This window comes from Rattus norvegicus, chromosome 11 (genome assembly GCF_021556685.1).
Source record: "Rattus norvegicus strain SHRSP/BbbUtx chromosome 11, alternate assembly SHRSP_T2T, whole genome shotgun sequence".
In the NCBI taxonomy this organism is placed as follows: domain Eukaryota; kingdom Metazoa; phylum Chordata; class Mammalia; order Rodentia; family Muridae; genus Rattus; species Rattus norvegicus.
Window position 1 is genome coordinate 55,083,705 of NC_141544.1, and position 72,089 is coordinate 55,155,793.

The 72,089-nt window shown below is 38.9% G+C and overlaps 2 protein-coding genes, 1 long non-coding RNA gene and 1 pseudogene across 3 annotated transcripts; 3 read left to right on the forward strand and 1 right to left on the reverse strand.

Moving 5' to 3' along the window:
• The first annotated feature begins 14,938 nt into the window (after positions 1-14,938).
• Positions 14,939-15,868, forward strand: Or5h18 (olfactory receptor family 5 subfamily H member 18). The gene has a single exon (NM_001000727.1). The coding sequence runs from the start codon at positions 14,939-14,941 to the stop codon at positions 15,866-15,868; it is 930 nt and encodes a 309-aa protein (NP_001000727.1).
• On the forward strand, positions 20,167-21,010 carry Or5bv1-ps1 (olfactory receptor family 5 subfamily BV member 1, pseudogene 1; annotated as a pseudogene).
• On the reverse strand, positions 54,331-55,260 carry Or5h17 (olfactory receptor family 5 subfamily H member 17). Its single transcript, NM_001000051.1, has one exon. The coding sequence runs from the start codon at positions 55,258-55,260 to the stop codon at positions 54,331-54,333; it is 930 nt and encodes a 309-aa protein (NP_001000051.1).
• Positions 55,261-64,310: 9,050 nt separating this feature from the next.
• LOC148002568 (uncharacterized) lies at positions 64,311-69,044 on the forward strand. Its single transcript, XR_015633741.1, has 2 exons — positions 64,311-64,492; positions 66,884-69,044. It is a non-coding gene; the product is annotated as an uncharacterized LOC148002568 (long non-coding RNA).
• Positions 69,045-72,089: the final 3,045 nt, after the last annotated feature.

The following is a 72,089-nucleotide window of genomic DNA, read 5'->3' on the forward strand; positions in this document are numbered from 1 at the left end:
CTTCACACAGCGTCCCTTCCATACCTTGTTCCACCCCTACCATTATTACTCCATCTGAATTTACAATTGAAACATTGTATTTTCTTCATAGTTTGACTAAACTGACCATACCATTGCTTTCCTACAAGGCTTTCACATAGCCTCGACTAGAACAGAAAATATCACTCATTAGAAGGATTTAATCACTTGAACTTCTTGGGCCTAACTTGACCTTAGGTTTTGGCTCATATATTGCTATCTAAAGTTCCACAGCTCTGTGCCTTTTGTTGTTTGTATCACAGAAGCTTGCACATGTGAGAGAGACCTTACATAAATGTTTCTGAAATTGAAGTGAATTGATCTGTACAACTACACAAAATGCAATGAGTGTAGTTCAATGAAAACAGAGGTCATAGTTGGTGAGATGTCTCTCCTGGTAAAGGCTTGTTGCCAATCCTTAAGAATTGAGACTTGAGGGTCTGAAGAGTTGGTTCAATGGTTAAAAGCACTGACTGTTCTTCCAGAGGTCCTGAGTTTGGTTCCCAGCAACCACATAGTGGCTCACAACCATATGTAATGGTATCTGATGCCCTCTTCTTGTGTGTCTGAAGACAGTAATAGTGTATTCATATATGTAAAATAAATAAATAAATAATTTTCAAAAAATAAAAACTTTTTAAATAAAAATTGAATAAAAAACAGGAATTGAAACTTGAGTTCAATTCACCCAGGGAACACTGCAATAGAGTTTCTTCTGATCTTAGATGTTCTGTGGCATGCAAACATGTGCATGTGCATGCACACACACACAACAGTCAAAGCATAAACAAAAAAAAGTAAAAGAATAAGCCCAAACCCAGTACTTTGTCTAGAATAGTTGCTGCATACCAATTCAAACTGCTGTTGCTGCCCCTGTTTTATCTTGGTAGACATAAATATCATACAACATACAGTGATAAGATGAAATCTCCATGTTGTTTTAATTTTATTTCCTTGTTGCCTAATGATGTTGAATATTTCTGACATGTTTCCCAACTATTTTATTCCATCTTTTGAGAATTATCTTTTTTAATCCATGTCCCATTTTTTAATTGTCTTGTTCATTTTCTTTTTTAAAAAAAAGATTTATTTATTTCACATATATAAGTACACTGTAGCTGTCTTCAGACACACCAGAAAAGGGCACCAGATCCCATTACAGATGGTTGCAAGCCACCATGTGGTTGCTGGGAATTGAACTCAGGACCACTGGAAGAGCAGTCATTGTTCTTAACTGCTGAGCCGTCTCTCCAGCCCCTTGTTCATTTTCTTGATGTTTAGGTTTGTTCGTGATTTGCATGGTCTAGATAAAGTCCCTCTGTAAGGTGTATCAATGGTAAAGATTTGTTCCTATTTTCTAGGCTGCCCCTTCACTAAAATGATGATGTCATTGGCTATATGTCACCTTTTGAATTCCTTGAAGTCCCATTCACTAATCATTTGTCTTAGTGCCTGAGTTGTCAGAGTCCCATTGAGAAAGCCCTTCCTATACCAGTGTGCTCAAGTATATTCCCTGCTTCCTCTACCCTCAGATTCAGGGTGTCAGGTCTTCTATTGCAGTCTTTGAGTCATTAGAGGTGAGTTTCCTGCAGAGTGAGAGACAAGAATCTAATTTCACTATTCTACATGTAGCTACAAAATTTGATCAGCCATGTTTGTTATTCTGTTCTTTCAACAGTGAATATTTTTGGTCACTTTGTAAAAATTCATATGGCCTTTGACGTATGAATTATGTGAGTCCCAAATTCTAGTCCATTCATCAATGAACTATTTTATATGCAGGTATCACACAGTTTTATTATAGTTTTGTGCATAATTTGAAATCTTGGGTGGCAATACCTCCAGCAGGCTTTGTTATTGTTTTTTGTTGTTGTTGCTGCTGCTGCTATTCAGGATTGTGTGTTGATAATCTGTGTATTTTTTGCTTCCATGTGAAATTTAAGTTTATTTTTTTCTTTGAAGAATATCATTGGGATTTTGATGGTAATTTTGTTGAATGTGTATAATGCTTTTGGTAGGGTAGACATTTTCACAATGTAATTTGTAATATTTTCACAATAGATTGCAATTTTTAATATTCTGGAACAGGAAGGAATAAATTAGAGTGGAGGAAGGCAAAGTAGGGGAGAAGATAGAACATAAAGGGGGTTAAATAAAATAAACGATTTTGTGAAAAAGTAATTTGGAAACCTAGAAATCATCATACACGTTTACTAACATGTAAAATAGAATTACCCTGTAATGGGCCAAAAATGTCTCCACGGGACATCGTGTGCTAATAAAAAATGCCTGAGTTCCAGAATGGGGGTCTTCTTTTGGAATCGTTGGCCAGTGAGTTCCCAAACATTCAAAATATTGTAACTGTTTACAGTTTACATATTAATATTGTAATTGTTTACCCTCTAGCACTTGATGGTAAGACTCTATAGTTTAAACTGAAACATATTTCTGTTATAGAAGCTTGTACTGACATGGACATTTCATCTCTAGTGGCTATTTTTCCTGGTACAGTAAGGTGCTACATAACATGGAGGAGGAAAATAATCATCAATTTTATTCAGTCATGAAACCTGAGAGAAACAGTAATGGCTAGCTTGGCTACACCAAGGAGTACAATAATGACGTGAATGTCACAGAAGTAACCAGCTATGTCATTGGAATTAAGTCCTATTCTACAAGATAAAACCTTATACCTGGTATCATTATTTGTTGTACACTAGATGCTTACTGGCTATGAGAATATTTAGTTTATCTCAAAAAAGATACCATCTTTGTAAAATTTATGTAAATGTTTTTTAATAAATTCACTTTTATTACTTCTCATCACTTAACACAAAAGATATTCTTCTTTGTTTCATAGTCTACATTTTTATTACTTTTATTTTATAACAACCCATAAACAGATACCAAACCCGGACACTATTATGGATGCCAAGATGTGCTTGCTGACAGGAGTCTGATATAGCTGTCTCCCGACAGGGTCTGCCAGAGTCTGTCAAATATAGATGTGGATGCTCACAGCCAACCATTGGACTAACCAGGGACATCAATGAAGGAGTTAGGGAAAGGACTGGAGGGGCTGAAGGTACTTGTATAGGAAGAACAACACTATCAACCAACCAGAGCCCCCATAGCACCCAGGGACTAAACTACCAAACAAAGAGTATACGTGGAGGAACCCATGGCTCCAATTGCATATGTAGCAGAGGATAGCCTTATCTGACATCAAGGGGAAGAAGAACTTTGGTCCTGTGAAGGCTCAATGCCTCAGTGTAGGGTAATTTCAAGGCAGTGAGAAAGGAGTGGGTGGATGAGTGGGGGAGCACACTCATAAGAGCAGGGGAAAAGAGAATGGGATAAAGGGCTTGTGAAGGAGAAACCAGGAAGGGAGATAACATTTGAAATGTAAATAAATCAAATACCCAATTTAAAAAGTAAATAAAACAGTCCAGTTCTTGTTTCCCTCCAGATGTGCACTCTCACAGTTCCTCGTCCCATTTCTCCTCCTCTCTATCTACAAAGGGAGGTCCCCCCACCAGACCTCCCTTCTCCCTGGGGCCTCAAGTCTCCCACTGAGGCCAGAACTAACAGTCCTCTGCTGTATGTGTGTTGGGGGCCTCAACCAGCTTGTGTATGCTGCCTGGTTGGTGGCTTAGTATCTGAGAGATTTCAGGGGTCCAGGATAGTTGAGACTGCTGGTCTTCCTATGGGGTCACCGTCTTCCTCAGCTTCTTCCAGTCTTTCCCTAATTCAACCACAGGTGTCCCTGACTTCAGTCCAATGGTTGTGTGTAAGTATTTGCACCTGTCTCAGTGATCTGCTTGTTTTTGGGCCTCTCAGAGGACAGCCATGCTAGTCTTCTGTCATGTAGGTCCTTTTGAGTCTGAATTACCTCACTCAGGTTGATACTTTTTAGGTCCTTCCATTTGCCTGCATAAGACATGATGTCCTCCTTCTTTTTTTATTTAACTATTTTTTTAAAAAATTTATTAGATTTTTTGGTTCACATTTCAAATATTATTCCATTTCCCGGTTTCCCGGCCATAAGCCCCCTATCCCATCCCATTCCTCAGTGAAGGTATTCCCCTCCCTAGCCACCCCCTTCATACTCCCTCATATTCCCCTGAAATGGGAGGTCCAGCTTTGGCAGGCCAAAGGGCTTCTCCTTCCATTGGTGCCCAACAAGACCATCCTTTTCTACATATGCAGCTGGAGCCATGGGTCTGTCCATGTTTAGACTTTGGGGAATGGTTTAGTCCCTGGAAACACTGGCTGGTTAGTATTGTTGTTCTTATGGGGTTGCAACTTAATACTAAGCCCCTTCAGCTCCTTCAATCCTTTCTCTAATTCCTCCAATGGAGACCCCATTTTCAGTTCAATGTTTTGCTGCTAGCATTCACCTCTGTATTTGACATGCTCTGGCTGAGCCTCTCAGGAGACAGCTATATCAAGGCTCCTGTCAGCATACATTTCTTGGCTTGATCAATATTATCAAGCTTTGGTGGCTGTATATAAATGGGCTATATACCCAGGAGAGCCAGGCTCTTAATGGCAATTCCTTTGGTCTTTGCACCAAACTTTGTCTCCATATACGCTCCTACGAATATTTATGTTGCACTTTTAAGAAGGACTAAAGAATCCACACTTTGGTCGTCTTTCTTTTTGAGCTTCTTGTGGACTGTGGATTGTATCTTGGGAAATTGGAGCCTATGGGTTAATATCCATTTAGAGAGTACATACCATGTATGCTTTTTTTTGTGATTGGTTTTCCTCATTCAGGATGATATTTTCTACTTCCATTCATTTGCTATGAATTTCATGAAGTCATTGTTTTTGATAGCTCAGTAGTACTCCACTGTGTAGATGTACCACATTTTCTGTATACATTCCTTTGTTGAAGAACATCTAGCTTCTGTCTATTATAAATAAGGCTGCAATGAATATAGTGGAGCATGTGTCTTTGTTGTATGTTAGAGCATCTTTTGAGTATATGCCCAAGAGGTATAACTGGTCCTCAGGCACTACAATGTTCAATTTTCTGAGGAACCTCCAGACTGATTTCCAGAGTTGTACCAGTTTGCAATTCCACAAATAATAGAGGAGTGTTCCTCTTTCTCCACATCCTCACCAGCATCTATTTACACCTGGGCTTTTGATCTTAACCATTCTGACTGGTTTGGGGTGGAATCTCAGGGTTGTTTTCATTTGCATTTCCCTGATTACTAAGGATGTTGAACATTTCCTTAGGTACTTCTCAGCCATTCAATATTCTTCAGCTGAGAAGTCTTTGTTTATCTCTGTAATCTATTTTTTCATAATGTTACTTGGCTCTTTGGAGTATAACTTCTTGAGTTCTTTGTATATTTTGGTTATTAGTCCTCTATCAGATGTAGGACTAGGAAAGATCTTTCCCCAATCGGTTGGTTGTTGTTTTCTCCTAATGACAGTTTCCTTTTCCTTACAGAAGCTTTGCAGTTTTATGAGGTCCAATTTGTCGAATCTTGATCTTAGAGCATAAGCCATTGGTGTTCTGTTCAGGAAATTTTCCCTAGTGCCCATGTGATCAAGACTCTTCCCCATTTTTTCCTCTATTAGATTGAGTGTATCTGGTTTTATGTGGAGGTCTTTGATCCACTTGAACTTAAGGTTTGTACAGTGCAATAAGTATGGATCGATTTGCATTCTTCTACATGCTGGCCACCAGTTGAACCAGCACCATTTGTTGAAAAGGCCATCTTTTTTCCACTGGATGGTTTTAGTTACTTTGTCAACGATCAAGTGACCATAGGTGTATGGGCTCATTTCTGGGTCTTCAATTCTATTCCCTAGATCTACTTGTCAGTCATTGTGCCAATACCATACAGATTATATTACTATTGCTCTGTAGTACTGCTTAAGGTCAGAAATGGTGATTTCCCCAGAAGTTCTTTTATGGTTGAGGATAGTTTTCGCCAATTATTCCAAATGAATTTGCAAATTGCTCTTTCTAACTCTTTGAAGAATTGGATTGGTATTTTGATGGGGATTGCATTGAATCTGTAGATTGCTTTGATAAAAATGGACATTTTAACTATATTTATCCTGCCAGTCCATGAGCATGGGAGATCTTTCCATCTTCTGAGATTTTCTTCAATTTCTTTCTTCAGAGACTTGAAGTTCTCATCATACCAATCTTTTTCTTGCTTGGTTAGAGTCACACCAAAGTATTTTATGTTATTTGTGACTATTGTGAAGGGTGTCCTTTCCCTAATATCTTTCTCAGCCAGTTACCCTTTCAGTAGAGGAAGGCTACTGATTTGTTTGAGTTAATTTTATACCCAGTAGTTTGCTGAAGTTGTTTATCAGGCTTAGTAGTTCCCTTAAGTATACTCTTATCATATGCAAATAGTGATATTTTGATTTCTTCCTTTCCAATTTGTATCCCTTTGACCTCCTTTTATTGTCTGATTCCTTTGGCTAGGACTTCAAGTACTATATTAAATAACCTGGGAGAGAGAGGGCAGCCTTGTCTAGTCCCTGATTTTAGTGGGAATGCTTCAAGTTTCTCACTGTTTAGTTTAATGTTGACTACTAGTTGCTGTATATTGCTTTTACTTTGTTTAGGTATGGGCCTTGAATTCCTGATCTTTTCAAGATTTTATCATGAAGGGCTGTTGAATTTTGTCAAATGCTTTAACCATCTAATGAAATGATCATGTCATGTTTTCTTTGCGTTTGCTTGCATAGTGGATTACGTTGCTGGATTTCTGTATATTGAACCATCCCTGCATCATTGGGATAAAGCCTACATGATCATGATGGATGATCATTTTAATGTGATCTTGGATTCAGTGTGCGAAAATTTTATTGAGTATTTTTGCATTGATATTCATAAGGGAAATTGGTCTGAAGTTCTCTTTCTTTGTTGGGTCTGAATTATAAGAATAATTGTGGCTTCATAGAAGGAATTGGGTAGTGCTCTTTCTGCTTCTACTCTGTGGAACAGTTTGGACAGTATCGTTATGAGGTCTTCTATGAAGGTCTGATAGAATTTGGCACTTAACTCATCTGGTCTTGGCTCATTTTGGTTGGGAGACTTTTAATAATTGCTTCTATTTCTTTAGGAATTATGGAATTGTTTAGATGGTTTACCTATTCCTGATCTAACTTTGGTACCTGATATTTATCTAGAAAAACTGTCCATTTCCTCCAGATTTTTCAGTTTTGTTGAATATATGGTTTTGTAGTAGGGTCTGATAGTTTCTTTAATTTCCCCAGACTCTGTTGTTATGTCTCCCTTTTCATTTATGATTTTGTTGATTTGGATACACTCTCTGTGCCCTCTGTTTAGTCTTGCTAAGGGTTTATCTATCTTGTTGATTTTCTCAAAGAACCAACTCCTGGTTTTGTTGATTCTTTGTATAGTCGTTTTGTTTCTTCTTGGTTGATTTCAGCCCTGAGTTTGATTATGCTGTGCCTTCTACTCCTCTTGGATGTATTTGCTTGTTTTTGTTCTAGAGCTTTTAGGTGTCCTGTCAAGCTGCTAGTGTATGTTCTCTCCTGTTTCTTTGTGGAGGCTCTCAGAACTATAAGTTTTTCTCTTAGCACTGTTTTCATTTTGTCCCATAAGTTTGGGTATGTTGTACCTTCTTTTTCATTAAATTCTCAAAAGTCTTTTAATTCTTTCTTTATTTCTTCCTTGACCAAGATATCATTGGAACATTTTCCAACTTCTATATATAAGTGGGCTTTTTGTTGTTATTGTTGCTATTGAAGACCAGCCTTAGTCTGTGGTGATCTAATAGGATGCATGGGGTTATTTCAATCTCCTTCTATCTGTTGAGGCCTGTTTTGTGACCAATTATATAATCATTTTTAGAAAATGTACCATGAGGTTCTGAGAAGGTATATTCTTTTGTTTTAGGATGAAATGTTCTATAAATATCTGTTAAATCTATTTGGTTTAAAACTTCTGTTAGTTTCAGTGTGTCTCTATTTATTTTCTGTTTCCATAATCTGTCCATTGATGAGAGTGGGATGCTGAAATCTCCTACTATTATTGTGTGAGGAGCAATGTATGGTTTGAGATTTAGTAAGGTTTCTCTTATGAATGTAGGTACCCTTGCATTTGGAGCATAGACATTTAAGATTGAGAGTTCATCTTGGTGGATTTTTCTGTTGATAAATATGAAGTGTCCTTCATTATCTTTTTTGATAACGTTTGGTGGAAAGTCTATTTTATCCGATATTTGAATGACAACTCCAGCTTGTTTCTCTGGACCATTTGCTTGGAAAGTTGTTTTCAAGCCTTTTACTCTGAAGTAGTGTCTGTCTTTGTCTCTGAGTTATGTTTCCTGTATACAACAAAATGTGAGGCTCTCTATTTATCCAGTCTGTTAGTCTGTGTCTCTTTATTGGGGAATTGAGTCCATTGAGGTTAAGAGATATTAAGGAATAATGACTGTTGTTTCCTGCTATTTTTGTTGTTAGAGGTGGAATTACATTTGTGTGTCTCTCTTCACACAAGAGGAGATTGCTTTCCTGCTTTTCCTAGGGGGTAGTTTCTCCCCTTGTGTTGGAGTTTTCCATCTATTATCCTTTGTAGGGTTGGATTTGTAGAAAGATATTGTATAAATTTGGTTTTGTCATGGAATGTCTTGATTTTTCCATCTATGTTAATTAAGAGTTTTGCTGGATATAGTAGCCTGGACTGGCATTTGTGTCTTCTTAGACATCTGTCCAGGATCTTCTGGCTTTTATAGTCTCTGGTCACAAGTCTGGTGTAATTCTGATAGGTCTGCCTTTATACGTTACCTGACTTCTTTCAATATTCTTTGTTTTGTGCTTTTGTTATTTCGATTATTATATGATGGGAGAAATTTCTTTTCTGGTCCAATTTATTTGGAGTTCTGTAGGCTTCTTATATTTTTATGGGCATCTCTTAATTTAGGTTAGGGACGTTTTCTTCTATAATTTTGTAGAAGATATTTACTGGCCCTTTAAGTTGGGAGTCTTTGTTCTCTTTTATACCTATTTTCCTTAGGTTTGATTTCATTGTGTCCTTGATTTCCTGAATGTTTTGGGTTAGGAGATTTGCAGTTTACATTTTGTTCAATGGTTGTGTCAATGTTTTCTATGGTATCTTCGGCCCCTGAGATTCTCTCTTCTATCTCTTATATTCTGTTGGTGATGCTTGCATCTATGACGCCTGATCTCTTTCCTACATTTTCTATCTCCAGGGTTGTCTCCCTTTGTGCTTTCTTTATTGTTTCTATTTCCATTTTAAATCCTGGATGGTTTTGTTCAATTCCTTTACCTGTTTAGTTGTGTTTTCCTGTAATTTGTTAAGGGATTTTTGTGTTTTCTCTTTAAGGGCTTCTACTTGTTTACCTGTCTTTCTTTAAGGGAGCTAATTATGTCTTTCTTAAAGTCCTCTATCATCATCCTGAGATGTGATTTTAAATCCAAATCTTGTTTTTCTGTTGTGTTTGGATATCCAGTATTTGCTTTGCTAGAAGAACTGAGCTCTAAGGATGACAAGTAGTCTTGGTTTGTGTTGCTTATGTTCCTGTGCTTGTGTTTCACCATCAGGTTGTCTCTGGTGTTAGCTTGTTTTGCTGTTTCTGACAATGGCTTGACCCTCCTGTAGGCTGTGTCAGCACTCCTTTAGACCTGTTTTCTTTCAGCCAAGTCTTTGAGCATAGAATTGCTCCTGGTTATGAGTGACCTGAAGCCTCCAGGCAGGTTGCTTGCAGCAGAAGATTTCATCTTACCTATGCTCTCAGGTGTGTTGGTGCTCCTGGCAATAGGTTTTCAGCTCTAGGCACATGCAGAAACTGGAAGGGTCCTGCTTGTGACTGCTCCTAAGTTCCTGTGCCCTGAGGGTTGCCTGCTCTTCTGAGGGTCCAGCTTTCTCCCCCATGGGATTTGGGTGCAGGGAGCTGTGGCACCAGTTCATTTCAGTTCAGGGCATAGGCAGAAACCAGCAGGTTCCTGCAGCTGACTGCTCCTGTATTGCAGTATCCAAAGGCCACTAAGCAAGTTCCTCTTGGGCCAGGATTATGAGCAGAAGTAGCAGTCTCCCCTGAGGTCTTAGGATTGTCCATACTTCTGAGGGTCCAGCTCTCTCCCCCACAGATTTGGGTGCAGAGAGCAGTGGTACTGGTTCAGCTCAGGGTATAGCCAGAAACTGGAAGTGTCATACCCCAGAGGACTTCTGCCTTTTTCTGTTCTGAGGCCACCAGGCAGGTTGCTTGAAGTAGAAAAGTTGATCTTACCTCTGCTCTCAGGTGTGACTGCTCCTGGCGACTGGCTTTCAGCTCTTGGTGCAGGCAGAAACCTGAAGGATCCTGATCCTGACTGTTTCTAGGTCCCTGTGCTCAGGAGGCACAGAGGACACTAGGCGAGTTCCTCTTGGGTCAGGAATGTGGGCAGAAGTAGTTGTCTCCCTTGAGGTTTCAAGATTGTCTGAGCTTCTGAGGGTCCAGCTCTCTCTTCCACAGGATTTGGGTGCAAGGAGCTGTGGGACTGCTTCAGCTCTGGCCACAGCCAGAAAGCAGAAGTGATGTCCTCATTCTTAATAGCTGATTAGTATCCCATTGTGTAAATGAACCACATTTTCTGTATCTATTCTTCTATTGTGGGACATCTGGGTTGTTTTCAGCTTCTGGCTATCACAGATAAGGTAGCTGTGAACATAGTGGAACATGTGCCCCTGTGGTATGGTGGGGCATTTTTTGGTATATGCCTAAGAGTGGTATAGTTGGGATTTCAGGTAGATCTATTTCCAACTTTCTGAGGAACCTCCAAATTTAAGAACTTCATAGTTTTAATCAGCATGGTGTCATCACTTGGTATTTGAAGAGGATTGTTTCAAGGACCTCTCCTGAATATCAAGGATGTGGAAGATCAAGACCATTATAGAAAATGTTTTTGTTTATAATGTATTATAACCTGTTATAATTAACAAGACTCATGTGCTTTATTCATTTTAACAGTTTAACTCTTCCAGTAGCACATTTTTTCACTCTGTTGTCCAGGCTATCCCCAATCTATTTGCTCAGGTGACCTGACTTCTCAATTCCTGATTAGCTAGGAGCACAGATGATACTTTGAACTTTAAGTGACTTCTAGGTTATTTTCAATAAGTTATACCAAGTAATATTTTAAATGTGGTGTATGGTTTAGGTAATAGGCCATAAAAATAAATGAAAATCCATATAATTAAATTCAATGAAATAATTTATCAAGCCTATTCAGAGCCTACTAATAACTCAGAACCATCAAGGATCGAATTACCATGCCTTTCAAAGTACCATGATCAGATGTACTTGCTGGAGGAAGAGGAAGTCAATAATTTATACTAGAACTATAATACAGGTTTTGACTGATCAGTTCAAGAAATAAAGGATATTATTATGAGATATTATTCCTCTGTTTAAAAAAATCATATATATGTAAATATGGATAAGGATATACATTTATACACAGACACACACTCACACATTATGTTTTTGAATATACAATGTCTATTAAGGCTAATTAATTGAAAGAAAGTCTCCCCAGATGACAGTTAGAATCACCTAGAAGAGATGGGTGGTCTTCACATCTTCAAGTTCATGGCCCTGTTTGGACAGCATGGCTATATGCTGCTACCTTTGAAAATTTGTTTTTGGTTTTCCTCTGATCTTTTCCCATGACTTATTTGAATTTTGTTTATCAGACTTGTGGTTAAATTAAGGGAGTTAAGACATGTCCAAATGTAAGGTATTATTTGTATTAGCAGAACAATGTTATTTTTTTTATTTTACCTTGTAAAAAATGTAGACATCTGCTTAATTAAAATTATGTTTTGATTAGTACAGACATCGTGACATTAAAGCATTCACTGCATTCAATTTTACATCTAAACCAAAGTTGCCATAAAGCCATCAGGCATGTCACTAATGGTGAAATACAATGATATTACATGTAAGTTTAATTTCTTAAGCTATAGTTGCTCAGAGTGATTTGATGTTTATCAATCCTCTGGGAAGACCTGAATTTTGCACACACATCCATCAGCAATGCCCAGTTGATGATCTTCCCTTTATCCTATAGGGAATCCTAAGGCATTCTGAGGGGAATTTCAATTCTTCAAATCTTCTTCCCTAGGAAAAAAAATGCACAAGTGTGCAATTGGTTGCTTCTGTGTTGCAGGATCAGTGATATAAACAACACTTTCTTTGGCTTTGTAAGCAAAGCCAGTCAAGTGAGTCAGTGAACTACATGTCTCCTCATAAACAACACTTTCTTTGGCTTTGTAAGCAAAGCCAGTCAAGTGAGTCAGTGAACTACATGTCTCCTCACATCTGCCTCAAAAAATGTGTTATTTCTGCTTTTGAAAAATTTGAATACTTTTAAAGGATTTCCACAATTCCTTAGAAGATATTGGTAACATTAAAAATATTTCCTAATATTAATCTTTGTAAAGATGATTTAAAAATTTCAAGGCTTTAAATCTATCAACTTATAGTAATTTTAGAATTTCTGTAAAAAATGCAAAAAATATCCGGGGGGAAAAGCAAAAATTGAGTCTCTTTGTTTTATTTTTCTGACTAAAATATGGATAAGAAACATGGCTATAAACAACTATTCCATGTAACAAGTTTTATTATCACCCCACCATATTTATCACAACCTTATCAGTTGTGTTGTGATAAAATATGAGTGCTTCCAAGCTCAGTTTTCAGATTGATGACATTATCTTGTATAAGAAATAATTAGACAATTCTGACATAAAGACCAATTTAATTTCTGATTAAAATTGAATATCTACCTATTAAATACCTACTAAATAAGTCTTTCATGGCTCCTCATGTCATAATTATATATAGATATAAAAATATATGGTGAAAACTTGAAAAATTTTGTTTGAATATAATTGATTAATTTATGTAATATTAATTATATAATCATAGGAGAATGTATCTAAATGAATATGTATATATTTGTCTATATGTACATGTACACTGACACACACACACATATATATGTATGTGTGTGTGCACATATATATATATGCTATTTGAAATATATCTATACATACTTTTTTATTTTTAAAAGTTTATCTTTTAGGTTGGCATACAAAAATAGTTCATTTCACTATGATATCTTCATATATAAAGTTCACGTAGGTTAACAGAGAATGTTTTAGGAAGTATTTTAAATTATCTGAAAATATCATACCATTTCCTCAAATATCTTAACAAGACAGTAATGAATATATAATTGTGATGTTTTACTCCAGTGTTTTATAAGTATTATTTTTTCTCTGTTTACACAAAATCCTAGAAACTGATTTTGAGAAGAATCTTACATTATTCTTTTTTTCCATCTTTATTAAATTGGGTATTTCTTATTTACATATTTGAGGATTTTCAATAACTGATTTGAAATAACAAGTAAGCAATATAGAATTCATACAAAATTCACTCAATATAAAATTTCTCTTTATATGTGCAATGTAATCTTCACATAATCTGTATCTAAGCAATATTTTGATCCTATTCTTTACAAAATATAAGATAAAGTATAGAATGAACCTTTACACACTATCACTATACTCATAAAAAAGGAAAAACTTAAGTTGAAGCCTCTTAATTATGAATAAATTCCATAAAAATAGATTTGAATTCTTAAAGTGAAGTGATTCTGATAAGGCAGATATTAATGAACACATGGTTAGGGCAAATGTTCCCCTCAGACCTTTGAGCTTTTCTCATTATTTTGCTTTGTGAATCTTTCATGCTCTCTTCTTCTCTCTGTGGTTGCTTTTACCATACTTATTAACTTCTGGCTGCTACTTTTGCCATTTTTCATGGCCTTTCACTTTCTTTCATTCCACATAAATTTAGCTCTTTCATCACTCTTCTTTTTCTTCTTCTCTGTTTAATCTTGATTTCTTTTGAACTGCCTATTCTTCATTTTGAGAATTTGCTTAAAATATTTTACAGAAGAGTCAGGTGGATCTCCTGCCCTCTGTACTCTAATGGAGTGTGCTGTATCATTTATTTTCCTTTTATTCTCATGCCACTCCTTTTACATTAACATCTTGCTATTCTATGATTTTTAAATTCCGTTCAATAAAGGAAAGTCATCTTGCTGAAGCCACCAACAACCTTTGTATTTTCAGTCTTAGTCTCTCTCTCTCTCTCTCTCTCTCTCTCTCTCTCTCTCTCTCTCTCTCTCTCTCTCTCTCTCTCTTTCTCTCTCCTTCCTAGAATGGCAGTTCTCAATCTGGTAGTTGAGCAATCCTTTCCCAGCGATGCCTAAGACCATCAGAAAATACAAATACTTAATTATGATGCATAAAAGTAGCAAAATTACACGTATTATGTGGTAGCAAAAATAATTTTATGGTTGGTGGTAACCACAACATGAAGAACTCTATTAAAGGGTCACAGTATTAGGAAGGTTAAGAACCACTGCCCCAGCACATTGCTTTTGCACCTGGCACTTTATTTCTTATTCTCTTTCTTTTTTTATTGTCCACAATATGCAGCCTTCTGGTTCACTCCTGCTGCTCTCTTTAATCATTGTGCTTAATATGCATTCCTTACCCTCTCCCCTTTGGATATGTAGGCCTCTGGTTTAACATAGGAACTGAGTTAATTGAATAGAAGTCAGTGCTAACATAGAAAATGGAAAAACTGGGACTAGACGGATGGCTTGGAGGTTGGGGTTCTTGCTGATCTTGCAGAGAGGTTTAGTTTCTAGGGACCACATGGTAGCTCACAGTCACCTGTAATCCCAGTTCCAGAAGGTTTGAAAAATTAATAGACGATTCTGGTAAAAATGTGATTTCATATCGAATCCTGTTCCCATGTTAACCTTAAAATATAAGTGAATGCTCCATTATACTTACTCTATTTCATTTCAGGCAACGTCCAGTGAGCAGCACATGGAAAGAGAGAATACAACATTGCTGACAGAGTTTGTTCTCACAGGGCTCACGGATCATCAAGGACTGCAGGTGCCCCTGTTCCTGCTATTCTTGGCCATATATCTCATCACTATAGTAGGGAACCTAGGTCTGATTGCTCTCATCTGGACTGACCCCCACCTGCATATCCCTATGTACTTTTTCCTTGGGAGTTTGGCTTTTGTAGATGCCTGGATATCATCCACAGTGACTCCTAATATGTTGTTTGATTTGTTATCCACAAACAAGATGATATCACTTTCTGAGTGCATGATACAATTTTTTGCCTTTGCCTTTGGTGGAACCACAGAATGCTTTCTTTTGGGTACAATGGCCTACGATCGATATGTAGCCATATGCAAACCACTACTTTATCCAGTTATTATGACCAATAGACTTTGCATCCGCCTGCTAGTTTCAGTATTTGTAGGTGGCTTTCTTCATTCCTTGTTTCATGTATTGTTCTTATTCAGATTAACCTTCTGTAATTCTAACATAATCCACCACTTTTATTGTGACATTATACCACTGTATAATATTTCCTGTACAGACCCTACTCTTAACCTTCTATTAGTATTTATTTTGTCTGGTTCAATACAGGTAGTCACCATTATGACTGTCCTGGTTTCATATACACTCGTGCTGTTTACAATCTTAAAAATGAAGTCTCTACAAGGTATAAGGAAGGCTTTCTCCACCTGTGGAGCTCATCTCTTATCTGTGTCCTTATACTATGGGCCTCTTCTCTTCATGTATGTGCTCCCTGCATCTCAACAAACAGATGAACAAGGTATGATGGACTCGCTTTTTTACACAGTCATAATCCCTGTGCTAAACCCAATTATCTACAGCCTGAGAAACAAGCAAGTCACAGATTCACTGAAAAAAAGATTAGAGAGGCACATTTAGTGTTTGAAAGTCTCTTGTGCATTCACTGTGAAACAGCCACAGATTTTGCCAGTTTGGTAAGTTTTTGAAAATGTTCAAAAAATTTTGAAATTGTAATCATCAAGTTTTTGCACTCTGATTAAATGAATCTAAGTACTGTAACAATGATAAGGTAACATATCTAATAAAATTCTTAAAATGTTGGATTTTTAATCTAAATATTTTTTAAATCTCATTAAGTTTTCATGTCATGCTAAATAAAGAAGAAAGGAAACATTCCACTGGGTATGTGTTGTTCTGTGTGGCTTTACTAATTCCCTAGTTATTAAAAGCATTCCTGGTTCTTTACAAATGATTAGGTAGAAAACATGCCAGCGCAAACAGGGCCATCTACATTGAACCCTTTGAGTGTGTTCAACCTTTGTGTGCTTAGTTTCCTGTTTGTTTGAGCACATGAAAAAAAATCCAACAGTTCTTCACACTTTTTTCAAAGTTATTCTTTGACTCTTAGTGCTCATAGAAATTCATACCATATGTCATAGGGAAAAAATCAACATAAAATGGAATGCAGTCATGAAGAAAAGGAAAATAAAGGCAAGGGCAAACTCTATGAGCATTCTCTTGAATTCTTCATTTTTGTCCATGGGGAGAGAAACTGATCTTTTCTTTGTTAATGATGTCTTGAAAGGCTCTTTGTTGGAGGGAGGATTACCTTACGTCGTGTTGTTTTGGTTTCTTTATTTTTTTATGTACCTATATATTTAATGTTATTACATACTTTTATTTATATAACTTTTTATTATTTTTTATAATTTTATACTGCAATACAAGAACATATGATATCTACTCTATTTTCTCTCTCCAAATTTCTCCATATTTATCACACATATTTTGGTTCCATATAGTTGTTTTCAATTATATCATACATGCTCTTGACTAGGTGATTGGATGTTATTAAGCAGTGCACATAGCTTCCATAAGTCAGGAGCTAAACAATTAAATGGAAGAGTTAAATTTGTATGGCTTTAAAGAAACAAAAGCTGTACAATACGAAGGAAATGGTGTCGGTTTGGCAACTAAAAAAAATTAGTCTTCAAAAACATGACCATTGATTTTTTTAAACAAACAATATTTTTACTATGTTAGAAGTTTCAGACCTGTGTGTAAGTTTCAAATTTAAATAAGTGCAAAAATAAGTCAATTAAGCTGTTTGTTTTCATTGAATGTTTAAGGGAAGTTGTTCACTTTTTATTATCATATGCAATTTACCAAATCTTCCTCTGCGCTGGAACCACACAGTCTCTGACCTACCATGGAAAACTTGTACAGTTGCCCTCATCTCTCTTCCCAGGAAATGCACACATACATCTGACTTACTCAGTGTTCACACCTTTCTGGTTATGTCTGTGCTTGGTGAGTGTCCACAGGATCAATGTAGGTTAGAAGAAGGTGCCTGAGACCCAACTCCACTACTGAAACAGCATTTGCATTTTTTAAAGCAAGCTTGATGGTACTCATATTTGGGAGGCACATCTCTTTGGTACATCTCTTACAAACTTGATGGTACTCATATTTGGGAGGCAGAGCTCTAGACACCTGCCATCAAGATTCTTTGTCTATTTTCTTGCCTTTCTTTATCCTCTTGACATTCATTAGTACACTTTCCCATTAGATTTAAGTGGAGTAAAGCTGTCCATCTGGAATTTGAGCTAGCATTCTCAGCCAACTCTGTCTGGGGTTGGTACCAGAAGAGCATAATAGATCTTTGGCCTTATTAAGATTACACTTAGATTAGTTCAAAGATACACAACTCAAAGCAGAAGGAATATATTTTCTATATAAATGAAAAATTTTCTAAACATACCAGATGTTATTTACTTGATGTAAAGATTTGTCGTCTTCTTTTAAATTCTACCCTTAGGTAGAAAATCAGGAAATATTAATATAATATATAATATTTTAGGCACATCCCCAGCTGAGGGATATGGCTACCCATACATCCACACATCTCATAATTTTTAATCCAAATTGTTCCTGTCTAAAGGAAATGCAGGGGAAAATGGAGCAGAGACTGAAAGAAAGGCCACCCAGAGTTTGCCCCTCCTAGGGATCTATTCCACCTGCAGATAGCAAACCCAGACACTATTGCTGGTGCCAAGAAATGCTTGCTGACAGGAGCCTAGTATAGCTGTGCCCTGAGAGGATCTGCCAGCAACTGACTAATACAGGTGCAGATACAGCCAACCATAGGACTAAGCCCAGGGACTCAAATAGAAGAGTTAGGAGAAGGATTGAAGGGGCTGAAGGGGATTGCAACACCATAGGAAGAACAACAATATCAACTAACTAAATACCCCAGAGCTCCCAGGGACTAAACCACGAACAAAAGAGTATACATGAATGGGTCTGTGGTTCCGGCTACATATGTAGCAGATGATTGTCTTGCCTGTATCATTGGGAGAGGAAGCCCTTGGTCGTGCGGAGGCTTGATGCCCCAGCATAGGGAATGGTAGAAGGGTAAAGCAGGAGTGATTAGGTAACTGGAGAAGCACCCTCACAGAGGAAAAGGGGGGGGGGATGGGGGGGTTGTGGAGGGAGATTGCAAAGGGGGACAACATTTGAAATGTAAATAAATAAAATATCCAATAAATTTTTCTAAAAAATAAATAAAAGCACAATGGTGTTCAGTCACTTTGTTTATGATTCCAAACGCTGCAAAACCCAGTGGAGCTAACTGTTCAAGTTTCTCTGTGGATGGTCCAACTCCACAATGCCTAGGAGAACAGTCACTGTCCTAAAGGGACTTGCCCACACAGTCTCTTGAGGAATCGATCAATCTTTATGCATTGTCTTTTGGTAAGAGCCCATACTTTTATTGGTGAAGTCTTGTTTTGACAATATATTAGTACATAAAATCTTTCCAGCTTAAGAACTGCATCCTTGAAATGAATCTTAAAAGAAGCACTGTTGACTGTTTTTCTCACTTCTGTGTTAAAATTGGGCTTTTCTACTTGGTAAAACCTAGGACTTTTAAATTTCTTGCTTTCTTTCAAGATTCTGATAAAAAAGAAATGATGTTTATAATAGTTGTATCATTTATTTTAAAAGTTAAAATTTTGTTGAATCATAATAATTTAAATGATTTTATATTTCAACTCATGGAACTAAGCCTATTCAAACTCAAATTCAAATTACTGGTTATTTATAGAACTAGTTTCAACTTTTACATTAGACTTTCTAAAGGAGTGTTGGAAATGAAAAGATTCCCCAGTAATGTCAAAAACCAAGGAATTGGTTTTTGGGTACATTGCCTTTGTAGATTAGAATATATAGATTTCATTTAAATATAAAGAAAAAGATGAGGCATTGTGGTACATACCTTTGAGGCCAGCATTCAGAAAAAAATCAAAAACAGATGGATCTTTGTGTTTAAAGTCACGCAGAGTTTCATGAGACCCTGTGTCAAAATAAATAAATAAATGATAAATGATAGATAGATAGATGATAGATAGATAGATAGATAGATAGATAGATAGATAGATGGATAGATAGACAGATTGATAAACACAGGGAGAGTCCTGTTTAATTGAAACATTTTTTGAAGATAAGCAGGATAAGACTTAGAATTATCTGTAAATCTTGTAGAACTTTAGGTCAACAGCAAACTGGCTACTCTAAATTCTCTTTAGTCTTAGAGGGATTTTTTTGAAAATTATTCTAGGGGTTGGGGATTTAGCTCAGCAGTAGAGCACTTGCCTAGCGAGTGCAAGGCCCTGGGTTCGGTCCCCAGCTCCGGAAAAAAAAAGAAAAAAAAAGAAAAAAAAAGAAAAAAGAAAATTATTCTAATTGCTATTTTGTTTCCAAGTTGTATGTGTATGAGGCTATTCATCAATCATTCTGTAAAGTCCAAATCTTTGGTTAATTGACGACCTGCTTGATTATTATGTTTCCAAAATTAACAGGATGCCTTTAGTAATTTGGTTCCAATTTCTATAACAACCAAAACAAGGAAAGATAAAAACATGCAGAGAACATTTGGTTAGCGGCACTATGTTCATGAACAACACAAAGTTTGTAATTAAAACTTAAAATAAATTTTGATTCAGTACACAAGTTATACAGAAAACTAAAATTTGAATTTAACGCATGGCTAACTCTTTGCATCTGTAAATGAACTATGTATTTTCAAACATCTTTATAGACAGCCTCTGACTCTTTCCTTTTAGCTTTTTTTTTACTCTCTCTAATACTTAAGAAATTTCTTTATGCTCATTATTTTTCATCTCAGGGAAAATTTGGTGAAGCCATAGAAAGGAAGGATGCAATACTACTGACAAGAGTTTGCCCTGGCAGGATTTGTATAACAAGCTCAGTGGAACAATTCTGCTTTTCTTACCTGTTTTTCTGATGGAACTAATTACCAGCCTAGGAAATGCTGGTTTGATTACTCTCTTCTGGAAAGATCCTTACTTTCATATCCCCATTTATTTATTCCTTGGCAGTTTAGCTTTTGTAGATACTTGGGTATCACCCACTATTTTACCCAAAATACAGGTCCCTTCATTATTCCATAACATAAAGATCACTTTCTGTCAGAATGCCTGACACAATGCTTTTCCTTTGTAGTGTGACTATGAAATGTTTTCTCTTGATTGCAATGGCATATGATTGTTCTGTAGTTATCTGCAGACATCTCTCTAGTGATCATTACAAATAGAGTGTGTTTCTGGCTAGTCATTATGTCATTTGTAGGTGGCTTTTTTCATTCCTTAATTCATGAGATATTTTTTATTGAAGTTAAATTTCTGCAATTGCAACATATAGCATCACTTTTATTGATATTATGCCATTGTTGAATATTTCCTATTCTGTTCCTCTCATTAGTTTTGTACTGGTTTTTATCTTGGTTGGGTTAATTCAAGTTGTCATCATGGTGATAATTCTAGTCTCTTATACAAGTATTAAATTTACAGTCATAAAAAGAAAGTCTTTCAAGGAGATAAAGAAAGTCTTCTCCACATGTGGAACCCATCTTTATTTTATAACCCTCTTCTTTTCATGTATGTGTACCCTGAATCTCCACAAGCAGATGATTAAGACATGATGGACTCTCTATTTGGCACAGCCATCATTCCTATTTTAATATTTAATAAAAATCATTAAAAGGAAATGTTTAGATATAATAATGGCATTTATTATCTTTTCTTTACAAAAGTCACATATTCATAAAGGTAAAGTTGTTATAACCAAAATACTACACTAGCAATAAGGGTAAATAGTTGGTGCTTCTGCCATTTTTACTTCCCTAATAGACTCTGTTCCTGAATGAGAAATTGAATATGAAGATATGAGTATGTGAGACTCCCTTATTGCACCAATCTTCCCTGCCCGTTGAGTTCTCTGGGTCATACCCAGCTGCCCTAGGGTGCTTGCTATCCTCAGCAGACCTCCATTAGCCTGCTACCTCTCTACACACATTCATCAGACCTGTTGCTCCAAAATCACACAGGTTAGATTCCCTTGTCACTCCAATCCTCCATGTCTGCTGAGTTCTCAGGGGCACCCCCAGCTGCAATGAGCACCCTACTACACCCCCTCTATGGACCTGCATTCTCTACACACTTCTAGGTCCACTTTCATCCAACCTGCTGATTTGGAACTATACAGTTCAAGAATACCCACCAGAGGCCTGCCACACCGGTTCATCAAGGTGAGGTTCCCTCACCTACTGAAACAGGAAGATCCAGCTACTAATGCCATTCAGATGGCTAAAGGCCCTCAGAAGAACAAAATCAACAAAAAAACATGGCAATATGATACCTTCAGAGCCCAGCCACTCTTCTACAGCAAGCCCTCAATATCCTAACACAATTGAAGCACAAGAAAGTGATCTTAAGTCCAATTTTGTAAAGATGAAAGTGATATTTAAAGAGGAAAGGAATAATCCTTTATGGAAATACAGAAAAATACAATCAATCAAGTAGAGGACCTTAAAGAGGAAACAAATATATCTCTTTAAAGAAATACAGGAAGATGCAATTAAACAGGTGACAGAGATAAATAAAATTGTTCAAGACCTGAAATTCAAATTAGAAGCTATAAAGACAACACAAACTGAGGAAATCTTAGAGATGGAAAACCTAGAGAAGAGAACAGAAACAACAGATGTAAGCTTCAGCAACATAATACAAGACATGGAAGAGAGAATCTCAGGCACAAAGATACAATAGAAGAAATTTAATGTATCAGTCAAATAAAATCTTAAATCTAAAATATTTCTGACACAAAACATCCAGGAAATCAGGGACACCATGAAAAGACCTAGTGTAAGAATGATAGGAATAGAGGAAGACAAAGAGTCCCGGTTCCAAGGACCAGGAAGTATTTTCAATAGAACCACAGAAGAAAATTTTCTCAATCTAAAGAAAGAAATGCCTATAAACATACAAAAAAGTTTATAAAGCACCATTAGACTGTACCATAAAAGAAAATAATCAAAACACAAAATCTATGGAACAAAGAACATTAAAAGTAGCAATGGAAAAAAAGGCAAGATGACATACAAAGGCATACCTATCAGAATTACACCCAATTTCTCAACAGAGAGTCTAAAAGCTAGATGGCCTGGACAGATATCTTGCAGCTTCAAAAAACCACAGATGCCAGTCTAGACCACTGTACCCAGGAAAACCCTTGATCAAAATAGATGAAGAAAATAAAGTATTTTAAGACAAACTCAAATTTAAACAACTACCCACAAATCCAGTCCTACCCAGAATTCTAGAAGGAAAATTCCAACCAAAGGAGGATAACTATAGCCAAGAAACATAAGAAAAAATAATTCCATTTCAGCAAAAAAGGAGAGGAACACACACACACACACACACACACACACACACACACACACACACGTGCTAACACAACCAACATAAAAATAACAGGAAGTAACAATCATTTTTGTCATTAATATCTCTCAACATCAATGAAACCAATTCCTCCAATAAAAAGACACAGAGTAACAGAAGGGGTGCAAAAACAGAATTCATCATTAAGTTGTATACAAGAAACACACCTCAGCTATAAAAATAGACCTTACCTCACAGTAAGTAAAGGAAAAAAGTTTTCCAAGCAAACAGACCTAAGAAACAAGCTGGAGTAACCATTATAATATTCAAAAGAGACAGAGAAGAACACTTCACACTCATAAAAGGAAAATCTACCAAGTTGATGTCTCAATTCTGAAAATATATGCCCCAAGCAGAAGGGCACATACATTTGTAAAAGAAACATTGCTAAAGCTTAAATTGCACATCAAACTCATACATTTATAATGGGAAATTTCATTATCACACTCTTACCAATTGACAGGTCATCCAGATAAACAAAACAGAGAAATAATGAGACTAACCAACATTATCAATCAAACATAACTAAAGAATATTTTACCCAAATGCAAAAGAACATAACTTTATATCACCTTATAGTACTTTCTCCAAAATTGACCATATATTTGATCACAAGCGTCAACAGATATAAGAAAACTGAAATAATGCCTTGTATCTTAGCATATCATCATTTATTAAAGCTGGAGTTCAACAATAACAGAAAAAAACAAAAGCCTGAATAGTCAGGGAAACTGAGAAATTCTCTATTCAATAATCTCTGGGTCAGAGAATACATAAGGAAAAAAACTAAAGACTTCCTTGAAATCAGTGGCAATGAAGGCACAACATACCCAAATTTGTGGGACAATGTAAGCAGTGCTAAGAGGAAAGTTCATAGCACTAAGTGCCTCCATAAAAGAATTAGAAAGTTCTCATACCACAATTTAAAAATGCACTAGAAATCTCTAGAAAAATAAAAGCAAACGCACTCAAGAGGAGCAGAAGACAGGAAATAATAAAACTCAGGGTGAAAAATCAACCAATAAGAAACAAAGTAAACGGCAGCAGCTCTCTGCTCCCAAACCCCGTGGGAGAGAGACCTCACCGCCTGGTCAGGTGGGCACTCCTGAGGATGCAGAGCGGAAGAGACCACCAACACTGCCCACCCCTGCCCACATCCCTGGCCCAAGAGGAAACTGTATACGGCCTCTGGGTTCCCGTGGGGGAGGGCCCAGGAGCGGCAGGACCCCTGCGCCTGAGACACCCCGGAACCTAAAGGAACAGACCGGATAAACAGTTCTCTGCACCCAAATCCCGTGGGAGGGAGAGCTAAACCTACAGAGAGGCAGACATGCCTGGGAAACCAGAAGAGACTGCACTCTGCACACATCTCAGATGCCAGAGGGAAACACCAAATGCCATCTGGAACCCTGGTGCACGGAGGCTCATGGAAAGAGCGGCGCAGATCTTCCTGGTTGCTGCCACCCCGGAGAGGTCGTAGGCAGCACCCCACGAGCAAACTTGAGCCTCGGGACCACAGGTAAGACCAACCTTTCTGCTGCAAGAGACCTGCCTGGTGAACACCAGACACAGGCCCACAGGAACAGCTGAAGACCTGTAGGTAGGAAAAACTACACGCCCGAAAGCAGAACACTCTGTCCCCATAACTGGCTGAAAGAAAACAGGAAAACAGGTCTACAGCACTCCTGACACACAGGCTTATAGGACAGTCTAGCCACTGTCAGAAATAGCAGAACAAAGTAACACTAGAGATAATCTGATGGCCAAAGGCAAGCGCAGGAACCCAAGCAACAGAAACCAAGACTACCTGGCATCATCGGAGCCCAATTCTCCCACCAAAGCAAACACAGAATATCCAAACACACCAGAAAAGCAAGATCTAGTTTCAAAATCATATTTGATCATGATGCTGGAGGACTTCAAGAAAGACATGAAGAACTCCCTTAGAGAACAAGTAGAAGCCTACAGAGAGGAATCGCAAAAATCCCTGAAAGAATTCCAGGAAATCATAATTAAACAAGTAGAAGCCCATAGAGAGGAGTCACAAAAATCCCTGAAAGAATTCCAGGAAATCATAAATAAACAAGTAGAAGCCCATAGAGAGGAGTCACAAAAATCCCTGAAAGAATTCCAGGAAAACACAATCAAACAACTGAAGGAATTAAAAATGGAAATAGAAGCAATCAAGAAAGAACACATGGAAACAACCCTGGATATAGAAAACCAAAAGAAGAGACAAGGAGCTGTAGATACGAGCTTCACCAACAGAATACAAGAGATGGAAGAGAGAATCTCAGGAGCAGAAGATTCCATAGAAATCATTGACTCAACTGTCAAAGATAATGTAAAGCAGAAAAAGCTACTGGTCCAAAACATACAGGAAATCCAGGACTCAAAGAGAAGATCAAACCTAAGGATAATAAGTATAGAAGAGAGTGAAGACTCCCAGCTCAAAGGACCAGTAAATATCTTCAACAAAATCATAGAAGAAAACTTCCCTAACCTAAAAAAAGAGATACCCATAGGCATAAAGAAGCCTACAGAACTCCAAATAGATTGGACCAGAAAAGAAACACCTCCCGACACATAATAGTCAAAACACCAAACGCACAAAATAAAGAAAGAATATTAAAAGTAGTAAGGGTGGGGGCTGGGGATTTAGCTCAGTGGTAGAGCGCTTACCTAGGAAGTGCAAGGCCCTGGGTTCGGTCCCCAGCTCCGGAAAAAAAAAAAAAGTAGTAAGGGAAAAAGGTCAAGTAACATATAAAGGCAGACCTATCAGAATTACACCAGACTTTTTGCCAGAAACTATGAAGGCCAGAAGATCCTGGACAGATGTCATACAGACCCTTAGAGAACACAAATGCCAGCCCAGGTTACTGTATCCTGCAAAACTCTCAATTAACATAGATGGAGAAACCAAGATATTCCATGACAAAACCAAATTTACACAATAACTTTCTACAAATCCAGCACTACAAAGGATAATAAAGGGTAAAGCCCAACATAAGGAGGCAAGCTATACCCTAGAAGAAACAAGAAACTAATCGTCTTGGCAACAAAACAAAGAGAAGAAAGCACACAAACATAACCTCACATCCAAATATGAATATAACAGGAAGCAATAATCACTATTCCTTAATATCTCTCAACATCAGTGGCCTCAACTCCCCAATAAAAAGACATAGATTAACGAACTGGATACGCAACGAGGACCCTGCATTCTGCTGCCTACAGGAAACACACCTCAGCGACAAAGACAGACACTACCTCAGAGTGAAAGGCTGGAAAACAACTTTCCAAGCAAAAGGTCGGAAGAAGCAAGCTGGAATAGCCATTCTAATATCAAATAAAATCAATTTCCAACTAAAAGTCATCAAAAAAGATAAGGAAGGACACTTCATATTCATCAAAGGAAAAATCCCCCAAGATGAACTCTCAATCCTAAATATCTATGCCCCAAATACAAGGGCACCTACATACGTAAAAGAAACCTTACTAAAGCTCAAAACACACATCGCACCTCACACAATGATAGTAGGAGACTTCAACACCCCACTCTCATCAATGGACAGATCATGGAAACAGAAATTAAACAGAGATGTAGACAGACTAAGAGAAGTCATGAGCCAAATGGACTTAACAGATATTTACAGAACATTCTATCCTAAAGCAAAAGGATATACCTTCTTCTCAGCTCCTCATGGAACTTTCTCCAAAATTGACCATATAATTGGTCAAAAAACGGGCATCGACAGGTACAGAAAGATAGAAATAATCCCATGCATGCTATTGGACCACCACGGCCTAAAACTGGTCTTCAATAACAATAAGGGAAGAATGCCCACATATACGTGGAAATTGAACAATGCTCTCAATTGGCTACTCAATGATAACCTGGTCAAGGAAGAAATAAAGAAAGAAATTAAAGACTTTTTAAAATTTAATGAAAATGAAGGTACAACATACCCAAACTTATGGGAAACAATGAAAGCTGGGCTAAGAGGGAAACTCATAGCACTGAGTGCCTACAGAAAGAAACAGGAAAGAGCATATGTCAGCAGCTTGACAGCACACCTAAGATCTCTAGAACAAAAAGAAGCAAATACACCCAGGAGGAGGAGAAGGCAGGAAATAATCAATCCCAGAGCTGAAATCAATCAAGTAGAAACAAAAAGGACAATAGAAAGAATCAACAGAACCAAAAGTTGGTTCTTTGAGAAAATCACCAAGATAGATAAACCCTTAGCCAGACTAATGAGAGGACACAGAGAGTGTATCCAAATTAACAAAATCAGAAATGAAAAGGGAGACATAACTCCAGATTCAGAGGAAATTCAAAAAATCATCAGATCTTACTATAAAAACGTATATTCAACAAAACTTGAAAATCTGCAGGAAATGGACAATTTCCTAGACAGATACCAGGTACCAAATTTAAATCAGGAACAGATAAACCAGATAAACAACCCCATAACTCCTAAGGAAATAGAAGCAGTCATTAAAGGTCTCCCTACCAAAAAGAGCCCAGGTCCAGACGCGTTTAGTGCAGAATTCTATCAGACCTTCATAGAAGACCTCGTACCAATATTATCCAAACTATTCCACAAAATTGAAACAGATGGACCACTACAGAATTCCTTCTATGAAGCCACAATTACTCTTATACCTAAGCCACACAAAGACCCAACAAAGAAAGAGAACTTCAGACCAATTTCCCTTATGAATATCGACGCAAAAATACTCAATAAAATTCTGGCAAACCGAATCCAAGAGCACATCAAAACAATCATCCACCATGATCAAGTAGGCTTCATCGCAGGCGTGCAGGGATGGTTTAATATATGGAAAACCATCAACGTGATCAATTATATAAACAAACTGAAAGAACAAAACCACATGATCATTTCATTAGATGCTGAGAAAGCATTTGACAAAATTCAACACCCCTTCATGATAAAAGTCCTGGAAAGAATAGGAATTCAAGGCCCATACCTTAACATAGTAAAAGCCATATACAGCAAACCAGTTGCTAACATTAAACTAAATGGAGAGAAACTTGAAGCAGTCCCACTACAATCAGGGACTAGACAAGGCTGCCCACTCTCTCCCTACTTATTCAATATAGTTCTTGAAGTTCTAGCCAGAGCAATCAGACAACAAAAGGAGGTCAAGGGGATACAGATCGGGAAAGAAGAAGTCAAAATATCACTATTTGCAGATGATATGATAGTATATTTAAGTGATCCCAAAAATTCCACCAGAGAACTACTAAAGCTGATAAACAACTTCAGCAAAGTGGCTGGATATAAAATTAACTCAAATAAATCAGTAGCCTTCCTCTACGCAAAAGAGAAACAAGCCGAGAAAGAAATTAGGGAAACGACACCCTTCATAATAGACCCAAATAATATAAAGTACCTCGGTGTGACTTTAACCAAGCAAGTAAAAGATCTGTACAACAAGAACTTCAAGACTCTGAAGAAAGAAATTGAAGAAGACCTCAGATGATGGAAAGATCTCCCATGCTCATGGATTGGCAGGATTAATATAGTAAAAATGGCCATTTTACCAAAAGCGATCAACAGATTCAATGCAATCCCCATGAAAATACCAATCCAATTCTTCAAAGAGTTAGACAGAACAATTTGCAAATTCATCTGGAATAACAAAAAACCCAGGATAGCTAAAACTATCCTCAACAATAAAAAGACTACAGGGGGAATCACTATCCCTTAACTCAAGCAGTATTACAGAGCAATAGTGATAAAAACTGCATGGTAATTGTACAGAGACAGACAGATAGACCAATGGAACAGAATTGAAGACCCAGAAATGAACCCACACACCTATGGGCACTTCATTTTTGACAAAGGAGCCAAAACCATCCAATGGAAAAAAGATAGCATTTTCAGCAAATGGTGCTGGTTCAACTGGAGGTCAACATGTAGAAGAATGCAGATCGATCCATGCTTATCACCCTGTACAAAGCTTAAGTCCAAGTGGATCAAGGAGCTTCACATCAAACCTGATACACTCAAAGTAATAGAAGAAAAACTAGGGAAGCATCTGGAACACATGGGCACTGGAAAAAATTTCCTGAACAAAACACCAATGGCTTATGCTCTGAGATCAAGAATCGACAAATGGGATCTCATAAAACTGCAAAGCTTCTGTAAGGCAAAGGACACTGTGGTCAGGACAAAACGGCAACCAACAGATTGGGAAAAGATCTTTACCAATCCTACAACAGATAGAGGCCTTATATCCAAAATATACAAGAACTCAAGAAGGTAGACCACAGGGAAACAAATAACCCTATTAAAAAATGGGGTTCAGAGCTAAACAAAGAATTCACAGCTGAGGAATGCCGAATGGCTGAGAAACACCTAAAGAAATGTTCAACATCTTTAGTCATAAGGGAAATGCAAATCAAAACAACCCCTTAGATTTCACCTTACACCAGTGAGAATGGCTAAGATCAAAAACTCAGGTGACAGCAAATGCTGGCGAGGATGCGGAGAAAGAGGAACACTCCTCCATTGTTGGTGGGATTGCAGACTGGTACAACCATTCTGGAAATCAGTCTGGAGGTTCCTCAGAAAATTGGACATTGAACTGCCTGAGGATCCAGCTATACCTCTCTTGGGCATATACCCAAAAGATGCCCCAACATATAAAAAAGACACGTGCTCCACTATGTTCATCGCAGCCTTATTTATAATAGCCAGAAGCTAGAAAGAACCTAGATGCCCTTCAACCGAGGAATGGATAAAGAAAATGTGGTACATCTACACAATGGAATATTACTCAGCTATCAAAAACAATGACTTTATGAAATTCATTGGCAAATGGTCGGAACTGGAAAATATCATCCTGAGTGAGGTTACCCAATCACAGAAAAACACACATGGTATGCACTCATTGATAAGTGACTATTAGCCCAAATGCTTGAATCACCCTAGATGCCTAGAACAAATGAAACTCAAGATGGATGATAAAAATGTGAATGCTTCACTCCTTCTTTAAAAGGGGAACAAGAATATCCTTGGCAGGGAATAGAGAGGCAAAGATTAAAACAGACACAGAAGGAACACCCATTCAGAGCCTGCCCCACATGTGGCCCATACATATACAGCCACCCAATTCTACAAGATGGATGAAGCAAAGAAGTGCAGACCGACAGGAGCCGGATGTAGATCGCTCTTGAGAGACACAGCCAGAATACAGCAAATACAGGGGCGAATGCCAGCAGCAAACCACTGAACTGAGAATAGGACCCCCGTTGAAGGAATCAGAGAAAGAACTGGAAGAGCTTGAAGGGGCTCGAGACCCCATATGAACAACAATGCCAAGCAACCAGAGCTTCCAGGGACTAAGCCACTACCTAAAGACTATACATGGACTGACCCTGGACTCTGACCTCATAGGTAGCAATGAATATCCTAGTAAGAGCACCAGTGGAAGGGGAAGCCCTGGGTCCTGCTAAGAACGAACCCCCAGTGAAGTAGATTGTTGGGGGGAGGGCGGCTTATACCCATAAAAAAGGGGAGGGGGAGGGGGATGTTTGCCTGGAAACCGGGAAAGGGAATAACACTCAAAATGTATATTAGAAATACTCAAGTTGACACCGCCGGACCCTGAAGGAAACAGACCGGATAAACAGTTCTCTGCACCCAAATCCCGTGGGAGGGAGAGCTAAACCTTCAGAGAGGCAGACAGGCCTGGGAAACCAGAAGAGACTGCTCCCTGCACACACATCTCGGACGCCAGAGGAAAAAGCCAAAGACCATCTGGAACCCTGGTGCACTGAAGCTCCCGGAAGGGGCGGCACAGGTCTTCCTGGTTGCTGCCGCTGCAGAGAGCCCCTGGGCAGCACCCCACGAGCGAACTTGAGCCTCGGGATCACAGGTAAGACCAAATTTTCTGCTGCAAGAAATATGCCTGGTGAGCTTGGGACACACGGAAACAGAATTTCTCTAGAACCGGGCACGTTCTGTGTTTACCGGAAGTCCCACACCCGCGGATCCCCGCCCGCAGCAGCTCTCTGCTCCCAGACCCGGTGAGAGAGAGACCCAACCGCCTGGTCAGGTGGGCACTCCTGAGGCTGCAGAGCGGAAGAGACCACCAACACTGCTCACCCCTGCCCACATCCCTGGCCCAAGAGGAAACTGTATAAGGCCTCTGGGCTCCCGTGGGGGAGGGCCCAGGAGCGGCAGGACCCCTGCCACAGACACCGCCGGACCCTGAAGGAAACAGACCGGATAAACAGTTCTCTGCACCCAAATCCCGTGGGAGGGAGAGCTAAACCTTCAGAGAGGCAGACAGGCCTGGGAAACCAGAAGAGACTGCTCCCTGCACACACATCTCGGACGCCAGAGGAAAAAGCCAAAGACCATCTGGAACCCTGGTGCACTGAAGCTCCCGGAAGGGGCGGCACAGGTCTTCCTGGTTGCTGCCGCTGCAGAGAGCCCCTGGGCAGCACCCCACGAGCGAACTTGAGCCTCGGGATCACAGGTAAGACCAAATTTTCTGCTGCAAGAAAGCTGCCTGGTGAACTCAAGACACAGGCCCACAGGAACAGCTGAAGACCTGTAGAGAGGAAAAACTACACGCCCGAAAGCAGAACACTCTGTCCCCATAACTGACTGAAAGAGAGGAAAACAGGTCTACAGCACTCCTGACACACAGGCTTATAGGACAGTCTAGCCACTGTCAGAAATAGCAGAACAAAGTAACACTAGAGATAATCTGATGGCGAGAGGCAAGCGCAGGAACCCAAGCAACAGAAACCAAGACTACATGCCATCATCGGAGCCCAATTCTCCCACCAAAACAAACATGGAATATCCAAACACACCAGAAAAGCAAGATCTAGTTTCAAAATCATATTTGATCATGATGCTGGAGGACTTCAGGAAAGACCTGAACACACTTAGGGAAGCACAGGAAAACATTAATAAACAAGTAAAAGCCTACAGAGAGGAATCGCAAAAATCCCTGAAAGAATTCCAGGAAAACACAATCAAACAGTTGAAGGAATTAAAAATGGAAATAGAAGCAATCAAGAAAGAACACATGGAAACAACCCTGGATATAGAAAACCAAAAGAAGAGACAAGGAGCTGTAGATACAAGCTTCACCAACAGAATACAAGAGATGGAAGAGAGAATCTCAGGAGCAGAAGATTCCATAGAAATCATTGACTCAACTGTCAAAGATAATGTAAAGCGGAAAAAGCTACTGGTCCAAAACATACAGGAAATCCAGGACTCAATGAGAAGATCAAACCTAAGGATAATAGGTATAGAAGAGAGTGAAGACTCCCAGCTCAAAGGACCAGTAAATATCTTCAACAAAATCATAGAAGAAAACTTCCCTAACCTAAAAAAAGAGATACCCATAGACATACAGGAAGCCTACAGAACTCCAAATAGATTGGACCAGAAAAGAAACACCTCCCGTCACATAATTGTCAAAACACCAAACGCACAAAATAAAGAAAGAATATTAAAAGCAGTAAGGGAAAAAGGTCAAGTAACATATAAAGGCAGACCTATCAGAATCACACCAGACTTCTCGCCAGAAACTATGAAGGCCAGAAGATCCTGGACTGATGTTATACAGACCCTAAGAGAACACAAATGCCAGCCCAGATTACTGTATCCAGCAAAACTCTCAATTAACATCGATGGAGAAACCAAGATATTCCATGACAAAACCAAATTTACACAATATCTTTCTACAAATCCAGCACTACAAAGGATAATAAATGGTAAAGCCCAACATAAGGAGGCAAGCTATACCCTAGAAGAAGCAAGAAACTAATCGTCTTGGCAACAAAACAAAGAGAATGAAAGCACACAAACATAACCTCACATCAAATATGAATATAACGGGAAGCAATAATCACTATTCCTTAATATCTCTCAATATCAATGGCCTCAACTCCCCAATAAAAAGACATAGATTAACAAACTGGATACGCAACGAGGACCCTGCATTCTGCTGCCTACAGGAAACACACCTCAGAGACAAAGACAGACACTATCTCAGAGTGAAAGGCTGGAAAACAACTTTCCAAGCAAATGGTCAGAAGAAGCAAGCTGGAGTAGCCATTCTAATATCAAATAAAATCAATTTCCAACTAAAAGTCATCAAAAAAGATAAGGAAGGACACTTCATATTCATCAAAGGAAAAATCAACCAAGATGAACTCTCAATCCTAAATATCTATGCCCCAAATACAAGGGCACCTACATATGTAAAAGAAACCTTACTAAAGCTCAAAACACACATTGCACCTCACACAATAATAGTGGGAGATTTCAACACCCCACTCTCATCAATGGACAGATCATGGAAACAGAAATTAAACAGTGATGTAGACAGACTAAGAGAAGTCATGAGCCAAATGGACTTAACGGATATTTATAGAACATTCTATCCTAAAGCAAAAGGATATACCTTCTTCTCAGCTCCTCATGGTACTTTCTCCAAAATTGACCATATAATTGGTCAAAAAACGGGCCTCAACAGGTACAGAAAGATAGAAATAATCCCATGCGTGCTATCAGACCACCACGGCCTAAAACTGGTCTTCAATAACAATAAGGGAAGAATGCCCACATATACGTGGAAATTGAACAATGCTCTACTCAATGATAACCTGGTCAAGGAAGAAATAAAGAAAGAAATTAAAAACTTTTTAGAATTTAATGAAAATGAAGATACAACATACTCAAACTTATGGGACACAATGAAAGCTGTGCTAAGAGGAAAACTCATAGCGCTGAGTGCCTGCAGAAAGAAACAGGAAAGAGCATATGTCAGCAGCTTGACAGCACACCTAAAAGCTCTAGAACAAAAAGAAGCAAATACACCCAGGAGGAGTAGAAGGCAGGAAATAATCAAACTCAGAGCTGAAATCAACCAAGTAGAAACAAAAAGGACCATAGAAAGAATCAACAGAACCAAAAGTTGGTTCTTTGAGAAAATCAACAAGATAGATAAACCCTTAGCCAGACTAACGAGAGGACACAGAGAGTGTGTCCAAATTAACAAAATCAGAAATGAAAAGGGAGACATAACTACAGATTCGGAGGAAATTCAAAAAATCATCAGATCTTACTATAAAAACCTATATTCAACAAAATTTGAAAATCTTCAGGAAATGGACAATTTCCTAGACAGATACCAGGTATCGAAGTTAAATCAGGAACAGATAAACCAGTTAAACAACCCCATAACTCCTAAGGAAATAGAAGCAGTCATTAAAGCTCTCCCAACCAAAAAGAGCCCAGGTCCAGACGGGTTTAGTGCAGAATTCTATCAAACCTTCATAGAAGACCTCATACCAATATTATCCAAACTATTCCACAAAATTGAAACAGATGGAGCCCTACCGAATTCCTTCTATGAAGCCACAATTACTCTTATACCTAAACCACACAAAGACACAACAAAGAAAGAGAACTTCAGACCAATTTCCCTTATGAATATCGACGCAAAAATACTCAATAAAATTCTGGCAAACCGAATTCAAGAGCACATCAAAACAATCATCCACCATGATCAAGTAGGCTTCATCCCAGGCATGCAGGGATGGTTTAATATACGGAAAACCATCAACGTGATCCATTATATAAACAAACTGAAAGAACAGAACCACATGATCATTTCATTAGATGCTGAGAAAGCATTTGACAAAATTCAACACCCCTTCATGATAAAAGTCCTGGAAAGAATAGGAATTCAAGGCCCATACCTAAGCATAGTAAAAGCCATATACAGCAAACCAGTTGCTAACATTAAACTAAATGGAGAGAAACTTGAAGCAATCCCACTAAAATCAGGGACTAGACAAGGCTGCCCACTCTCTCCCTACTTATTCAATATAGTTCTTGAAGTTCTAGCCAGAGCAATCAGACAACAAAAGGAGATCAAGGGGATACAGATCGGAAAAGAAGAGGTCAAAATATCACTATTTGCAGATGACATGATAGTATATTTAAGTGATCCCAAAAGTTCCACCAGAGAACTACTAAAGCTGATAAACAACTTCAGCAAAGTGGCTGGGTATAAAATTAACTCAAATAAATCAGTTGCCTTCCTCTATACAAAAGAGAAACAAGCCGAGAAAGAAATTAGGGAAACGACACCCTTCATAATAGACCCAAATAATATAAAGTACCTCGGTGTGACTTTAACCAAGCAAGTAAAAGATCTGTACAATAAGAACTTCAAGACACTGAGGAAAGAAATTGAAGAAGACCTCAGAAGATGGAAAGATCTCCCATGCTCATGGATTGGCAGGATTAATATGGTAAAAATGGCCATTTTACCAAAAGCAATCTACAGATTCAATGCAATCCCCATCAAAATACCAATCCAATTCTTCAAAGAGTTAGACAGAACAATTTGCAAATTCATCTGGAATAACAAAAAACCCAGGATAGCTAAAGCTATCCTCAACAATAAAAGGACTTCAGGGGGAATCACTATCCCTGAACTCAAGCAGTATTACAGAGCAATAGTGATAAAAACTGCATGGTATTGGTACAGAGACAGACAGATAGACCAATGGAATAGAATTGAAGACCCAGAAATGAACCCACACACCTATGGTCACTTGATTTTTGACAAAGGAGCCAAAACCATCCAATGGAAAAAAGATAGCATTTTCAGCAAATGGTGCTGGTTCAACTGGAGGGCAACATGTAGAAGAATGCAGATCGATCCATCCTTATCACCCTGTACAAAGCTTAAGTCCAAGTGGATCAAGGACCTCCACATCAAACCAGACACACTCAAACTAATAGAAGAAAAACTAGGGAAGCATCTGGAACACATGGGCACTGGAAAAAATTTCCTGAACAAAACACCAATGGCTTATGCTCTAAGATCAAGAATCGACAAATGGGATCTCATAAAACTGCAAAGCTTCTGTAAGGCAAAGGACACTGTGGTTAGGACAAAACGGCAACCAACAGATTGGGAAAAGATCTTTACCAATCCTACAACAGATAGAGGCCTTATATCCAAAATATACAAAGAACTCAAGAAGTTAGACCGCAGGGAGACAAATAACCCTATTAAAAAATGGTGTTCAGAGCTAAACAAAGAATTCACAGCTGAGGAATGCCGAATGGCTGAGAAACACCTAAAGAAATGTTCAACATCTTTAGTCATAAGGGAAATGCAAATCAAAACAACCCTGAGATTTCACCTCACACAAGTGAGAATGGCTAAGATCAAAAACTCAGGTGACAGCAGATGCTGGCGAGGATGTGGAGAAAGAGGAACACTCCTCCATTGTTGGTGGGATTGCAGACTGGTAAAACCATTCTGGAAATCAGTCTGGAGGTTCCTCAGAAAATTGGACATTGAACTGCCTGAGGATCCAGCTATACCTCTCTTGGGCATATACCCAAAAGATGCCTCAACATATAAAAGAGACACGTGCTCCACTATGTTCATCGCAGCCTTATTTATAATAGCCAGAAAATGGAAAGAACCCAGATGCCCTTCAACAGAGGAATGGATACAGAAAATGTGGTACATCTACACAATGGAATATTACTCAGCTATCAAAAACAACGAGTTTATGAAATTCGTAGGCAAATGGTTGGAACTGGAAAATATCATCCTGAGTGAGCTAACCCAATCACAGAAAGACATACATGGTATGCACTCATTGATAAGTGGCTATTAGCCCAAATGCTTGAATTACCCTAGATCCCTAGAACAAACGAAACTCAAGACGGATGATCAAAATGTGAATGCTTCACTCCTTCTTTAAATGAGGAAAAAGAATACCCTTGGCAGGGAAGGGAGAGGCAAAGATTAAAACAGAGACTGAAGGAACACCCATTCAGAGCCTGCCCCACATATGGCCCATACATATACAGCCACCCAATTAGACAAGATGGATGAAGCAAAGAAGTGCAGACCGACAGGAGCCGGATGTAGATCGCTCCTGAGAGACACAGCCAGAATACAGCAAATATAGAGGCGAATGCCAGCAGCAAACCACTGAACTGAGAATAGGTCCCCTATTGAAGGAATCAGAGAAAGAACTGGAAGAGCTTGAAGGGGCTCGAGACCCCAAAAGTACAACAATGCCAAGCAACCAGAGCTTCCAGGGACTAAGCCACTACCTAAAGACTATACATGGACTGACCCTGGACTCTGACCCCATAGGTAGCAATGAATATCCTAGTAAGAGCACCAGTGGAAGGGGAAGCCCTGGGTCCTGCTAAGACTGAACCCACAGTGAACTAGTCTATGGGGGGAGAGCGGCAATGGGGGGAGGGTTGGGAGAGGAACACCCATAAGGAAGGGGAGGGGGGAGGGGGATGTTTGCCCGGAAACCGGGAAAGGGAATAACACCCGAAATGTATATAAGAAATACTCAAGTAAATAAAAAAAAAAAAAAAAAAAAAAAAGAAATACTCAAGTTAATAAAAAAAAGAGTGTAAAAAAAAGATATACTGTAATACCAAAAAAAAAAAAAAAGAAAAAGAAAAGAAACAAAGTAAACAATACAAATATCAGTGAAACCCAAGAGCTCATTCTTTGAGAAAATCAACAAGACAGACAAACTCTTAGGTAAACTAACTAAAAGACAGAAAGATAGTATTAAAATAAACAAAATCAGAAATGAAAAGGGTGAGTTAACAGCAGACATTGAAGAAATTCAAAGAATTTACTTTGAACAGACTTTACTTCAAAAGCCCATACTCCACAAAATCAGAAAATCTTAATGAAACGGATGATTTTCTAGACAGATACTACTTACCAAAGTTAAATCAAGAACAGGAAACTATTTAAAAAACGCTATAAACCCTAAGGAAATAGAAGCAGTCATTGTAAGTCTCCCAATAAAAACAAGCCCTGGGACACATGGTTTTAGTGAAAAATTTTACCAGACCTTTAAGGAATAGCTAAAACCAATATTACTCAAACTATCCACAAAATAGAAAAACTGACACACTCATTCTATGAAGTCATTGTCACCCTGATAGCTAAACCTCATAAAGATTAAGCAAAGAAAAAGCATTTCAGACCATTTTCCCTAGATGAACTTTGATGCAAAAATATTCAATAAAATATTTGCAAACTCAATGCAGGAACATATCAAAAATGTCATCTACCATGATCAAATAGCCTTAATCCCAGGGATATAAGGATGTGATGTTCAAGATATAAAAAATCCATCAATATAATCTACATATAACCAAACTGAAGAAAAAAAATCACATGATCATCTTAGTAGATTCCGAAAAGTTTTGACAAAATACAACACGTTTTCATGCTAAAAATTTTAAAGAGATCAGAGATACAAGGTATGTACCTGAACATAATAAAGGCAATAAATGGCTAGCTAATAACCAATATCAAACTAAATGGAGAGAAACTTAAAGCCATCCCACTGAAATCAAGAACAAGCCAAGGCTGCCCACCCTCTTCCTATCTATTCAATATACTGCTCGATTCTAGCCAGAGCAATAAAACAACTAAAGGAGATGTTACAAATTAGAAAGGAAGAAGTCAAAGTATTACTCTTTGTGAATGATATGATAATATATGAAAAACACTTTTAGAAATGTGGCTGAGCTGGGACAGGATCCTTCCGGTTTCCATTTGCACCTAGAGCTGACCCAGTGCCACAGCGCTCTGTACCTCGATCCTGCATTGAGAGAGCTGGTCTCCTAGGAGGGCAAACACACAGACTTACAGGAGGTTCAAGTCACTGTCAGAGATAGCAAGAAGGACTAAGACAAGAGATAACCAGATGCTGAGAGGTAAGTGCAGTAACCTGTGCAACAGAAATCAAGGCCACAGGGCATCATCAGAACCCAGTTCTCCCACCACAGCAAGTCCTGGCTAGCCCAACACACTGGAAAATCAAGATTCTGATTTCAAATCACATCTCATGATGATAGAGCACTTTAAGAGGGACATAAATAACTCCCTTAAAGGAATGCAAGATAACACAGGTAAACAGGAAGGAGTTCTTAAAGAGGAAACACAAAAGTCCCTTGAGAATTACAGGAAGACGAAATGAAACAGGTTAAGGAATTGAACAAAACCATCTAGAATATTAAACTGGAAATAGAGAACTCACACAGGATGACAACAAAAAGAGATCAAAGGGATACAAATTAGAAAAGATGTCAAAATATCAGTATTTGTAGATGCTACGATAGTATACTTAAGTGACCCCAAAAATTCCACCAGACAACTCCTAAACCTGATAAACAACTTCAGCAAAATGACTGGATTTAAAATTGACTCAAACAAATTAGTAGCCTTCTTCTACTAAAAGGATAAACAGGTTGAGAAAGAAATTATGGAAACAACGCCCATCATAATAGTCACAAATAATATAAAATATCTTGGTGTGACTCTAACCAAACAAGTGAAAGATCTGTATGACAAGAACTTCATGTATCTGAAGAAAAAAATTGAAGATCTCCGAAGATGGAAAGATCTCCCATGCTCATAGACTACTGTCAAGATTAATATTGAAAAAATGGTTATCATGATGAAAGCAATCTACAGATTAGAGTTAGAAAGAACAATTTTCAAATTCATTTGGAATAACAAATAATCATTTCAACAAATGGTGTTGGTTCGACCGGTGGTCAGGGTGTTGAAGAATTCAAATTGATCCATTCTTATTGCCTTGTAAAAAACTCAAGTCCAAGTGGATCAAGGACCTCACATCAAACCAGATACACTTAATCTAAGAAGAAAAAGTGGAGAAGAGCCTTGAACACATGGGCACAGAGGAAATTTTCCTAAACAGAACACCAATGGCTTATGCTCTAAGATCAAGAATCAATAAATGGGACCTCATAAAATTGCAAAGCTTCTGTAAGACAAAGGACACTGTTATTAGGACAAAATGGCAACCAACAGATTGGGAAAAGATCTTTACCAATCCTACATCCAATAGAGGGCTAATGTCCAATATATACAAAGAACTCAAGAAGTTAGATTCCAGAGAGCCAAATAATCCTAAAAAAATTGGGGTGCACACCTAAATAAAGAATTCTCAGCTGAGGAATATTGAATGGCTGAGAATTACCTAAAAAAATGCTTAACATTCTTAGTCATCAGGAAGATGCAAAACAACCCTGAGATTCCACCTTACACCAGTCAAAATGGCTAAGATCAAAAACTCAGATGACAGCAGATGCTGGCAAGAATGTATAGAAAGAGGAACACTCCTCCATTTTGGTGGAACTTCAAGCTGGCATAACCACCTTGGGAATCAGTCTGGCCATTCCTCAGAAAATTGGACATTGTACTACCTGAGGACCCAGCTATACTACTCCTCAGCATATACCCAAGTGGTGCTCCAACATATAACAAGGACCCATGGTCCACTATGTTCATAGCAGCCTTATTTATAATAGTCAGAAGCTGGAAAGAACGTAGATGTTCCTCAACAGAGGAATGGATACAGAAAAATTGATACGTTTACACAATGGTTTGCTCTTCAGCTATTAAAAACAATGAATTCATGAAATTCATAGGCAAATGGCTAGAACTACAAACTATCATCCTGAGTGAGCTAACCCAAATACAGAACACACATGGTATACCCTCACTGATAAGTGGATATTAGCGCAAAATCTTGGAAAATCCAAGGTACAATTCACAAACCACATGAAGCTCAAGAAGAAGAAAGGCCAAAGTTTGGATGCTTCAGAACTTCTTAGAAGGGGTTTCAAAAACACTCACAGGAGGAAATATGGAGACAAAGTGTGGAGTAGAGACTGAAGGAAAGGCCATCCAGAGACTGCACTACCTGTGGGATCCATCCCATATAAAGACACCAAATCCAGACAATATCGCTAATGCCAGGAAATGCATGCTGACAGCAGACTGATATAGCAGTCTGAGAGGCTCTGCCAGAGCTTTACAAATACATAAGCGGATGCTCACAAGCCAACCTTTGGACTGAGAACCAGGTTCCCAATGAGCAGTTAGAGAAAAGACTGAAGGAGTGGAAGGGGTTTGCAAACCCATAAGAACAACAATATCAACTAACCAGACCCCCTAGAGCTGCCAGATCATAAACCACCATCTCAAGAGTACAAAGAGATGAACCTAAGGCTCCAGCAAATTATGTAGCAGAGAAAGCCCTTGTTGAGCATCAATTGGAAATGAGGCCCTTGGCTCTGTCAAGAGTTGATGCCCCAGTGTAGGGTAATGTCAAAGGTGAAGATGTGAGACGAAATGGGTGAGTATGTGAGGGAGCAAAGAATAGAAACGAAATACCATTAAATTTAATTTTAGTTGGCTATCAAAAAATATTTTTTTCAAAATTAAAAAAATGAAAAAACTATTTTAAACACACCTGAAGAAAGTATATTAATGTGAATATTTACTGAATAATAAAATAATTGTATGGAAAAAAGAAAAGTGGTTGAATACAAAATTAACTAAAAATAAAAACATCAGTAGTGTTCCTTTATACAAATGAAAAACTGGTCAAAAAATAAATTAGGTAAAGAACCAATACCGTTTACAATAGCCATCAATAATATAAAATATCTTGGTGTAACAAAAAAGTGAAAGACCTGCATGAGGAGTACTTCAAATTTCTGAAGAAAGTGAGGAAGATATCACAAGATGGAAAGATCTCCCACACTCATGGATCAGTAGGATTTACACAGTGAAAGTAGTGAAAATAGCCATGTTACCAACTCAAATTACAAATTCAATGAAATTCCCATCAAAATCCCCAAACAATTCTTTGCAGACCTTGACAGAGCAGTTGTCAACGTCATATCGAGAACCAAAAAAACTCAGGATTCCTAAAACAACCCTGAACAATAAAAGAGCTGTATATCATTATCCCTGACCTCAAGCTATACCACAGAGCAATAGTAATCAAACAACTATGTGGTGTTGGTATAGGAATACACAGGTTTGTCATGCTTGTGCAGCAAGTGCTTAACTGCTGAGCCACAAAGCACATGCCACTGGTTTGCCACTGCATTAGCCAGGCTAGTTGGCTTTCAAACATTAAGGAATTTATTTTTTAACAAATATCTTGGTTTTATATTCCTGGATCCCTTGTTTTACTGTTACTGGTGTAGTGTTTGATATCATTTTAACTAATAAATATCACATTTCAATGTCTACATTTTTAAAAAATGTAATAATCAATATCATTGCTTGTCTCCTTTCATTTGAGTAGAGCTGGTCATTACAGTCAACGCATGGGCAGGAAGGTTCATAAAGTCCTGCTGACATACATCCACAGAGCAGTTGAAAGAAATTGTTTCTACTCCAGTCAAAAGCAAGTTCTTCTTTAAACTTGATGGAGATTTCTACTTGTAAGAGAAATAATCCCAACCCAATAATCTAGACTAACTTAAGCCTGGCAAAGGAAGGTGTAAAGTCCTGAACAAAGATATTCAACCTAATAATGAGAAAGGGAAAGGTATCCCAACTCTCACAGACATGACACGAGCAAAGACACTCATATTGTTTAGCACCATATCCATGGAAGGTAACCTATCAATGACAAGACTGCAGGAATAAAATGCAGGAGCCTATCACACGTAAATATTGTCTAAAACTACTAGAAGCAGTCCACCTTTTCAAGAACTCAGGGACCGTGTCCCTAAGACATATCCATTCAAAATACATGTAAAAAGAATTTAAAATAGTAAAAAAAAAATCAAAGCAACATGAGTTATTTTAAAGTTCATAACTCTATATAATCTGACTGTAAACATGTGTAAATAGATGAAGTACCAGATAAGTGATTCATAAAATTACTTGAAAGCAGGCTAGTATGATAAATCCATGGGTAGAAATGCAATGTAGAAGAATTATAATATTCCAACATTAATGAACAAAAAAATCAATTAAGATTGGTAGAGAATCCTTATAAAAATTTAAGCCTTTACATTCTTAATATAAGTAGAAGAGTATAAAACAAGGTCACAGAAACACATTAAGTATAATATTTGGAGACAATTTCACAAATATTAGAAAAGATGTGGAGACATTTAGAATCTGAAATAAACATGATCAAAAAGAAACTATACTCCATATTATATTTAACTTTCAAGCTACCTTAGTTACCTTTCTATTGCTATGATAATATATCCAATGTCCAAGAAAACTTACATAGAAAAAAAAAGTGTACTTGAGGCATACAGTGTTACAAAATTAAAGTCCATTAACATCATGTCAGTGAGTGTGGTGGTAGTTCTGAAGGCATGGAACTGAGGCAATTCTCACCCCTCCCCTCCATGACACACCCCCCTCAACAAGTTCACACATTCTAATCCTTCTCAAACAATTCTACCAACTGGAAACCAAATATTCAAATCTATAAGCCTATGGGGGGATGAGGGGCATTCTTATTCAAACCACCAAAGGAGAAAAAGAAAGAAAGGAAGGAAGGAAGGAAGGAAGGAAGGAAGGAAGGAAGGAAGGAAGGAAGAAAACTGCAAGAGAAAATTGCTAAGTTTACATTTAGACAAATCCATGAGAATGCCAGAATATTTCTCAGCATGAAATGGTAAAGGTCAATATGGTATAGGGCGATTGTGTTTCAAGTCATGAAGAAATAGATTAAGGGAGAGGAAACAATCATTTCCTTTAATTGTGTAATTGAGCATAACAGATTTCAGTGAATAGTTTTAATCTCATGGTCATAAGGGTGGTCCTGTTAAACTGAATGAGTCAACACAGAAAAGGTTGAAATCTAGAACAGATCACACTAGTAGGGCTGGTATGGTTAGGAGGATGTGGGAAAGAGAGTGGTCAGAATATATTATGTACGTGCACCAGATTGTGAATGAATAAAAATAAATAAAACAAGAAAATAACAGAAAGCCCCGTGAGAGAGAGACCCAACCGCCTGGTCAGGTGGGCACTCCTGAGGCTGCAGAGTGGAAGAGAAAACCAACACTGCTCACCCCTGCCCACATCCCTGGCCCAAGAGGAAACTGTATAAGGCCTCGGGGCTCCCGTGGGGGAGGGCCCAGGAGCGGCAGGACCCCTGCCTGAGACCCCGCACGAACCTGAAGGAAACAGACCTGATAAACAGTTCTCTGCACCCAAATCCCGTGAAAGGGAGAGCTAAACCTTCAGAGAGGCAGACAAGCCTGGGAAACCAGAAGAGACTGCTCTCTGCACACACATCTCGGACGCCAGAGGAAAAAGCCAAAGACCATCTGGAACCCTGGTGCACTGAAGCTCCCGGAAGGGGCAGCACAGGTCTTCCTGGTTGCTGCTGCTGCAGAGAGCCTGTGGGCAGCACCCGACGAGCGAACTTGAGCCTCGGGACCACAGGTAAGACCAAATTTTCTGCTGCAAGGAAGATGCCTGGTGAACTCAAGACACAGGCCCACAGGAACAGCTGAAGACCTGTAGAGAGGAAAAACTACACGCCCGAAAGCAGAACACTCTGTCCCCATAACTGACTGAAAGAGAGGAAAACAGGTCTACAGCACTCCTGACACACAGAGGTATAGGACAGTCTAGCCACTGTCAGAAATAGCAGAACGAAGTAACACTACAGATAATCTGATGGCGAGAGGCAAGCGCAGGAACCCAAGCAACAGAAACCAAGACTACATGGCATCATCGGAGCCCAATTCTCCCATCAAAACAAACATGGAATATCCAAACACACCAGAAAAGCAAGATCTAGTTTCAAAATCATTTTTGATCATGATGCTGGAGGACTTCAAGAAAGATGTGAAGAACTCCCTTAGAGAACAAGTAGAAGCCTACAGAGAGGAATCGCAAAAACGCCTGAAAGAATTCCAGGAAAACATAAATAAACAAGTAGAAGCCCATAGAGAGGAGACACAAAAATCCCTGAAAGAATTCCAGGAAAACATAAATAATCAAGTAGAAGCCCATAGAGAGGAGACACAAAAATCCCTGAAAGAATTCCAGGAAAACACAATCAAACAGTTGAAGGACTTAAAAATGGAAATAGAAGCAATCAAGAAAGAACACATGGAAACAACCCTGGATATAGAAAACCAAAAGAAGACACAAGGAGCTGTAAATACAAGCTTCACCAACAGAATACAAGAGATGGAAGAGAGAATCTCAGGAGCAGAAGATTCCATAGAAATCATTGACTCAACTGTCAAAGATAATGTAAAGCAGAAAAAGCTACTGGTCCAAAACATACAGGAAATCCAGGACTCAATGAGAAGATCAAACCTAAGGGTAATAGGTATAGAAGAGAGTGAAGACTCCCAGCTCAAAGGACCAGTAAATATCTTCAAAAACAACATAGAAGGAAACTTCCCTAACCTAAAAAAAGAGATACCCATAGGCATACAAGAAGCCTACAGAACTCCAAATAGATTGGACCAGAAAAGAAACACCTCCCGTCACATAATTGTCAAAACACCAAACGTACAAAATAAAGAAAGAATATTAAAAGCAGTAAGGGAAACAGGTCAAGTAACATATAAAGGCAGACCTATCAGAATCACACCAGACTTCTCGCCAGAAACTATGAAGGCCAGAAGATCCTGGACTGATGTCATACAGACCCTAAGAGAACAAAAATGCCAGCCCAGGTTACTGTATCCTGCAAAACTCTCAATTAACATAGATGGAGAAACCAAGATATTCCATGACAAAACCAAATTTACAAAATATCTTTCTACAAATCCAGCACTACAAAGGATAATAAATGGTAAAGCCCAACATAAGGAGGCAAGCTATACCCTAGAAGAAGCAAGAAACTAATCGTCTTGGCAACAAAACAAAGAGAATGAAAGCACACAAACATAACCTCACATCCAAATATGAATATAACAGGAAGCAATAATCACTATTCCTTAATATCTCTCAACATCAATGGCCTCAACTCCCCAATAAAAAGACATAGATTAACAAACTGGATACGCAACGAGGACCCTGCATTCTGCTGCCTACAGGAAACACACCTCAGAGACAAAGACAGACACTACCTCAGAGTGAAAGGCTGGAAAACAACTTTCCAAGCAAATGGTCAGAAGAAGCAAGCTGGAGTAGCCATTCTAATATCAAATAAAATCAATTTCCAACTAAAAGTCATCAAAAAAGATAAGGAAGGACACTTCATATTCATCAAAGGAAAAATCCACCAAGATGAACTCTCAATCCTAAATATCTATGCCCCAAATACAAGGGCACCTACATACGTAAAAGAAACCTTACTAAAGCTCAAAACACACATTGCACCTCACACAATAATAGTGGGAGATTTTAACACCCCACTCTCATCAATGGACAGATCATGGAAACAGAAATTAAACAGTGATGTCGACAGACTAAGAGAAGTCATGAGCCAAATGGACTTAACGGATATTTATAGAACACTCTATCGTAAAGCAAAAGGATATACCTTCTTCTCAGCTCCTCATGGTACTTTCTCCACAATTGACCATATAGTTGGTCAAAAAACGGGCCTCAACAGGTACAGAAAGGTAGAAATAATCCCATGCGTGCTATCGGACTACCACGGCCTAAAACTGGTCTTCAGTAACAATAAGGGAACAATGCCCACGTATACGTGGAAATTGAACAATACTCTACTCAATGATAACCTGGTCAAGGAAGAAATAAAGAAAGAAATTGAAAACTTTTTAGAATTTAATGAAAATGAAGGTACAACATACCCAAACTTATGGGACACAATGAAAGCTGTGCTAAGAGGAAAACTCATAGCGCTGAGTGCCTGCAGAAAGAAACAGGAAAGAGCATATGTCAGCAGCTTGACAGCACACCTAAAAGCTCTAGAACAAAAAGAAGCAAATACACCCAGGAGGAGTAGAAGGCAGGAAATAATCAAACTCAGAGCTGAAATCAACCAAGTAGAAACAAAAAGGACCATAGAAAGAATCAACAGAACCAAAAGTTGGTTCTTTGAGAAAATCAACAAGATAGATAAACCCTTAGCCAGACTAACGAGAGGACACAGAGAGTGCGTCATAATTAACAAAATCAGAAATGAAAAGGGAGACATAACTACAGATTCAGAGGAAATTCAAAAAATCATCAGATCTTACTATAAAAACCTATATTCAACAAAACTTGAAAATCTTCAGGAAATGGACAATTTCCTAGACAGATACCAGGTATCGAAGTTGAATCAGGAACAGATAAACCAGTTAAACAACCCCATAACTCCTAAGGAAATAGAAGCAGTCATTAAAGGTCTCCCAACCAAAAAGAGCCCAGGTCCAGACGGGTTTAGTGCAGAATTCTATCAAACCTTCATAGAAGACCTCATACCACTATTATCCAAACTATTCCACAAAATTGAAACAGATGGAGCCCTACCGAATTCCTTCTACGAAGCCACAATTACTCTTATACCTAAACCACACAAAGACACAACAAAGAAAGAGAACTTCAGACCAATTTCCCTTATGAATATCGACGCAAAAATACTCAATAAAATTCTGGCAAACCGAATTCAAGAGCACATCAAAACAATCATCCACCATGATCAAGTAGGCTTCATCCCAGGCATGCAGGGATGGTTTAATATACGGAAAACCATCAACGTGATCCATTATATAAACAAACTGAAAGAACAGAACCACATGATCATTTCATTAGATGCTGAGAAAGCATTTGACAAAATTCAACACCCCTTCATGATAAAAGTCCTGGAAAGAATAGGAATTCAAGGCCCATACCTGAACATAGTAAAAGCCATATACAGCAAACCAGTTGCTAACATTAAACTAAATGGAGAGAAACTTGAAGCAATCCCACTACAATCAGGGACTAGACAAGGCTGCCCACTCTCTCCCTACTTATTCAATATAGTTCTTGAAGTTCTAGCCAGAGCAATCAGACAACAAAAGAAGATCAAGGGGATACAGATCGGAAAAGAAGAGGTCAAAATATCACTATTTGCAGACGACATGATAGTATATTTAAGTGATCCCAAAAGTTCCACCAGAGAACTACTAAAGCTGTTAAACAACTTCAGCTAAGTGGCTGGGTATAAAATTAACTCAAATAAATCAGTTGCCTTCCTCTATACAAAAGACAAACAAGCTGAGAAAGAAATTAGGGAAACGACACCCTTCAGAATAGACCCAAATAATATAAAGTACCTTGGTGTGACTTTAACCAAGCAAGTAAAAGATCTGTACAATAAGAACTTCAAGACACTGAGGAAAGAAATTGAAGAAGACCTCAGAAGATGGAAAGATCTCCCATGCTCATGGATTGGCAGGATTAATATAGTAAAAATGACCATTTTACCAAAAGCAATCTACAGATTCAATGCAATCCCCATCAAAATACCAATCCTATTCTTCAAAGAGTTAGACAGAACAATTTGCAAATTCATCTGGAATAACAAAAAACCCAGGATAGCTAAAGCTATCCTCAACAATAAAAGGACTTCAGGGGGAATCACTATCCCTGAACTCAAGCAGTATTACAGAGCAATAGTGATAAAAACTGCATGGTATTGGTACAGAGACAGACAGATAGACCAATGGAATAGAATTGAAGACCCAGAAATGAACCCACACACCTATGGGCACTTGATTTTTGATAAAGGAGCCAAAACCAACCAATGGAAAAAAGATAGCATTTTCAGCAAATGGTGCTGGTTCAACTGGAGGGCAACATGTAGAAGAATGCAGATCGATCCATGCTTATCACCCTGTACAAAGCTTAAGTCCAAGTGGATCAAGGACCTCCACATCAAACCAGACACACTCAAACTAATAGAAGAAAAACTAAGGAAGCATCTGGAACACATGGGCACTGGAAAAAATTTCCTGAACAAAACACCAGTGGCTTATGCTCTAAGATCAAGAATCGACAAATGGGATCTCATAAAACTGCAAAGCTTCTGTAAGGCAAAGGACACTGTGGTTAGAACAAAACGGCAACCAACTGATTGGGAAAAGATCTTTACCAATCCTACAACAGATAGAGGCCTTATATCCAAAATATACAAAGAACTCAAGAAGTTAGACCGCAGGGAAACAAATAACCCTATTAAAAAATGGGGTTCAGAGCTAAACAAAGAATTCACAGCTGAGGAATGCCGAATGGCTGAGAAACACCTAAAGAAATGTTCAACATTTTTAGTCATAAGGGAAATGCAAATCAAAACAACCCTGAGATTTCACCTCACACCAGTGAGAATGGCTAAGATCAAAAACTCAGGTGACAGCAGATGCTGGCGAGGATGTGGAGAAAGAGGAACACTCCTCCATTGTTGGTGGGATTGCAGACTGGTAAAACCATTCCCGGAAATCAGTCTGGTGGTTCCTCAGAAAATTGGACATTGAACTGCCTGAGGATCCAGCTATATCTCTCTTGGGCATATACCCAAAATATGCCTCAACATATAAAAGAGACATATGCTCCACTATGTTCATCGCAGCCTTATTTATAATAGCCAGAAACTGGAAAGAACCCAGATGCCCTTCAACAGAGGAATGGATACAGAAAATGTGGTACATCTACACAATGGAATATTACTCAGCTATCAAAAACAACGAGTTTATGAAATTAGTAGGCAAATGGTTGGAACTGGAAAATATCATCCTGAGTGAGCTAACCCAATCACAGGAAGACATACATGGTATGCACTCATTGATAAGTGGCTATTAGCCCAAATGCTTGAATTACCCTAGATCCCTAGAACAAACGAAACTCAAGACGGATGATCAAAATGTGAATGCTTCACTCCTTTAAATGAGGAAGAAGAATACCCTTGGCAGGGAATAGAGAGGCAAAGATTAAAACAGACACAGAAGGAACACCCATTCAGAGCCTGCCCCACATGTGGCCCATACATTATACAGCCACCCAATTAGACAAGATGGATGAAGCAAAGAAGTGCAGACCGACAGGAGCCGGATGTAGATCGCTCCTGAGAGACACAGCCAGAATACAGCAAATACAGAGGCGAATGCCAGCAGCAAACCACTGAACTGAGAATAGGTCCCCCGTTGAAGGAATCAGAGAAAGAACTGGAAGAGCTTGAGGGGGCTCGAGACCCCAGAAGTACAGCAATGTCGGGCAGCCAGAGCTTCCAGGGACTGGGCCACTGCCTAAGAACTATACATGGACTGACCCTGGACTCTGACCTCATAGGTAGCAATGAATATCCTGGTGGGAGCACCAGTGGAGGGGGAAGCCCTGGGTCCTGCTAAGACTGAACCCCCAGTGAACTAGACTATGGGGGGAGGGCGGCAATGGGGGGAGGGTTGGGAGGGGAACACCCATAAGGAAGGGGAGGGGGGAGGGGGATGTTTGCCCGGAAACCGGGAAAGGGAATAACACTTGAAATGTATATAAGAAATACTCAAGTTAATTAAAAAAAAAAGAAAAGAAAATAACAGAAATAAAGTAACTGTCGATTTAATTATATCAAGGATTAGAGAAGTAAAATCTTTCTACTACAAACATAAATTATAAGTATTTATGACCACAAATCCATCATTACAGAAAACATTTAAAGCAATTCTACAAACGGATAAGGAAATATTACAGATTTGATCACAAGAACACAGGAAAGAAACAAAAATCTTACTAGAAGAAAAAAATTTAAAAATTAGGAAAGAACCAACTATGATTAATCAGCATAAAAGTATACCTCTGAGATGAGTGAGGAGGTAAAGGTGGGGAGAAGAAAATAAAAATGCAAATTACTCAAAACAACCAGAAGGAAAACAACACAAAGAGAATTAGTAAATTTCTTTTTTTAAGTAATTTTATTTTTCTTTAATATTTTATGTATTTACATTTCTAATGTTTTCCCCTTTGCCCCATCTCTCATAGCCCTCCCCACACCCCCTGCCTCTATGAGGATGCACCCATTTCTAACCACCCACTCAACCTCAACACCTTGCCATTACCCTCCATTGGGGAAACGAGCCTACACAGGACCAAGGGCTTTTCCTCCCATTCATACTGAACAAAGCCATCCTCTGCCACATTTGTAGCTGGAATCGTGGGTCCCTTCCATGTGTACTCATTGGTTGGTGGTTTAGTCCCTGGGAGCTCCGGGAGGTCTGGTTGGTTAATAATGTTTTTCTTCCTATGGGTTGCAAACACTTCAGTCCCTCTCTCTTACTCCTCCCTGTGCTCAGTCCTATGATTAGCTGCAAGCATCCTCATCTGTATCAGTAAAGGCTCTGGCAGAGCCTCTCAGGGGACAGCTATACCAGGCTCCTGTCAGCAAGTACTTCTTGGCTTCAGCGATAGTGCCTGTGTTCGGTGTCTGCAGATGGGATGGATCCTTAGGTGGGGCCGTGTATGGCTGGCCTTTCCTTCAGTCTCTACTCCACTCTTTTTCCCTGAATTTCCTTTAGAGAGGTTGTAACTTTGAAAAGAAACAGGACATAAAGCAATAAACAAAATAAAACAAAACAAAAAAGGAGAGACACAACCCTCCACATATGGGTTCCCAGTACTGAGAGGAGGAAGCTAACATTGAGTCACACTCATATTCAAGAACTGGTGGGGGGAGGGCGGCAATGGGGGGAGGGTTGGGAGGGGAGCACCCATAAGGAAGGGGAGGGGGGAGGGGGATGTTTGCCCGGATACCGGGAAAGGGAATAACACTCGAAATGTATATAAGAAATACTCAAGTTAATTAAAAAAAATAAAATGTAAAAAAAAAAAAGAAGTTATGTGTAACTGATAACAATTGGCAAAGGAATCATCTCCCATAGAAGATTCTAAACACATACACACACTAAAGAACCAGCTAAAATCAAACCAAACAACCAACCAAACACACAGCAACAGAAACTAGTAAGACCAAAATATTCCTAAATAAAGCAAAAAGAAAACAAAAAGTCCACAGAAATGCCACTGGGTTCCTTTTGTGTTGGCCAAGTACTGCTGGGCATGAGGCTTGGCCTGGATTATGCTTTATATATCCGGTGAGACTCCAATGAAAACTAGTGGTTAAAGAAACATAGCAATAAAATAGAAGTCTGGTGGGGTGGGTAGGGTGGGTGTGGTGGAGACATCCTAGTGGAGAAGTGGGGTAGGGTGTTGGGGGAGGAGGTTTGGGATATGAAACAGTTGGGGGGGTGTGCCAGAAGAGTAAAATCTAGAGTGAGAAAGAAAGAAAGAAAGAAAGAAAGAAAGAAAGAAAGAAAGAGAGAGAGAGAGAGAGAGAGAGGAAGGAAGGAAGGAAGGAAGGAAGGAAGGAAGGAAGGAAGGAAGGAAGGAAGGAAGGAAGAAAGAGGAAGAAAGAGCGAACAATAAAATGGTGCCTAAAGAAATGGTGCTATATCTAAAAAGGCCAATAAAACACACAAAAAATGTCTAAATAAATAAAAACAGAAACATATTTTTCAAAAATATCATTGAGTTTCTTTTACATTGGACAACTACTCTTAAGCATGGGGCCTCTCCTGGAATGTGATTGGTATAGCCAGTATGGGAGAAGATTCCTTTGTCAGTGTATCAGTTGCACATAATTTCTTGATTATGAGTGTGACTCAGTGTCAGCTTCCCCCTCTCAGTGCTGGGAACCCATCTGTCCTGAACCTGTGCAGATCATGTATATGCTGCCACTGTCTCTGTGATTTCATATGTGAATCAGCTTTCTTGTATGTTGCACACACTATCTTCCTAGAGTCATCTGTAACCTCTGGCTCTTTCAAGTTTCTGCCTCCCCTTCTTATAGATTCCTGAACCACGAGAGGAGGGGTTTGAGGAAAACATTTCATCCTGAACTGAAGCTCCAATATCTCTTGCTTTTTGCAGAATGTCCAGCCAATTCTTGTCTACTGACATCTCTCACTTACCTGTGTGTCTGTAAAAGTTTAATCATTTCCTTCATCATGCTTACTGTCTCTTCATTCCTAACATTACATATGTGTGTGTTTATGTATGTATGTATGTATGTATATATATATGTATGTATGTATTATGTATGTATGTATGTATGTACATAAGTGGCCTTGAGGATAAGAGTATCAGCATCAGTATGAAAATGTGTGTAATGCCATTTTAGGGAGAAGGATAGTAATTTTTGATCTGTAGATGGATCATTCCATGTATGTAAGAAACCCAGATAAAGTATCCCTAATATTAAGGAGTTTTTATTCCCAGCCACCCAACAGGTGCTATGGCATCAAATCCTCTTACCACTATATGAATTTAAGGACGTTTTGTTCAAAGCTATCCATCTGTACAAGGCAAATCAACAAATGTGTGCTTTGTGAGTTCAGGGTTTGGATTTTTCAGTTGTTAAGGGAAGAATGAAAGTATTTCCTTCTCCTTATGCCACTTTTATTTATTTTTTCTAAGTGTATCTTATTTAGTTCTTCAATCTACTTAATGAGTCAACCTGTGGATTGCTCTCAGAGAAACAATCAGTTCTTGTCATAACACCAGAATTCAATGAGCTAAGACCATCTTCATACTGGTTGACTCTACATGGCTTTGACCTTCTTTTCAATAATTCTTTTGACTATGTTCAAATATTTGTCTATTTATGTGTGATATATATGAGCTGAATTTATTCAGCAATAATATTCACCAATTCACAACAAATATCTCATGAAAGACATTTGATGGTTCTGAAGTTTCCTGAGGTTTTCTTCTATGCACTCCCACACAAACATGCCAGCAACATAGAGTAAATGTGACATGAATTTCAGGCTCCCTAACATAAATTTATCTCTAAAGTATCATACTCAAGTGCTTTTGAGAGAAATAAAATGATAGTAATATTTAGTACATGCATAAGATAATATAAAATTGTAAATTGGTTAATTGCTTTTCCTTTTATCATTATATAAGAACACATTTTTTTTCTCATTAGCTCGATGCTTTACTCAATTGTCCACAGATATTTACAATACTGCCACATTTATTTTCTCAGTCACTTAAGGATGCCCTTCTGTAAATACTTCAGCATATATTTCTTTTTTAAAATTTTTATTAGATATATTTCTTTACTTACATTTCAAATGTTATTCCCCTTCCTGGTTTCCTGTCCATAAGCACCCATCCCCTCCCCTCTCACTCCCCCATATAGGTATTCCAACTATACATCCCCCTTACTGCCATACCCAAATTCCCCTGCACTGGGGGTCCAACCTTGGCAGGACCAAGGTCTTCCCCTTCCACTGGTGCCCAAACAAGGCTATTCTCTGCTACAAATGCAGTTGAAGCCCTGGGTCAGTCCATGTATAGTCTTTCAGTAATGGTTTAGTCCCTGGAAGCTCTGGTTTGTTGGCATTGTTGTTTTTATGCAAGCTCCTTCAGCTCTTTCAATCCTTCCTCTAATTCCCCTCAAGGAGGTCCTGTTCTCAGTTCGATGGTTTGCTGCTAGCATTGACCTCTGTATTGGAGATGCTCTGGATGTGTCTCTCAGGATATAAGTTTACATGTATGCTTATGAACAATGAATACAGATATCTACTAATACATTAAGGAGATAATTATATATTTAAATGAAATTCAATAATCTTGTTCAATATTCAGAATTTCAAAGTTGCTTAAACAAAAAATATTCATATTTACCTCTAAAATATTGTGAATTCTAATAAAATTAGCCAATATTAATCAGATCTAAACCGATATTTTCAGCATTTTTTTCGCAGAATCTATGACTTGCTTGTTTCTGAGGCTGTAGATAATAGGATTTAATACAGGGATTATAACTGTGTAAAACAGAGAGAGGATCATGTCTTGATCATCTACTTCTGAAGATGCAGGATGAACATACATGAAGAGAAGAGGCCCATAGTATAAAGATACAGACAAAAGGTGGGCTCCACAGGTAGAGAAAGCTTTCCTTATGCCCTTGTCAGACTTCTTTTTTAAAATTGTAAAGAGAACAAATGTGTAAGATGTCAGAACAGTCATAATGGTAAACACTTGTATTGAACCAGAGAAAATGAAAATGATCAGATAATTTAAAGAAGGATCAGTACAGGAAATTTTTAACAGTGGTATAACATCACAGTAAAAATGATATAGTATGTTGGAATTACAAAAAGTTAATCTGGATAAAAAGCTTTCATGAATCACAGCATGAAGAAAGCCACCTACAAATGACAAGGCCAGTAAGCGAATACATAATCTATTGGTCATAACTACTGGATAAAGCAAAGGATTGCATATAGCTGCATAGCGATCATAAGCCATTGCTGCCAAGAGAAAACATTCTGTGGTCACACTTATTGCAAAGGAAAAAAATTGTGTCATGCATTCGGCAACAGAAATCACCTTGCCCTTGTCCAAAAGATTAAATAGCATCTTTGGTGTCACTGTGGATGATAACCAAGTATCCACAAAGGCTAAGTTACTAAGAAATAAGTACATGGGGATGTGAAGTCGAGGGTCATTCCAGATGAGAGTGATCAGACCAAGGTTCCCCACGATGGTCATGAGGTATATTACCAAGAACACTAAGAACAGGGGTGTTTTCCACTGTGGTTGGCATGTGAGGCCTGTGAGAATGAACTCTGACCATAGGGTTTCATTCTTCTTTTCCATGCTGTCATTGAGTGTCTCCTGAAATTAAATGTGATAAATGTAAGATAGGTAGTGACTGGGAAAGATTTACGTGAATACTGAAGGAGCCACTAGGGATGAAGCAATATATTATACTTTTCTCATTGCCTGTGTAATACTATAACTGAAAGATTTCCCTGAAAGTCAATAATAGAAAAATCTTTCAATTGATTCCATGCAGTAATGAGTAGGAAATAACATTATGAGTGAATGCAAGGCCTTCTAAGGTTATAATACATTAATTGAGAAGCACATGGGCACTGGAGATTTTGTCTTATATGTGGTACATGAATATGAGTAATCTATTGGAATATAGTGGAGTATAAACTACATTGAGTGTCTTGTAAAGAAATTTGTGCTTTATCCCTTGGGAGTCAGTTTCTAATGAGATTCACAAGATGAAGAATGATTTTTATAGACACACCTTTAAATAAATATTTTCAGGGCAAAACAAAGCTTTCAGGAACCTAATAAAGACACAACTACTATTGTTTTTTCCGGAGCTGGGGACCGAACCCAGGGCCTTGCGCTTGCTAGGCAAGCGCTCTACCACTGAGTTAAATCCCCAACCCCCACAACTACTATTGAAAGATTGCCAAACAAACAAATTTACCATATGAGTGGCCCAGAAGGATGTTTTATATAAAACATGGTTAAGAATGAGTGTAGCAATAAAGTCAATATACACGAATGCATTAGGAACATACTCTTTAAAATGTTCCTTTGTTGAAGCCAAGATAAATGTATTGCTTAGTCCACACATTAAAAGGCAGTTGTCCTGATAGGGTGATGATTATGCAAGTTCAAAAGCATTAAGTATCTGTAGTAACTAAGATTCAGTTATATAAGTGGAATCAAAGAGAAACAGAAAAAAATCACAGTGATCACACATCACTGATTCAGTCAGACTAGTGGCCATAAAAGACACTGAGAATTGCCTGGAACACCCAGTATCAAACAGAATTCCTCCATCAAATTTCTCACCTTAACACTCAAGGAACAGTGCCCTCTAAATCAGCAAGAGCAAAGCTCATATGAACGCAGAGAGTCAGATACAGCAAGCACATGGCCTTCATAGGCTCTGTGCATTCTTAACTCCAGTGTACAGGGTTCCTGAATGTGTGATGAGTGGGTCTCTGCTTCTGGTCCCTTATCTTGACCTTTTCCCCTCATGTTGGCTTGTCCTGTCAGAGTTCTATGTAATAGGATTTGTTTTATCATATTCTATTTTGTGGTATCTTATTATCTCTTAGAAGCCTGTTCTTTCCTATAAGATACAGAAAAGGAGTGGATCGAAATGAGAGGATAAGTAGGGAAGAACTGTGAGGTATAAAGAACTGGAAAATTGTAATTGAAATATACTATATGAGAAAATATATTTTCAATTAAAGGAACTATAATAAAAAAGTTCCTGGAAGGAGCATTTTTTCAACACTCAAGTGAAATACAGGTAGTTAGTTCTATGTCTTTATTAAACTCTAAAGTCAGCAACGACTTGGTGCAAATGGAGAAATTCGAAGCAGAGTAAACTACATTGCAAAAATATAAGAAAAATGGGGAGGAAAAGAGAGAATACAGAAAAGGTTATGTTAAGGAACCTGTATTGTGGGTAAATTCCATTTATTTGATAGACACATAGAATCAGTCTCTGATTCATGAACATTTGCTAATCAGGGGCTTTGATACACTCAAGAAGCCCAAAAGGCTACAAACTCACTTTCCGACACCTCCCTACCTAGAAGGGGAAGTAGGGGACTTAATTGATGCTTTCCAAGTCATACCACATATGCATGCTTTGGAATACTTAGTAAGAAAAGGAGAGAGACAAAGAGAAAGAAACTGAATCTCGAAGGCAAGCAAGGCAACAATTATGAGAATCTATCAAATGTATGTGGCACCCCACTAATGGCATTTGTCTGGCTGATGGGTGACACCTCAAGCTAACAGCAGTAGTGGAGGCCCTTACTTAGATGGCCTCGGGATAAGGCTGGGGCTTGTGCATTGACTGCCTTGCTTTCCCGTCTTTGTATTCATTTTTCAATCTTTTCCCTCAGTGCTGTTCTATGTAAATTGTTCAGTATTCTAACCTTGCTCCCTAAATTAAGCAAAAGAAGCAAAAGATTTCTAGATCAAAAATTCTGAAGTGGGGGCTATCCCAAAGGCTGTTGCCTGGCCTTGGGATGTGTTCTCTAGCTGGGTGGTCCTGTCTGTCCTCAGTGGGAGAGGAAGTGCCTAGCCTTGCACAGATTGAAGTTCCAGAGTGGAGGGGATACCCAGGGGGGCACACCTGCTCAGAGGAGTAAGGGAGGAGGGAAGGGGTAACATTTGAGGAGGGAGTGGCTGGAAGGGGCACTGAGAAGGATGTAAATAGAATAAATAAAAAAAAGTCAAATTAAATTTTTAAAAGTTCTGTGAGCATACTTGGGATTCAAAATTTGAAACTTATAAAGAAAAGACCAGTCCTCAAAGAACAAAATATACAAGCAAACAAAAAGCCCTCCAAGATGGGTGCAAACACCAAAATAAAGGCTCTGGTAGAACAAGAAATTTGTGGAGCTACTTGAGTGGAGAGAATGTGAAGATTTTGGTGGCTTTCATGGGAACAACTCTCTCGTGTGATGGAATTCAAAGCACATCAGAGAACAGATAGCCTGGGAGTGGAAAAATGTGCTCTAATGTTGGGAACAGGAAGAATCTGCACTCTGGGTTTGTGCCAGAGCCCAGTGGAGAAAGACTTTCTGGGGAGGGGTTTTCTTCTCTGATGCACTGCACAGGCAAATGTTAAAATCTGCCAGCAGATTTAGCAAAATGGAGCTCTTGGGTGATGTGAATAAGTAATATTTTCATGGTTTTAGAAGAAAATCCTGTCCGCACAACCCACAGAAGTTGAGGTTGGAGCAGGGGAGGAAAAACAGCAAGAAGACAAACTGTTTCTGAAGAATTTCAGTGGAGGCAGAAAAATGAAGACAGTTGAGCATGAAAGAGACCAAGAGGTGGCATACATTAGAACAACTTAGCTACCTGATCTATCCAGTACTGTAAGACACAGGGCTCTGGAGAAGCTAAGGAAGTCAAACTTAGAAAGGCAGAGAGGAAGGAGAAATAGGAAGGGGTTAACACCCACCAGAAATACCTAGTGCTCTTAACAATGCCACATTCTCACTTTCATAGGAAGAGTTTCCCTTCGTATTTGAAATAATTTCTCATTTCTTAGTGAATTTGAAACATGCACCGAAATAAAAGTTTGATTTTAAAAAATGAATCTGCATTCTGCCTGGAGCAGATATAACTCATTTAACTGCAGACCATATTATTAAATGTTACAGAGAGGAGATGTGGAAATCAATGAAAATGAACAGAAAACCTTGAAAAGCAACTCACAGTGAGTTTAGAAAAACAAGGGAGGAATAAAATGTGCAAGGAACAAGGGTATGTGGTTATTTCAGAGCAATCAAAAGAGCAGAGCTAACTGTCGAGGATAGGCTGAATATGATGAAACAGAAAGGCATTGGAAGTTACATGCACAGATTTGTCTTTACCCTAAAAGCCATCACAATTGCCAGTCAAGTATTTCTCCTTTATTAGCTATAGTTTATTCCATAAATTCTGAGTACAAGGAAAGACCCTAATTTAAAACTTTGCTTTAAAAGTCATGCTCTTCTCAGATATATAGTATAGCATAGTCTGGTTGTCTTTTCCATAGCTATTGTTTATCCTTAGATACAAAGGCAGCATGAATGCTAATTTCATTAATACATATCATTGGACTTGGGAAAAGCATATATCTCAAATACTCTGCCACCACTAATAGAAACAGAAGAACAGATGTTGTGATGAGAAGTTCCTTAATGTTAGTCATATACCATTGTTCATGCATATATATGAAAGCTCACAAGGTAAATTTCATATTCATACAAAAAATTAAATTTTATAATGGTCTTATGACACTGAGTAAAGAAGATTTAATATAAAATTGGGCTTATAGTGAAAGTGTTTCCCTCCACAGAAACCTGATTAAGGTAATATAAATGATCATCACCAGTAATTCCAGTGCCAGGATGTTTCATTTGGAGTTGTGTCCCCTCTACACAATTCCAAGCACTGAACATGTGACATTGATCAACTTACTTCATAGGCAGATCCCTGTCAATCCATAAGTTCTGAAAAGAACAGTCAAACACTTCCTGGCACACATGCATTTATATGTGCATGTATCTCACTTATATACATATGTCAAAAATATTGTCAGGTGTAGTAAAAAATATAAAGCTAATCTTTAATCTAAAAAATTAATCAGAATGTAATGTTCACTAAACACAATTTGTCATTTGTTGAAACAATGAAGACTATTTCTCAAGTTAGAGTCATTGATTGATTATTTAAATTTGTTTGTAAAGGTTTTTTAATAAGTTCTATCTTATAAAATAAAGTCATTATGATTCACTCAATAGGATAATAGAAAAGTCAATTCATCAAACCATCACTCTTACATCATTGATTTTTTTCAAGTTTTAAGAAAACAGAATAACAGGATCCTGTCACTATTGTCTCATTTAACTCTTTTTTTATTAATTTACTCTAATTAATACATATGTACAATATTTTACTTTCATGTAAAAGTTAAAATATAGGAATTATTTCTACCTTATATATATAGAGAGAGACAGTGGTGATCTTTTAAAGCATTAGGGCATCAGGAATTTGAAAGAGAACAAGTGGGGTGCAAGGGAAGGGTAGGAGGAAGGAAAGGGAAGGAATAAAGCAATTACATTTTAATTTCAAAAATGCTTTCAATAATAATAACAAAATTTTTAAACATTTTTTAAAATATTACAAAACAGAAAACAAACCTGTAAATTCAGAGGACTGACAGCAACAAAGGCAGCAATGTTTTTCCACACTCTTTCATTTAAAAGGCTGTTTCCAAGTCTTAGTAAGTGTGCCTTATATACATTTGAAGTCCAAGAACCAATGTCTATCTTAATCTCTTCTTATTCCACAGAGGGAGTGGAAATCTAGAATTACCTTGACGACAAGCGGGTTCCCTGCAGGACAAACTGAAGCTGCTCCACTAGAGTTTGAGAGTATGAGTAAAGGTTGTTTCATATATCAGTGTTTCATGGTGGAGCAGATCTTCCTGTAAAGTATGAGGACTTTCATGTGTGTTCCCTAGGACCCCCAGAAGCCAAGCATGGCAGCACATGCCTATAATCTCTGTGCTTTTATAGTAAGCTGGAAGCAGAAGGAAGAGAATCCCCAGTTTCCCAAAGGCCATCTAGTTTAGTATATGCACAGCAACTGACAAAGACCCTGTATCAAACATGGTGTAAAGTGAGGAGCAACACATGAGGTTGTCCCTGACACATTCATGATTACATACACATCTCTTTTCTCTCACACAATCACATGCATGTGTACACATCATGTATTCACACAAATCTTTAGTAAATTGGAGCTGTTGCCACATGGTCAATTAGCCATCATTTTGATCAGTGGTGGCACTGAATGAATGGAGAGGGATATACATTAGTTACTTACATAGCAAAGACCACATATGGGAATAAAAGTTAGTTGCAGCTGATCATTTAGAAGAAATAGACTCTTATGGTGAAGCACAGTAATGAGAAACTGGCTCACGATACACAAAGCATGATGCTGCAACTTGTCCAATGGCACTGACTAGGAAACAGAGAGCTCAGACCCGAACTGTCTGGTTTCCTTCAATCCTACACCAAAGGCTTTATATCTTCCAAACAGGGATCATGTGCAAAAGTTTCTACAACCTAAACCATAATGTCACCAGCTGGGAACCAAGTAATCAAACACATGACCTTGTGGGGAAACTTTTATTCAAACCATAACACCCAGAAACCCTTTATGTAATGCCCGGGTATAAGACAGAGAAAGAAAACACAGTAGCCTCATGATTCCTGTTCAAGGATATGTTGTAAGCAGCATGTTTGTCAATAGGCCCCAGTTCTGCAATAGTTTTTTCTGCCCTTCAGTAGCATTATGGGCTAGAAACTTGGCCTTTAAATCATAGGATTTAGGGCCACGTTCAGAATCCAAATGCATTTAGTCTACCTATAAGATTTCCCAATGTCTTCACTGTTCTGAGTATAAATCTAATAAAACCAAAAAGCAGAATAACCTAAAATGCCAAGTTATATGTTTCCAAGATACATTATCATAGGTGTCGTAGTTTTTTCTATTGCTGTAAAAAGAAAGTATGACCAAGTCGACTTGAAGAAAATGTGCTACTAGGGTCATGCTTACATTTTCAGAGAATTAGTCCATGACCATCATCATGGACAGCATGGCAGCAAACAGAAAGGCTTGGGTATTTAGCAGTACATGAAAAGTTACATATAGATGCAGATGGTGGAACTGCTTGGGAAGGTTTGGGCACTGTGGCCATATTGGGATATGTGTCAATGGAAATGGGCTTGAGGTTTTTAAAGTTTTCTTCCAGTTGCTTCTGTCTGCTTTTTCTGCACCCAAATTATTGTCAAGTGGAAAACAAATGCTCTCAACCTGATTTCCAATCTATATTTCCATCTGAAATATTATGTATGTCATCTCTACTTTGAGAATTCTATCACCTTCCCAGACATTTGATGTATCTTACAGTTGAAAAAGCAAAACAAACAAACAAAAAAACCCAAAACTTTTCCTTAAATTTCCTTCGTAAAATTTTAGGTATATTTTAGCATACTACTGAAAAATTTGAAACTTCTTCTGAGAACCAATTTCAAATGATTCTGAACTGCATATTCAGGCACAGGCGCAACAATTACCCCACCACCGTCTTGGTACCAAGGTGTAGATCTGATTGGTACCGATTTTTAATTTTAGTCAGTTTTCCATTAACACAGCAAATGGTTTGGAGAAAAAAATTAAAAAAGAAAAGTTCATTTTTTGTATCTATACATAGATTGTTTTCCAATCTTAGTACAGTCCCTGCAAATGCTTCACAGAGAAAAGCTAGCAGCTAGATGAACTTGCGACTGAATGGTCTATGGACTTTTTCATGGTCTATTAAATTACTTTGCAAGTGGAAATGCTCATTGTTGAATATTTTTCCTAGTGCCTATCATACATTGGACATGCAGATTAGTGCCCCATCAAATTAAATATACCAAGGCTGACTTAAGTGATCCATGAAGACAGAAGGAATGTTGATTCAACTATCCACCGTTCCCTTTTCCTTTATATTATGTCCTTTCATGCCTTACGTGTACAGTCTCAAGTGGAGTTTCTCCTGAAAAGCTAGCAATGAACATGAGGAACCAGTCTGCACACAAATGGTTCTGTGTTTTATCCAAGTTTGCAGTGGTCAATGCCTACATCATTACAACCCTTTTGGGGAAATTCTTCTATGTAGCAGAACTCTCAATACTGAAATTAGTTGTTAAATTTCTTAGGAAAGCTATTTGTCCAGATGTTCAAATATATCAGTTTTATCAGCTAGAGTTAACAGTTTGGTTGAAAAGTAAAGAACTTGGAAAGAACATGATTCAAATAATATGTGACAAAGGTCTGGAAATGTAGCAGAGTGGTAGAGTATTTACCTAGCATTCACAAGACCTTGATTTCAAGACCCAGCACTTGCTGACAACTAATGTCAAATATTTTGTGTTCCATGTAAATACTCATGAAAGGTGTCTACAACAAAAGAGAAAATTAGCACCTTGAAGACAGGATGACACATTCTTTAGTCACCACCCCAGTGTCTTTCTTCAGCATCCAGTCATCACTCAACATGGATGAGAAAAATATGGACTTCATGGTGATGATAATTACTCATGTTTTCAGTATTCTGAAGTTTCACACAGAAGACAAAATTGTCTTTGAGCACCGTCAGCTATCAGTATCAAAGAACATTGAATTCTCTCTCACCTTTCCCAAGGTAAATGTGAGTTACAGTGTTTGCATTAGTCAACTTCCATCATGGAAGGCAAAATAATCTTTTGTCCTTACATAAATGGTTTCTCTAGATATTACTATACAGTCCAGTCCATACTTGAAATATTGCCTGAAATAATATTGGTAGATATCTCCAATTCTTTATCTTCTGGAATTCTCTCCCCAGCTTCTCCCCCAGATCAATACTCCACCAACACTGTTCTCTCTCTCTCTCTCTCTCTCTCTCTCTCTCTCTCTCTCACACACACACACACACACACACACACACACACACACACAACACACACACACACACACACACACACACACACCAGTCAAGTCCAATTTGTGCTGATCCTGGTCCAATACTTTGAAGCATGATCAATATACCAGGGACCACACCTCTATATAAAGAAGCTTTTAGTCTCCTAGCAGCAATCAATTCACAATACCTACTCAGCAAGTTCCTGTCAGAATTGGGGTGAGGGGGACTTTATATGGGAAGGGGATCCTATCTATCAAAGAACTTCAATTAATCATCATCAAGGTCACTACTGTCCATGACCGCCAACTGCTCTGAAAGGACAATGTTGGCTTTGTTATCTGGCTCCAGGCCTGCCTTCATAGCCTCCTTAGTCACAAGAATTTTGCTGAGTGTTCCCACTTCTTCAGGATCTTGTCCAACTCCCCTCTGCATAGTGAGATTGTTTGACTTGAGCCTCTGTAGTACTTATGCACATAGTCATAGCATGATAGAGGGCTAATATCCAAAATATACAAAGAACTCAAGAAGTTAGACTCCAGAGAGCCAAATCACCTTATTAAAAAATGGGGTACAGAACTAAACAAAACATTCTCAGCTGAGGATTATCGAATAGCCAAAAAGTGTGAGGAGTGGGTGTGGCAGCAGTTCCAAGATGGCCCACAGGACTGCAGCTAAGCCTCATGACTAGGACCTGACTTCCTCACACACCTGAAATTAGCCACTTCCACTGTGAGAGCTGCGCAGGTGCACCATGACGCAAGATCAGGCCATGTGACGTGGACCTATGAACTGAGATTACACAGACTGGACTGACGAGGCGGAGTTGAGGGAGGATATAAGGGAGTGTGCTGGGGGCTGAGAAGGAGAAAAAAAGAAAAGAAAGATTCCTGCTTGGATGCTGTAAGGTTCCTGAATAAACTGCTTTGAGAAGAATGCTGTGTCATCGCTCTTTTCTGTGGGTCCGAGACAGAAGTGACAAGTGGTGGCCCATATGGGGACCCTCCTCCTTCGTTCAGAACTCATCGTGCTCAGGGCGGCTAGCCAGTAAGTTCCCAGATAAGTGGGATGAGAAAAGCTCTCAGATTGAGACTATAAGGTTCCTGGTTTGGGGACAAGTTGCACCAAGCACACTGGGGAACTCAACATCAGCTCAGACAGTTCGCCAAGCCCTCAAGGATTTGTTTAAAGCGAAAGGAATCGAGCTAAAGAAACAGTAAAGAATTTTTTAAAAGCAGTGGACCAGGTTGCTCCGTGGTTTCCGGTGACAGGACATCTTACAATGCCCAGCTGGGAGAAATTAGGGAAAGATTTGAGGTTTGCCGAGGGGCAGGGGGTTTTACCAAAAGGAGTGCTGCCAGTGTGGAAATTAGTGAGAAATTGCATAGGGGATGAGGAAACGCGTGGCGCGGAGCTCCAAAAGGGAAATGAGGCACTAAATCAGGTAAGGGAGGAATGTTCTCAAAAATTAGAGACCGAAGGAAATTCTAGCGAGGGGGAAATGTCGGAAGACGATCTCGAAAGCATCGCCAACAGCTTAGAGAAAGTGAAACTAAAGATAGAACCATCGGCTCCGGGGCCGCCTCATCCACCTCTATACACTCCAGGCAGGGCAGAGGGACATAGCTTACACCCGGAAACCTGGAGAGAACTGTGAGCCCAATGCTTCCCTGTATTTTAGGATGCACAGGGCAATCGCACACATGAGCCGCTGGACTGGAAGATCGTCCAAAGGCTGGCTGAGGGAGTTCGTGCATACGGGGTTAGCACCACTAATGTTGTGGTGCAGCTAGAATCCTTACACCACTTTTGCATGACTGGCTCCCGCTTGTCTGACATCAGGCCAGTACTTGGACTGGAAGGCATATTATATTGAGTTTGCCACTGAGCAGGCAGCGCTCAACGCTCGTAATGGGCAGCCTGTTTGGGAACAAGATATGTTGTTAGGACAAGGGAGATTTATGGCAGGGAGCCCCCTTGCTCTGGATACATCCAAAGATATCCCCAGCCAAAACACTTGTTCATTATCCCACCTCAGTGGCTCAGTTAGCCTTGCTTGGCATTCAGCAATGTATACAGTACTTTGGCATTCCGCCAAAGGATTCGATAGTTCCCTATAATGTAAAGCAGCTGGAAGTGTTGTCAGCCTCAATAGATGATTGGGCTATTTTGAGGTGCAGTTTTTAGGGCAACTTTGATAATCACTTTCCCAAAGATCCAATCCTACAACTGCTTACAGCTCATCCTGTGATTTTTCCTCATATTACTTCAAAAAATCCTTTACCACATGCTCTGCTTATCTTTACAGATGGCTCCAAGACAGGACAGGGAGCATATTTGGTGGCAGGGTCCTCACCAGTTACCATACAATTTCCCCCTGCATCACCCCAAGTTATTGAATTACAATTTGTGGTTAAGGTGTTTGAATTATTTCTAGGTCCTTTTAATTTGATTTCTGATAGCCAATATGTTGTTAATATGTTACTCTGTTTGGAAGTGGTGGGCAAAGTTAATTTAAAATCTACCATTGGAAATTTAGTTGTTACCTTACGTGATTTAATTTTAAAGATATCCTCACCCTTTTTTGTACAACATATTCATGCTCATACTGGATTGCTTGGACCCCTGGCTGTGGGGAATGATATTGTAGATAGAGCCTCTAGGGCATGCATGACCTTCTTCATTGCTTCACCTGTTACATTGGCCCGAGATTTTCATTCACATTTTCATGTTAACTCCAAGACCTTGTCCTCCCGATTTAAAATTTCTCGTGCAGAGGCGAGAGATATTGTTAAAATGTGCCAAAAATGTGCCCCGTTATTGCCTCAGATTGGGGTTGGGGTCAATTCACGTGGGTTGCGCCCTCTACACCTAAGGCAAATGGATGTTACCCACTTTCCAGAATTTGGAAAGTTAAAATATCTTTATATTTCCATCGATACAGCTTCTGGAGTTGTTTTTGCCTCTCTCCATACAGGAGAGAAGGCACATCACGTGATTGCACATTGCTTTGAAGCTTGGGGTGCCTGGGGGCAGCCTAAAGAATTGAAAACTGATAATGGGCTGGCCTATACTTCTGCTTCTTTTGTGTCTTTTTGTAAAATGATGGGTGTTCGATTGACTCATGGATTGCCCTACAACCCTCAGGGGCAGGGCATTATTGAATGAGCCCATCGCACCCTAAAGGAATACTTAATTAAACAAAAGGGGGGAATTGCCTCTGCTGGCTCTACCCCTAGGGAAAGATTAGTCATTGCCCTTTTTACTTTGAATTTTTTGAATGAGGACAAACAAGGGCGGGTCGCAGCCAAGCGTCAAGGCAACCCTGATGCTTCTTCAAAAGGCATGGTCATGTGGAAGGACGTCCTAACTGGTAGTTGGCAGGACCCTGATCCAGTGTTGGTTTGGGCGAGAGGGTCTGTTTATGTGTTTCCCCAGGATCATCAGCAGCCACTGTGGGTCCCAGAGAGGCTGACCAGAGCGGTCCAAGATGAACGGAAGGAGGATACTATGGATGTTCCTAGTGTTGCCGATGCTTCCTGCGTTGATCGCTGAAGACCTACGCTGGGGGCTTTTATCCTTGTTTCCCAAGCCCCTGCCGCTGACGCATTCGGCACAAGTGTTCCCCCGATTTTTTTTCCTCTAATGCTTCGCTAAAGCTACCCTTCCTACCCTGGGATGGGGATATAGCGCCTATAAATGATTTGATGCAGCTTTAGTTAGAAGGATTGCTATGCTTTCAGATGATCTCTAATATTTCTCAGAATAGTGATTGCATTCAATTGTATAATCAGTCAGCAGCATGGTTTGATATGCCAATTAATATTACTACCAGAGTTAATGCCACATGAATTCAAGGAGTGTGGCCTGCCATGATTTCTAAAGGCAATGCTAGCATACCTTCTCAACCTAGATGGGCTCCCTTTTGCAAGGGTACCCATGATTCCCTTCCACCTTGGAATTGGTGTCAGGCAAGAAAGGTGGCTTGGGCTGTAAAGAATTATTTTACCTTTTCTTCTTATATTAGCACAAGCCATAATAGCTCATTTTCAGGATATAATTGGACTTATCAAAATCCAGCTCAGGCAGTAGCTAGTAATCCTTTGGATGTGTGGTTGTTGTGTGAGGTGAATGGCAGTTGCACAGATTTTTCTGCTCTGAGTATGCTAATGGGAGGGGATTGGGGTAATGCAAGCTTTCATTGGAATGAGTCTATAGGATTTGAGACCTCTGTATCTCAATGTGCTGGAGGGCAAAATGTTACATTTAAGGTTATGCCTGTCTGTATGTGGCCTCCTTTGTGTATATTATTTATAATGGTAGTTATGATGATAAGATTTTAAATTGTAGTAATGGTTGGAATGCATATTCATATTCTTTGGCTGTTGTGGCTAGATGCCTCACTTTGTACCCTGGCCTGTTCAGGCTCCATCTGCTATGACTTTGTTTAGGCCAAAAGGGGATTTTGGCATTACTGCCGCTATTGTTACTGCTATAGCAGTTTCTACTGCCGCATCCATTGCTGTGGCCATATCCCTTATCTCCGTAGGACAGACTGCGACAGCTGTAAATAATTTATCTGCAGGTGTTGTAGAAGCTTTGGATGTTCAGGGTAATATTAATAGTCAGTTGAAAGCAGGAATTTTGCTGCTGTATCAAAGGGTCGATTTGCTCCAGGAATAAGTGAATATTATGATGGAGTTAATGCAATTGGGTTGTGAGTGGAAATATTCAGGACTGTGTGTCACCTCCATACCATTTGTGAATGTCAATCGTGCTGCTCAGTTATCCCGTAATATATCTCAGTATCTTATAGGAAATTGGTCTCAACATTTTGATGGACTAGTTCGGGAATTGAGACAATCCATCGTCCATATCAACTCTACCCGAGTGGACATGAATTTAGCTGGAGGACTGGCCGATTGGATCGCCGCCCCTGCCTCACGGCTGAAAGAATGGGCTGGACTTGCTGGACTTGCCCTATGCCTGATTCTTATTAGCGTCCTGGCCTTTTGGTGCATGTGCTGTATACAGTTTTGTCAGTGCAGAACTCAAGCCTTAATGATACAGGCTTTTGCAGCAGTGGAGACAGGACAGTCTCCTCAAGTGTGGCTTGGCATGCTAGAGAAGTAGTCAATGACGGGTAAGACTCCCTGGGCATGTCACCAACCTAAGACAGGGATCAAACCTAAGCTGTTTGTCTCAGGATGACGGGTAAGGGGCATTGCTATAAGGGGCAAACTAAGACAGGCATTCTCTCTGCCAAAAACATGAAGAAGGGGGAGATGTGGGGAGCAGGTGTGATAGCAGTCCCAAGATGGCACCTGGGACTGCACCTAAGTCTCATGACTAGCACTTGACTTCCTCACACACCTGAAACTAGCCACGTCCATTGTGAGAGCTGCACAGGCACACCATGATGCAAGATCAGGCCATGTGACATGGACCTATGAACTGAGATTACACAGACTGGACTGACGAGGCAGAGTTGAGGGAGGATATAAGGGAGTGTGCTGGGGGCTGAGGAGAGAGAAAAAAGAAAAGAAAGATTCCTGCTTGCATGCTGTAAGGTTCCTGAATAAACTGCTTTGAGAAGAAAGCTGTGTTGTTGCTCTTTTCTGCCGGTTCCAGACAGAAGAGACAAAAAAACACCTAAAGAAGTGTTTGGCAGACACTCCTGGGAAACCAGAAGAGACTGCACTCTGTACACATTACTGATTCCAGAGGAAAACACCAAACGCCATCTGGAACCCTGGTGCACTGAAGCTCCCAGAAACGGGGGCACAGATCTTCCTGGTTGCTGCTGCCGCAGAGAGCTCGTGGGCAGCACCACGTGAGTGAACTTGAGCCTCCAGACCACAGGTAAGACCAACTTTTCTGCTGCAAGTGACCTGCCTGGTGAACTCAAGACACAGGCCCACAGGAACAGCTGAAGACCTGTAGAGAGGAAAAACTACACGCCCGAAAGCAGAACACTCTGTCCCCATAACACGCTGAAAGAAAACAGGAAAACAGGTCTACAGCACTCCTGACACACAGGCTTATAGGACAGTCTAGCCACTGTCAGAAAGAGCAGAACAAAGTAACACTAGAGATAATCTGATGGCGAGAGGCAAGCGCAGGAACCCAAGCAACAGAAACCAAGACTACATGGCACCATCGGAGCCCAATTCTCCCATCAAAACAAACATGGAATATCAAAACACACCAGAAAGGCAAGATCTAGTTTCAAAATCATATTTGATCATGATGCTGGAGGACATCAAGAAAGACATGAAGAACTCCCTTACAGAAACACAGGAAAACATTAATAAACAAGTAGAAGCCTACAGAGAGGAATCGCAAAAATGCCTGAAAGAATTCCAAGAAAACATAAATAAACAAGTAGAAGCCCATAAAGAGGAGACACAAAAATCCCGGAAAGAATTCCAGGAAAACATAATCAAACAGTTGAAAGAATTAAAAATGGAAATAGAAGCAATCAAGAAAGAACACATGGAAACAACCCTGGATATAGAAAACCAAAAGAAGACACAAGGAGCTGTAGATACAAGTTTCACCAACAGAATACAAGAGATGGAAGAGAGAATCTCAGGAGCAGAAGATTCCATAGAAATCATTGACTCAACTGTCAAAGATAATGTAAAGCAGAAAAAGCTACTGGTCCAAAACATATAGGAAATCCAGGACTCAATGAGAAGATCAAACCTAAGGATAATAGGTATAGAAGAGAGGGAAGACTCCCAGCTCAAAGGACCAGTAAATATCTTCAACAAAATCATAGAAGAAAACTTCCCTAACCTAAAAAAAGAGATACCCATAGGCATACAAGAAGCCTACAGAACTCCAAATAGATTGGACCAGAAAAGAAACACCTCCCGTCACATAATAGTCAAAATACCAAACGAACAAAATAAAGAAAGAATATTAAAAACAGTAATGGAAAAAAGTCATGTAACATATAAAGGCGGACCTATCAGAATCACACCAGACTTTTCGCCAGAAATAATGAAGGCCAGAAGATCCTGGACTGATGTCATACAGACCCTAAGAGAACACAAATGCCAGCCCAGGTTACTATATCCTGCAAAACTCTCAATTAACATAGATGGAGAAACCAAGATATTCCATGACAAAACCAAATTTACACAATATCTTTCTACATATCCAGCACTACAAAGGATAATAAATGGTAAAGCCTAACATAAGGAGGCAAGCTGTACCCTAGAAGAAACAAGAAACTAATCGTCTTGGCAACAAAACAAAGAGAAGAAAAGCACACAAAAATAACCTCACATCCAAATATGAATATAACAGGAAGCAATAATCACTATTCCTTAATATCTCTCAACATCAATGGCCTCAACTCCCCAATAAAAAGACATAGATTAACAAACTGGATACGCAACGAGGACCCTGCATTCTGCTGCCTACAGGAAACACACCTCAGAGACAAAGACAGACACTACCTCAGAGTGAAAGGCTGGAAAACAACTTTCCAAGCAAATGGTCAGAAGAAGCAAGCTGGAGTAGCCATTCTAATATCAAATAAAATCAATTTCCAACTAAAAGTCATCAAAAAAGATAAGGAAGGACACTTCATATTCATCAAAGGAAAAATCCACCAAGATGAACTCTCAATCCTAAATATCTATGCCCCAAATACAAGGGCACCTACATACGTAAAAGAAACCTTACTAAAGCTCAAAGCACACATTGCACCTCACACAATAATAGTGGGAGATTTCAACACCCCACTCTCATCAATGGACAGATCATGGAAACAGAAATTAAACAGAGACGTAGACAGACTAAGAGAAGTCATGAGCCAAATGGACTTAACAGATATTTATAAAACATTCTACCCTAAAGCAAAAGGATATACATTCTTCTCAGCTCCTCATGGTACTTTCTCCAAAATTGACCATATAATTGGTCAAAAAACGAGCCTCAACAGGTACAGAAAGATAGAAATAATCCCATGCGTGCTATCGGACCACCATGGCCTAAAACTGGTCTTCAATAACAATAAGGGAAGAATGCCCACATATATGTGGAAATTGAACAATGCTCTACTCAATGATAACCTGGTCAAGGAAGAAATAAAGAAAGAAATTAAAGACTTTTTAGAATTTAATGAAAATGAAGGTACAACATACCCAAACTTATGGGACACAATGATAGCTATGCTAAGAGGAAAACTCATAGTGCTGAGTGCCTGCAGAAAGAAACAGGAAAGAGCATATGTCAGCAGCTTGACAGCACACCTAAAATCTCTATTACAAAAAGAAGCAAATACGCCCAAGATGAGTAAAAGGCAGGAAATAATCAAACTCAGAGCTGAAATCAACCAAGTAGAAACAAAAAGGACCATAGAAAGAATCAACAGAACCAAAAGTTGGTTCTTTGAGAAAATCAACAAGATAGATAAACCCTTAGCCAGACTAACGAGAGGACACAGAGAATGTGTCCAAATTAACAAAATCAGAAATGAAAAGGGAGACATAACTACAGATTCAGAGGAAATTCAAAAAATCATCAGATTTTAGTATAAAAGCCTATATTCAACAAAACTTGAAAATCTGCAGGAAATGGACAATTTCCTAGACAGATACCAGGTACCGAAGTTAAATCAGGAACAGAT

What these genes read in the sequence shown, in the direction of transcription:
- Or5h18 (NM_001000727.1), top strand. Translation starts at nt 14,939, where the DNA reads ATGGAAAGAGAGAATACAACATTGCTGACAGAGTTTGTTCTCACAGGG.
- Or5h17 (NM_001000051.1), bottom strand. Translation starts at nt 55,260, where the DNA reads ATGGAAAAGAAGAATGAAACCCTATGGTCAGAGTTCATTCTCACAGGC.